Here is a 72,089-nt window from a genome sequence, read left to right on the forward strand (position 1 = left end):
CACACAAATTGAAAACAGCAGTGAAGTGTGGAAGTGTTAGGTAAGTGAAAGTAGCTGCTTAGTGTTAGAAGTGTTAAGTGAAAAATAAATGTGTGCAAATGTAACATAAATAAAAAACAGATGACAATTTCATTTTTTTTAAGGATAACCTATGTCACCAGCAGACCCACTGGGACAATAAAGTACCGAGAAGACTGATTTTTGTCATAGTTCTGGAGGGGTATTATTCATTAAGCAATTTTTGGGACTTTCCAATCAGATTTTTTGGCTATTCCTCACTTTATGATACAATGTATGACAGTTTTAAATGTACCTTTTTAAATGCATCTTATAAAATATATGTTATATTGTTATATGAGTTGGATAATTCACATATGATTTATTAATACTCAGGCAGTGGTGTATACTGTATATAACTGCCTATATTATTCACACTGATATACACAGGATTGGTTATAGGCGTCACTATTATGCTGGCCACACACATAGCGATATTTTACCCGATCTGGCCGATTCCGACACATTGGAATGACAGATCGTGTAAAATATGGCCAAATCCTGAGTAAATCGTGAGTCCCCACTCACGATCGCAATGCGATGCAATGCGCGTCCCCACTGGTCGCACATCGCATCGTCAGATCTGCAGTAGGGCAGATCTGACAATCTAGGACACGATGCACTGTGAAAGTCTGGATGCAGGAGAGATCGTTTGAAGATTGGACACCAAATTGTGTGCAGATCATGTGGAAATCATGTGCAGAGCTGCCGGGGAGAGTTTCAAGGGAAATCGTACACAAATCGTACACATCGGCTGATCGTGTGCAGATTGCCATGTGTGTGGCCAGCTTTAGTTGTTTAGTTACAGTACAGTACTGAACTGGACAGAAGGTAGGATCACTGCCCACAGTTTCATCTTAAAATCCTTGTCAACATACATAGGACATTGCACTGCAAAGAATCCTGAACACTTCTTCAATGTTTGGCCTTTGCAAGATGGGAAGAATGTGGAATATTGTGATCGGAAGAACAGTGTGACAGGTGGTGAAGAGAGAATGGAGGACAGGGATTCTCAATGTCGTATTATTGCAGATATTTACTGTGTGAAATATTGTAAGAATGCAAACCTGGAATGTGCATGGACTCTAATTGCTGCATGTTTTGTCCTAAAATAATCAGCGCGTGTAATAAATTGTCACTAAATGCTAGAAAATTTAATTACGTTAGGTATTTTCTTCTCGAAAAATTTTATTTAATTTTTACAAAAAAATGAATGGTCCAACATTTCTGCATAAGGAAGTAGATTCAAATGTACATCAACACAAAAATGTATATTTTTTTCCAATGAACATACAGTATTTATAAATAAAAAATAATATAAATTATAAGGCCTTCTACAAATTTGTAAATTATAGCATTTTTTTTTAAATTAAAACACTTCTAAGGAAGACATACTGTAATATTATATTTTAAACCAAGTAAGACCTGTTGGTTAGTTAAAAAATATGAATGATGCCGTTTTTGCACAATCAGACAAACACAAAATAATGCACAACATATAGCATAGGTAAATTAGGAGAAAGACTCACAAACAGCAGGGATTCTCATGGGGTCATAATATCGACATTTTATCATGTTGACATTAGAATGTCCACTTGGCCTAATGTCGACGTTTACATTCATCATGTAGACGATGAAATGTGGACATTAGAATGTTGACATATCATCCCTGGTAACCCAGTAGTGACGTACCTTGCTCCCGATGGCTGCAGTGAGTTCAGTGTGGCATCTGGGTCCCGACTGTCAAGTGATCGTCACTTCTAGGTCAGACCTCCGATGCTGCAGCGTTCCGGTGAGTTTATCTACCCTATCCCTCCCCCTAATCCCTACCCCTAACTCTCCCTCTAGTCCCTAATTCTAACTTTCCATGCAACATAACCCTAACCTCCCCCCTCAGCCTAACCCTAACACTCCTGCCAGAAGCTTAACCCTAATGTCGACATTCTGACAATGTCTACATTTCACATGTTACTATTCTAAGAATGTCGACATGTTAAAACAAACAGATTCCCCTAGCACACTGTAAATAGGCCAGCAAAAGTGATTTACATCCTACATGATAATAGTAATGCAAAGATTTAATTTGCAAATATATGGTACTGTAAGCCACCAGCCACGGCAAGGTGTCTCTGTTCTGGTGGTCCCTACGCTACATAGCACCATAAAGTTATGTATTTCTAAATATACAGATAACTTACCTGGAGGTACCCTAAGATCCTAAAAAATGGCACTAAAGGGTAGATTAACTTAGTAAACTTAAAAAAAAATACCACAATACCGCTATCAAGCAGCGCCCTCCTAAAGAGTTGTACGGATCCTTTGGGTTTTAATACAAATAAATTAAATAAATGCTGCTGGTCTAGATTGTTAGAGGTAAAATTAGTGGGACAAGAAACATGGGGTCTTCCTGAAATTACTACTATCAGAACTAGGCTTTCCTAGTTTAATGTTGTCTAAATGGCTTTTTATTTTTACCAAGCATGAATCGATGATGGACTTATGGGAATACAGGTGGGTAATACATGTGAAAATCAGGTTTTTGCCAGGGACTCTTTATGTAATCAAAATACTTTATCATGGTATTTATGTTTTTTTTTCTTTCACTGTGATTTTTTACTTGTATACTGCATTTCCTAGCATAGCCTTTCTCTATTCATGCAGCCACCTTCCTCTTTTTGGTGTCCACAGAAACTTCTCTGCTGAATTCCTTCTGGTTGAAAGATAGAGTAGTCTGCATTCCACATCATTCTACAAAGCAGGTGTTGGGAGGGTCTAGTGTCAGGTTTAATTGTTTTGTTGGGACTTGTTTGGGGGGAGATTAATGTTATGTGGATATGGGGTGGTTAATGTGAAGACTAGTACTATATATGGGGCTTTGTCAGGGTAGGTGCATACATCATGTGCTGGACACAAAGGCCCTGATTCAGAGCCGGACGCTCTTTCAGAGCGCTCGATCTGAATCAGGGCGGCATTTTTTTTAATGTGAGCCGGCCTCCTGGCGGCTTGCTAAGCTGTGGGTGACCACCCACAGCTTTTGCGAGTGGCCAGGTGATGGTCGCAATGGTCGCGACCATCGCGACCATCGGGTTTCCGACGAGACCCTTGTGGTAGGGTCTCGTCCATCGCAAGCCCCAGTGAGCTTCCGGCTCTAATAGAGCCGGAAGCTCACTACTGACGCCGCCCCCAAACGGCAGGTGTTCCTTCGGGAACGCCTCCGTTTGGCCAGCCACCCCCATGCCCGCTTCCAAAACGGGGTGAGCTGTCAATCGCTGGCCAGCGCCATCGCTGGCCAGCGATTGACAGCTCTGCACGTGCGCAGTAAGGGACCATTGACCTGCTTGCGAGCGCTGTGCGCTCGCAAGCGGGTCTGAATCAGGCCCAGAGTTCCTTCAGCACCTTTTAATATGGTAGTTAGGGAGAGATATATCAAAGCTTGGAGAGAGATAAAGTACCAACCAATCAGCTACTAACTGTCATTTTTCAAACACAGCCTGTTAACTGACAGGAGCTGATTGGTTGGTACTTTATCACTCTCCATTTTATCTCTCTCCAAGCTTAGAAACATCTCCCCCTTAGACCGTTATTTTTTTTACTTATATCACGCAAAATTCTTACATATAATTTACCAGAGTATTTTTAATTCCAGATTCCCACTGCCAGGGAAACTTTGTGATGGAGCTCTTGAAAAAATAAAGTTTTGCCTGAAGGTTTTATGAGATGGATTAATGATAGATTCCTTTTAATATGACAACAAAGAGATCAAAGAACCGATATAGAGCATCTGCATAGGTGTTCTTGGAGCCAGGTTTGTATGTTAGAATAAAATGTAATCTGGAGAAGAACAAAAAACAATTTAATTATGAGTTAATACATCTCCAGGATGACTGAAAATATTACAGATTCTTGTGGTCAGTTTAAATGGTTACAGGGAAGGCTGCACAATCGAGCGGATGATGCTGTTCTGTAAAGGGTAAATTTACGGTCTCCCAAACAAAAATGCAAGAATGACTGTTGCCAGAATCATTTCACAAAGGATCATTATAGAACACAAACACCAAACCTATATGCTAAATGGGAAAAATGTGTTCTTGACCAGTCAGAGATCACAGAACAATGTTGAAGTACAAATGTTACAGGAATATTTTGCAAGGATAAGTCTGAGGAAAAGATCAAAATGTCAATAAGGAAGACAATGATTTGTAAAAAAGAATTCTTATTAACTAAAGGTGGATACACACTGCAAGGATATACAGTATCTGTAGATGACGGTCGTTCATATATACTGAACGACCATCATCTTCCAGGCAGCAGCGGGTCCTGCTGGCCCCCTCCCCGCGGCCTCTGATGCATGTGTACGGGCGGTCGGTAGACCCCCCATACACACTTGCCGATGAACAGATGTGTCTGTCGATCGGCTGTGCAGCACAGCCGGTGTGATATGTCTGTGAATGACGTCGTTGATAGACATATCGCTGGTACACACTGGCTAACGGGCGCCAGATATATTGGCTGACCAATCGATCGGCCAATATATCTGTCAGTGTGTACCCAGCTTTAGTTTTGAAAATCTGCTGGAGCACTGCTGAGGACAAAAGACCCCAGGTAGTCATAGTGGTGATCACTCACCTACTTTGCACATATGGATAAAATTATATGGAAGATCCAGTTTAGTAAAGATCGAGGGGTAATTTGTGGTTATACAAAAGCAGAGATGTTGCCTGCAGCAACTAATTAGATATTGTCTATCATTTATCTGTTAGATTCTAGAAAATGATAGCTAGAATTTGATTGGTTGCCATGAGCCTCCAGTTTTAAATACTTGTACTTTATCAATTTACCCCAAATGCACCTATAATTCTGGTAAATAACTTGAATATGAGAGCAGAGAATAGCTATTCTTTATAGTAATGCTATTAAGGCCTTCATAATTTAATGCAAGGTGTAAAGGAATCAGTATTCTCTTCAACAAATATTTTTTTAAAAGTTAATATAGATAGTGCACACAGTGGTGCAAACAACAGACAGGAACATACCTTGTATTGTCGACAATGAATAAAACATATAATTTAATCCCATGGGGACCAAAGTCTGCAATCGATGCATATAGACATATAGAGTGACTCATTTACAGTAGAGCCCCGCCATCATCTCAACAACAGGAAAGCAAAGGATGAAATCAATTATCATAACAAAGGATAGAGAGATATTGTTTCTTCTTCCCAACATGTCTTGCAATAGGAGGATCAATCTTTTTTTTAGCTAATTATTTTGTAGACATGTCTTGTGATTAAACATTTCAAAAATGAAAATTTTGGTGTTTATTTCGAGTTGCACTTTTCTTTTGATTCATGCAATTAACAAGTAAACCCATAAATGTGTCCACATGAGATACATTTAATGCTAAGATATCGATTAATTATGGCCCTCATTCAGAGCCGTACGCTCTGAGCAGAGCGCACGCTCTGAATGAGGGCCGGGCTCCATTTTCATGGAGCGTCCTCCTTGACGCTCGTATAGCTGTGGGTCACCACCCACAGGCTATACGAGCGTGCTTTGTGATGGCCGCGATGGTCGAGACCATCGCAACCATCGAAATTGCGAGCCGGAGCCCGCGGTTGAGGTTTTCAACCGCAAGCTCCGGAGTGATTTTGGCTCTATCAGAGCCAAAATCACTCCCACTGACATCACTAGTGATGTCAGTGGGCCGGCTTCTGACGGGAGGCGTTCCCGTGGGAACGCCCCCGTCAGGGAGGCACGCCCCCGGCACGCCCACCAAAGGGGGCGTGCTGTCAATCAACATTGACAGCACGCCCCCTTTGATCGGACACAACGAGCGAAGGACTTTCCTTCGCTCGTCGCGTCTGGCGCATGCGCACGACGGAGCTCCCTCCGTCGTGCGCATGCTCAGTGCATAACATCGACCCACTTGCGAGCGGACAGCCACTCGCGAGTGGGTCTGAATCAGGCCCTATATCTTTATCAAGCTAGAATAATGTACCACATTCCCATGGTTACAGCTGCTAATGGTGCATACACACGGGATGATCGTCAGTGATAGCGATATAGCTGAACGATCTCCCTGCACCTTCCCGGAGTGCTGGATGATCGATATCGATCATCCAGCACACCACCAACCCACCAACGATGGGCCAGCGACCCGCGATCAACGATCATGTAACCTGGTCGATATTGACCAGGTTTGCCTGCATGTACGGGCGATGGTCGATATCGTTATCATCCATACGTGCCTGCGCTTTGCTGATCGTTTGTGGGTTGGAAGGCACCAACAAATGCACGATATGAACGATAACGATATGATCAATATCGTTATTGTTCATATCGTGCATTTTTATCGTACTGTGTGTACGCACCATAAGACAATGCTTAATTCAGCTGGAAATAAGGTGAGGGAAAGAAGGACATTGATGGTTCTTATAATAAAGATTAATACTGTATGTTCTTAAACTGGAGACACCAATATCAGAAAATAAAGTATAGGTGTGCTAGACAATGTGTTTCAGTTGGAGGCTCGGGTTGGGTACGGGATGCCGGCGGTCAGAATCCCGACACAGGGTCTTATAGGAGCTTGTCTCCTGGCATTAGCTTATTGGTAAATTCCCTTGAAAATATTAATTTTCACTCTCCAAATTTACACAAAAATATTTATCATATCCACATTAAAAATGCAGATATATGCAACAGTTTATTTACTGAAAGGGATGGTTCTAAAATGTCCTTTAATATGTCTTGCCAGTTGCCGATTAACAAACCTCACTGTCAGGATTTGTTTCTCCCCATATACAACTCTCAGCCAATTAAATGAGAGAAAGCGCAAAATCATCCATATCAGCCTCACGAGGGGGAATTAACAACACCTGCTAAAAGCAACAGATCGCTATATAAAGACGGACAGAGGGAGAAATCGATTACCTCTACACTCCTGAAGAAGCCTGTGATCAGGTGAAACGTCGAGGACGAGGATTCCATCGCTCCCGCATCTACCGCTCCTACTGACTGCAGCATACGGGGAACGGAGAGACGGGTAAGTCTGCCGGCAGACACCTCCCTACACCGACACAGTGGAATATATCTATCACGCTCAGACACTGGTGAGCGGAGCAAGTGTTATCCACTGGCCGACGAAGCCTGACAGAGCCAGATTCGGCTCACGGGAGATGGCTGAGACTAAAGGTGCGTACACACTGGGCGATAATGTGGACGACTGAACGATAACGATATCGTTATCGTTCAGTCGTCCACTTTATTGTCCATTTTTAAGCCCAAAAAGATGAACGATAACGACGACGCGCGTTCCCGCGGGTCGTTTGTCATCATCGTTCATCGGGCTGACATGCAGGCCAACCTGACGTTCTCGTCAGGTTGCTGCATGTCAGGGAATGGGGGAGAGAGCCCGGCGCTGAACGATATCGTTAAAGATATCGTTCAGCGGCTGTGCTCAATGTCATAAACGACATTGAGCACAGCCTGCTGGGGACACACTAGACGATATCGCTCAGGGAGCATATCGTCTAGTGTGTATGCACCTAAGGCCGTATTCAATTTGGAGCAAAAAGCAGTTTTCGCGTGTTTTGGGCGAAAAATTTTCGCCTATGTCATTTTCGCCTGTTTTGATTTTACACCGTATTCAAGTTGGAAGACTTTTCGCCTAGGCGGAGAGTCAATGCAATGTAATAGGCGGAAAAGTTTCACCTATGAATAGCAGTGGAAAAAAGTGCAGAATTGGGGTTTTGGGGTGCAATGTTGCGGGAACCCCCATGCAGCCTCAGACAGTCCCCCAAAGGTAAACTGTGCCAAAAATTATTTAAAAAACACTTAAGGACACCCCAAAATATCACTTTGAAATAGGGGGCAAAAAAAAATAAATGTTGGGGGACAAAGTAAAAAACTAGCAAACTTGACTCTGGGGGGGTCCCCTAGTATGTCCCAGGTGTTTTTTTCCTTTGCAGGGACTTGTGGCAGGTGGATTTTTCAAGTTTTTTTAAACTTTAGCAACTTTAAAATATGCTGGCCCCCATTTTCAAGTACCCCAAATTTGCTGGGATAAGTTATTTTCTGCAAAAAAACCCTCCTGAATACTATTCTTCACCACTTATACAAAAACGCTATTTAGCAGCTTTTGAGCCCATTTAAAAACACCAAATACCTTCAGCAAGCCAAATCGGGGGGTACCATAGGGAACCCCCATGTCAGAGCATCTTTTGGGGGGTGTCAGGCTGATTCCCCAAAACTGTCAGTAAGTATCGCCGGGTTCCATTCTCGCCTACTTTCAAATTGAATATGGTGATACGCGGCACGCGCACGATACTTTTCCGCCTGCAAAACACGCGATGTATGCGAAAAGTCCGGGAGGCGAAAAAGTATCACGGCTCAGCTCAAATTGAATACAGGCCTTAGCCTCTGATACAATACCCAACATCAATACGACCACAGTAAGTAGTGTACACTACACCAGCAGTTTTAACTGGAATTATTCAACAGGACACAGTACAGCTGATCAAAGCTTTTTTACTACAGCGGGGGAAAGTAAAACGCCTTGAGTGTACATCATTCTCTCTTGGAGGACTAATAGTCCATAAAATACCCTTTTAATTGACTTATATACCACTTTCATCTCGTACTACTACAGCACATATTCTTTGAGATTGCAAGGTCCATGTGTTGTCTATTTGTTTGTACACGTCTGTCTGTTATGTATACCGGTATTAGGAGCCACTAGCATCTACAGTCAGGTCCATAAATATTGGGACATTGACAGAATTTTCATATTTTGGCCTTTATTCACCACCACAAATGGCTTTGAAATGAAACAAACAAGATGTGATTTAACTGCAGACTTTCAGATTTAATTTGAGGGTAATTACATCCAAATCAGGTGAACGGTGTAGAATTTACAACGGTTTCTATATGTGCCTCCCACTTTTTAAGGGGCCAAAAGTGATGGGACAAACTAAACAATCCTAAATCTAGCTTTCACTTTTTAATACTTTGTTGCAAATCCTTTGCAGGCAATTACAGCCTGAAGTCTTGAACGCATAGACATCACCAGACGCTGGGTTTCATCCCTGGTGATGCTCTGCCAGGCCTCTACTGCAAATGTCTTCAGTTCCTGCTTGTTCTTGGGGCATTTTCCCTTCAGTTTTGTCTTCATCAAGTGAAATGCATGCTCAATCGGATTCAGGTCAGGGGATTGACTTGGCCATTGTATAACATTCCACTTTGTAGCCTTAAAAAACTCTTTGTTTGCTTTTGCAGTATGCTTCGGGTCATTGTCCATTTGCACTGTGAAGCGCCGTCCAATGAGTTCTGAAGTATTTGACTGAATATGAGCATATAATATTGCCCGAAACACTTCAGAATTCATTCTGCTGCTTTTGTCAGCAGTCACATCATCAATAAATACAAGGGAACCAGTTCCATTGGCAGCCATACATGCCCACGCCATGACACTACCACCACCATGCTTCACTGATGAGGTGGTATGTTTTGGATCATGAGCAGTTCCTTTCCTTCTCCATACTCTTCTCTTCCCATCACTCTAGTACAAGTTGATCTTTGTCTCATCTGTCCATAGGATGTTGTTCCAGAACTGTAATGGCTTTTTTAGATGTTGTTTGGCAAACTCTAATCTGGTCTTCCTGTTTTTGTGGCTCACCAATGGTTTGCATCTTGTGGTGAACCCCCTATATTCACTCTTGTGAAGTCTTCTCTTGATTGTTGACTTTGACACATATACATCTACCTCCTGGAGAATGTTCTTGATTTGGCCAACTGTTGGAAGGGGTTTTTCTTCACCAGGGAAATAATTCTTTTGTCATCCACCACAGTTGTTTTCCGTGGTCTTCCTGGTCTTTTGGTGTTGCTGAGCTCTCCGGTGCGTTCTTTCTTTTTAAGAATGTTCCAAACAGTTGATTTGGCCACACCTAATGTTTTTGCTATCTCTCTGATGGGTTTGTTCACTGATAGTGATAATGATGGCTTGCTTCACTGATAGTGACAGCTCTTTGGATCTCATATTGAGAGTTGATAGCAACTGATTCCAAATGCAAATGTCACACCTAGAATCAACTCCAGACCTTTTACCTGCTTAATTGATAATGAAATAACGAGGGAATAGCTCACACCTGTCCATGAAATAGCTTTTGAGTTGATAGTCCCATTACTTTTGGTCCCTTAAAAAGTGGGAGGCACATATTGAAACTGTTGTAATTCCTACACCGTTCACCCGATTTGGAAGTAATTACCCTCAAATTAAATCTGAAAGTCTGCAGTTAAAGCACATCTTGTTTGTTTCATTTCAAAACCAATGTGGTGGTGAATAGAGGCCAAAATCTGAAAACTCTGTCAATGTCCCAATATTTATGGACCTGACTGTATATACTTACTGTTATTTATATGAAGATATAGATTGTAATACGACTGTAATCACTTCTCATTACATTAGAATATACTATTTAAAAAAAAACTATTTTAAAAGGAATATTCACGCTTATAAGCATTTTAACTAATTATTGCACGCACAGTTACTTATATTATTTAAAATTGCAAGTTACTGTGCACCAGGTGTTCTTAAATAAATTGTATTTTAGATATACTTTGGAATCATTGAATTTATTCACTATACAATATAGTTTGGAATTATCTTGTATATTTAATGAGGCTGATGTGCAAGCAGGTGTGCGCTGGGAAGATCTTCTTTTTTTTCTTTTTTTTTTGAATATTTGCATGCCCTGGGGTTTGTAATGTCCCCATTTATAGTGTATTCCGCAGGGCCGGCTCTAGGGGTGTTCGACCAGTGCGGTCGCACAGGGGCGCCACCCGTAGAGGGCGGCACCCCTCCCAGCATCCCGATTTGTACTGTCCCGCTGTTCCACCCGCGGGCCAAAGTGGCCTGCGGTTGGTCAAATCAGGAGGCTGGGGACCCCCACCACCACAGCTGTGCGGCGGTGCCGGACCCCCAGAGAGTGAATTGATGCTGCACGCATGCGCGCGGCAACCATTCACTGATGGGAGAGGGCTGGGGGAAGCTCAGCCAGTGACGGAGTGCTGGGGGAAGCCCAGCCAGTGACGGAGTGCTAGGCTTTACACCCAGCCTGAAGTTATTTGGAGGCGTGCCATGCGGGCACGCCTCCAAATAACGTCACACAGGGGGCGTGACCTATTGTAATTAGGCCACGCCCCCAAATTTGCCCGCGTGCGAGGTTAGGGCGCGCTCTCAAGAGCCGGTACAGGGTGCTCAGAGCCCTGGAGCCGGCCCTGATATTCAGACAGCAGCAACTGATTTTACGGCACATCCCCTGTATGTGACAGAACTAGCGCAGCCTCTACAACCCCCTTTTTCTAATGGTTCTAAAATGGTAAGATGTGGACTTTGATGTAACATCTGCACATCTGCACAGTTCATATCTTTTCTCTGCCTCCCTACAAACCCCAGATGCATTTCTAGTTTGTGGTGGCCTCTCCTTAAACCTGGTGAGAAGGAATGACTTTCATATGCCCTCCGCAGACTATCTAGTCCACTTCATAAATGAAGTCCATTGTGTGTTATCCCAGGCAACAAAAATAAGCTGGGGTACTTTGATAAATATTAAATACATAGCCTTGTTAAATAGTAAAACAGGAAGCTGTAAAGAAAAAAAAAACAAGTATTAAAGGTAATAAAAGCTTCAGGAAAACATGTGCAAATCAATAAATTAAAGTCATCCAGAGGTGGAAAACCCCTCTAAGGAATTACGTATGGCTTGCCCTAATATATAATGAAATACAGAGGTAATCTGCCTCTGTGGAAGTTAATGACCTACTCAACTGTCCAGATGAAAGTATGTACTGTAGAAAGCAGAACGCTTTTAACTGTATCCTGGTGGAGCTTCCCCATACGATTGTGTGTAATTTATTGAACTGGCAATATCTGATTTCCCTGCAGTGGTGTGTATCACACACAGGGGAAACAATGTTTCTGGCCAGTTGAGTAGGCTGAAAAAAGGAAGGAGCTGTATTATTTATCAATGTGAGTTTGTGTTTGAGATCATTAGTAATAGCAGACTCCTGATTTGAGGGATCGGGATTGATGCTGGAGGGTATTTTCCATTCATAGATTTCTCTCCACTCAAACATTATACGGCATGGGAAATTCAGAGACAGTACTGTGTCATGCAGGACAATGTATGATACATGAGCGCAGACTTTAACACAATGGTAACATTACTTATGGAATATTTGTATTGAAAATGCAGAGCCCGACATCCTAGTAGTCACTGTTTACTTAAAGATATATTTAATGTCTAACATAAGAGCTATTGTAAAACATGCAAATAATTAAATGGACAATTCCACTATTTTAAAATGATATTTTAAGATGAATTAAATACCCCCAGTGTCTGAATTGTAAGGTCCCTCTAGTGGAACCTTTCACGCAGGGCCGGCTCGAGGCATGTTGGGCCAGTGTGGTCGAATAGGGGCGCCACCCCTCCAAACCATTCCCGATTTCAGCGGGACAGTTCCGTTTTTCGGGCATCCATTCAGTGCAGGAAGAGGGCTGGGTAGTGCTGGGCTTGCCCCCAGCCTGATGTTAACTGGAGGAGTGCCATACGGGCACACCCCCAAATAACATCATTTAGGGGGCATGACCTATGGTAATTAAGCCATGTCCCTATTTTCGGTTGCCTAAGTCCCGTTCTGCACAGGGTACGGCTCCCCCTGGAGCAGCCCTGCTTTCACGTATACTATTTTAACCTTCAGTGAACTAGGTGGGGTGTGACATTCCCCAGCATGATTTGAACTACTATAACTTTTAAAAAAAATACTGCGCGCAAGTTGCCGTTTCGTGTAGCTGGAGTTGCAACGTTGCCAGTTAAAGTAGTAATGGTGGTTTAGTGCGGCGAGCGCTAGTGCGTAAAGTGCATGTGGGCATCCCATACCCCACCTGGTTTGGCACCTACTTTGATGTCAGCCCAGAATGATCTCATTAAGACAAGAGTTGCATCATTTTATTTTAATTATTTCTTATTGGTCATAAGTTCAATTTTTTACTAACGATTGTTATTCAAACGTGATACAAAGATTTTTTAAAAAAAAGTTGTTACTAGAAAACCTTCAAGTTTAGTTCACAAAAAATAGATCTGTTTTCCTGTTTTAAAAATGTAAAGAATTTATTCCCTTTTTATTATCATGTTTTATTTTTATACGTGAGGGACAAAAATCAATGTTATGACAGCCGGATTTACTGTCGTACTAAATTAATATACTTATGGTGACGTTTAGCCGGGGTATGAGATACCCCACATGGTTGCCATGTTGATTTTTTTCACCTGGTTCACGAAAGGTTAAATGTAATTATATCAGCTGATGTCGCTACTAAAAATCTGCGCCACCAAGGTTCATTTCAGAAGATTATCACATTTTTGAAGATAGGAATCAAAAGCATCTTCCGCAAGTGAAAATACTGGATGGGGGAGAAGAGTTTTAGTGCTGTGTGATGCATATGGTGTTGGGTGTCACTGTTTGCATGGCTGTTGAAGCATCTGCTTTTGAAAGCATTGAAATATGTTTGACAGAACTGATCTGTATAGAAGCTCCAGGGGGGTTGACTCTCTGATGACTTGTGGAAACCTTTTTAAGTCAGGGAGCGTGTTTTACTATATAATGTACAGTTAGGGAGAGTCCTTCAGTTACAGATGACTTAATTTTTAGTCAATTTGAAGTCAGAAATCCAGATAATTAAGAAATAATAATACTAATCATGTCTGCTTTGTGTTTGGCTACTTAAAGTAATAGAAATTCAGAAATATTTGTTGCTTGCATTTGCAAATATATGTTAAGATACCAGGCAAACTTCCCATCGTCTCTGAAAACTGGTTGTCCCTACACTGCATGATATCAGTACCCACTGTGGACCATGTAATTGTTTATTGGAAGGCCTCCTGGTAAAGGCACATACAGAAATAGATCCATATTGAGAGCCAGCTTACCTGGGAGTCACCCCTTGGACCTCAATTTAGCACTATAGAAATCAGTATGCCCTCCAAATTCTGGTTCCACCTATGCTTCTCAAAACAGCAAACATAAAGTGAAAGCTGCTCAAATCAATTTGTCAATACTCTTCAGGTGTATGAAGCTCTATGTATGTTCCTGCCTGTAACTAATAAAAGAAAGCGTTAATAAAAAAAATTAAAAATGATGTGCCCCCCCCCCCTTCCCAAAGCATAACCAGCCCTGGCTCCTGAGACAGTCCTTGTTCTAAAAATAATGGGGATTAAATGTGTAGGGGTCCCTCGTATTTAATGAACAAGCACTGTGCTCTGTGAGCCAGTACTGGTTTTCAAAATAAGGGGGAAAAATGGTGTGGGCTCCCCCATATTTTTAAAACCAGCACCAGACTCAAACTAGTCAGGGTGTAATGCCACAGTCATGGGACCCTTTCACCGGGTCACCCCGGCCAAAGCATTAACAACCCAAGCTAGTCAGCCCAAGCCGTGAACCTCAGGGAAGGTGGGGATCCCCCAAAAAAGGACCAGCACTCCAGGCCTAGGTAGAAGCCCAATGCTCTTCCCTGCACCCCTGGCCAGTGGATGCAGGGGTAATAGTGTGAAAAATATCTGGCTACTATTGTTTTTTACAGTGGGAATACAGGTGCCAGCGTGCTTGCCCTTTTTTATGGAAACCCTTGAAGTACTACTGGAGAATGGACCGATTACTGGGTGTGTTTAATGTGTAATAAAATTGTACTTTCTATGGTCTGTTTGTACTGTGGTTTTCTTACGATTTTTTTACAGTGGGGGTACAGGTGCCAGCCGCCAAAAGGCAGACACGCTGGCACCTGTAGTCCCACTGTAAAAAGCAATAGTAGCCATATATTATTCACATTATTACCCCTGCACCCACCAGCCAGGGGTGCAGGGAAGAGCCCCGGGATTCAGTCTAGGCCTGGGGTGCTCAGGAGAGGAGGGACCCCTTTATTGGGGGGTTCCCACCTCCCCTGAGGTCCCTGGCCTGGACTGACTAGCTTGGGGTGTTAATGTTTTGGCCAGGGTGACCAAAGGGTACCCTGGTTGTGGCATTACACACCAACTAGTTTGAGCCCGGTGCTGGTTTTACAAATGCAGGAACCCTCACACCATTTTTACCCTGTATTTTTTAAAACCAGGACTGGGTCACAGAGCCCAGTGCTGGTTCATAAAATACGGGGGACCACTACATGTTTTGCCCCCCGTATTGTTAGAATCACCACTGGCTCAGGAGCCCGAGGCTGGTTATGCTTTGGGGGGGAACCCCACGTAATTTTTTTTAAAATGAACTCTTTATTTTTTACTTTATTACACACAAGCAGCCTGCACATATCTCACTGATATGTGCATGCTGCTTGTTCGGGAGTGTTAGGCTAGGGAATCACAGGTAGGAACGATCACATACACCTTTGGAAAACACGATCCGGACACAAATCTTAGTAAATTTACCTGTATGTTTCTCTGCACAGTTCATGATCATCCTACTGATATTGGAAACCCACCCTATTTATATTATTCCAATTAAGTATTCTCAATAGGCAGGATTAGCAACACCTGCAGGCAAGTTAGGGTATGACACTCAGAAAATGAAATACAAAAGCAAAAAATAGCAATTTGGTTTTATTGTGTTATCAATTACAGTAACGCTTTTTTTTACTGCTAATTGTATACTATTAGACTCACAGGTGTCATTAGCCAATGCATAAATACCCTTTTGTATATTTCGATTTGAGTATAGCAAGTGGCTGGTGCACAGTTATTATGCACTGGGCAGGAGAGTACAGGTTATCCTGAGTAATTCCAATTATTGCATGTTGGTCTTCACCAATGACTGAAAAGAAGCTCAGGCAATGACAATGTAATTGCAAACAGAGGGGCTGATGCAAAGTTGAATGCAGGTCAATTATAATTTATAAGTATCTTGGGTGTATTACAATGTGCTGGTGCTGGTATTGGGCTTATGTAACTACAAGCAATGCAGGGACGTATGCCTAAGTGGCATATCCACTTGCAGCTGAAGGGGCATAACTGGGTGGTAACTTAGCGTGTCAATGGCATAATTACACGCGTTTTTAGATGTGTCTTTTGCACCGAGAATAGGGCTGGTGCAAGTGCGCACTGGTAATGCTTAAAGTGGTCCTAGAGCTGTGGTGGAACTCACCCCCCTAGCCTTGGGGTGCCAGTACCATGCCCCTAGACCCTCCCATTCTTATATATTATATATATATTAGTAAAAGCTCAGCCCTACTCCTCCCATTCTCTGCTCCATCTGCCTCCCACTTCTCTGCACCATCCCTTCACACACACTGTTCTGGCCCAGAGCATGAAACACAAATATGATGAAATTATATTAATACAATGACCAAAAAGTCAGGCCCTGTCACTCCAACCTCCTGCTTCATGTCCACTCCAGCCCCGTGTCATTCCAGACACATGCCCTTTGTGTCACTCAAGCCTTGTGCCCCGTGTCACTTCCAGCCTCCTGCCACCTATCTTTCCAGCATTGTGCTGCATGTTTCTCCACTGCCTCCTGTATCCCTTCCAGCCTCCTGTATCCCTTCCAGCCTCCTGTATCCCCTCCTGCCTCCTGTATCCCTTCCAGCCTCCTGTGTCTCCTCATGTGTCCCCTCCTGTCTCCTGTGTCCCTTCCAGCCTCCTGTGTCCCCTCCTGCCTCCTGTGTCCCCTCCTGCCTCCTGTGTCCCTTCCAGCCTCCTGTGTCCCCTCCTGCCTCCTGTCCCTTCCAGCCTCCTGTATCCCTTCCAGCCTCCTGTATCCCTTCCAGCCTCCTGTGTCCCCTCCTGCCTCCTGTGTCCCTTCCAGCCTCCTGTGTCCCCTCCTGCCTCCTGTGTCCCTTCCAGCCTCCTGTGTCCCCTCCTGCCTCCTGTGTCCCTTCCAGCCTCCTGTGTCCCCTCCTGCCTCCTGTCCCTTCCAGCCTCCTGTATCCCTTCCAGCCTCCTGTATCCATTCCAGCCTCCTGTGTCCCCTCCTGCCTCCTGTGTCCGTTGCAGCCGCCTGTATCCCTTCCAGCCTCCTGTGTCCCCTCCTGCCTCCTGTATCCCTTCCAGCCTCCTGTATACCTTCCAGCCTCCTGCCTCCTGCGTCCCTTCCAGCCTCCTGTATCCCTTCAAGCCTCCTGTGTCCCTTCCAGCCTCCTGTATCCCCTCCTGCCTCCTGTGTCCCCTCCTGCCTCCTGTGTTCCCTCCTGCCTCCTGTATCCCTTCAAGCCTCCTGTGTCACTTCCAGCCTCCTGTATCCCTTCCAGCCTCCTGTGTCCCTTCCAGCCTCCTGTATCCCTTCCTGCCTCCTGTGTCCCTTCCAGCCTCCTGTGTCCCCTCCTGCCTCCTGTATCCCTTCCAGCCTCCTGTATACCTTCCAGCCTACTGCCTCCTGCGTCCCTTCCAGCCTCCTGTATCCCTTCAAGCCTCCTGTGTCCCTTCCAGCCTCCTGTATCCCTTCCAGCCTCCTGTGTCCCCTCCTGCCTCCTGTGTTCCCTCCTGCCTCCTGTATCCCTTCAAGCCTCCTGTGTCCCTTCCAGCCTCCTGTATCCCTTCCAGCCTCCTGTGTCCCTTCCAGCCTCCTGTGTCCCCTCCTGCCTTCTTTGTTCCCTCCTGCCTCCTGTGTCCCCTCCAGCCTCCTGTGTCCCCTCCTTCCTCCTGTGTCCCCTCCTGCCTCCTGTGTTCCCTCCAGCCTCCTGTGTCCCCTCCTGCCTCCTGTCCCCTCCAGCCTCCTGTGTCCCCTCCTGCCTCCTGTGTCCCCTCCTGCCTCCTGTCCCCTCCAGCCTCCTGCGTCCCCTCCTGCCTCCTGTGTCCCCTCCAGCCTCCTGTGTCCCCTCCTGCCTCCTGTGTCCCTTCCAGCCTCCTGTGTCCCCTCCTGCCTCCCGTGTCCCCTCCAGCCTCCTGTGTCCCCTCCTGCCTCCTGTGTCCCTTCCAGCCTCCTGTGTCCCCTCCTTCCTCCTGTTTCCCCTCCTGCCTCCTGTGTCCCCTCTTGCTTCCTGTCCCCTCCAGCCTCCTGTGTCCCCTCCAGCCTCCTGTGTCCCTTCCTGCCTCCTGTCCCCTCCAGCCTCCTGTGTCCCCTCTTGCCTCCTGTGTCCCCTCCTGCCTCCGGTGTCCCCTCCAGCCTCCTGTGTCCCCTGCTGCCTCCTGTGTCCCTTCCAGCCTCCTGTGTCCCCTCCTGCCTCCTGTGTCCCCTCCTGCCTCCTGTGTCCCTTCCAGCCTCCTGTGTCCCCTCCTGCCTCCTGTGTCCCCTCCTGCCTCCTGTGTCCCTTCCAGCCTCCTGTGTCCCCTCCTGCCTCCTGTGTCTCTTCCAGCCTCCTGTGTCCCTTGCAGCCTCTTGTGTCCCCTCCTGCCACCTGTGTCCCCTCCTGCCACCTGTGTCCCTTCTATTGTACTGTGTCACTTGAAGACCGGCCCCCTCATTTACCTTATTTTTTAACAGCCCATCTGCTCCACTTCCTTTTGGCACCCTGCTACTGACAATGTGATTTTGCGCTGGCAGCTCCTTCAGGCTCGAGCGGCTCTTCTTAGGCACAGGCTGACACAAACAGTCACACAGAGTGCGGATTGCGTGCAGTGTGACGTCATCACGTTACATTGCGCATTTAACCAATGGGAGTCAGAGCTCGAGATGGTAGCTGCTGCTAGACTTCTTCCTCCCAGTCCTGGCTGGGCAGGCAGAACGGCAGCCACACTTGCAGTCACAGCTGCTACAGTGTCTGAGTGCTGTGGCTGGGTAAGGTGGGTCAGAGAAGGCTGAACCTATTCCGCCTCCAAATACAACTGACAGAACGCAATTCCGCCCCTTTCCGGCCGACTTTAACACCTGGATACACTTTGTTTATGTGCATTTGGTTCAATGCACTTACAGCCGACTTGCATTCCACTCTGCATCAGCACTAGGGACTGCAAATCTCAGGTAGAGAAGCTTGCAATTTAGACATTCATATCTGCATTCAGGAATCGGTATGAAATACCGATGGACGGGATGCCGGCTGTTAGTACACTGACAGTGGCATCCCGAAGGTTGAAATCCCGACAGGGGAATGGTGAGTAATGTTCCCCTGTTCTATTTACCCCCTAACCCTAGCCTACTTTCCTGTACCCTAATACTAACCCTCCCTACCCTGCACCCTAACCCCCCCGGTAAGTGCCTAAACCTAACCCTCCCCCCTTAGTGCCTAACCCTAACCCTCCCCCTTAGTGCCAAACCCTAAACCCCCCAGGTGGTGCCTGAACCTAACCCCCCCTGGCCGGAGCTTAACCCTAACTTTCCCCCTCCTGCAGTCTAACCCTAAGTGTCCCCCCCGTGGCTGATACTCACCTTTCTGCGGTGTCCTTACGATTGGGATGCCATCTGTCGGGCTTCCCGACGTCGGCATCCCGATGCATGTCGGTATTTCTGCGCCAGTTTTGTCTCTGCGCCGCTTGCCGGGATGCTGACCTCATACCCTGCATTTAGAAGGAGTGATTAGAGACTCTGTGCTTTTAAAGTGCCAAGTGGGTACTTGAGGTAGGCAAGAAGCCTTCATCTGAGTGGATAGATCAATTTATGTTTGCAAAGAGACCAGGGCCTGAATAATGTTTCCAGACTAATACACTTGTAGCTCCTCCTGTAATTCTGCTAAACACAGAGCACAGTGAGTACAGCATGCCCAGGGAGTCGCCATTCATACTGCACATTTGCAGGTAATTAAGGTTATACAATTGACATATTTGATTTTGGCATCTAATGATCTTTCTGGAAAGAAAAAGAGACTTTGGTTTCTAGAGAATGTGAGAAAGAGTCTGAAAATAATCGCTTGCAGCTCTTCAGGCTTCCCAGATGGCACTGTAGCACAATGTACATAAAGTAAAGGTTTAGCACTAACTAACATACTTGCCTACTCTTGTGGAAAATGCGGGAGGGTCATGATTTTTTGGGTAGCCCCCTGCACCCTCGAAAGAGTAGGCACTTCTCCCACATCCTGCCAGCTTCCTAGTAAAGTGGGCAGAATGGGGAGTAACTTACCGGGAATCCGTTGTTTGCAGAGAGGGGGCCGGGCTTAAAGATGCAATTCTATGATAATCGCGTAATTTGGCCCTGCCCCCTATTCAAATGTGCATGATTCATGGCATTTTATAATAAGAGACAGGGCCTAATGAGGCGAATAGCCCGGCCCCGCCCCTTTTACTGCCCACCGGCATTATCCACTCTGGGCTTATCCCAGAGAGAACATTTCAAAAGTAGGTACTGTAAGTACGAGCAATAAGTTACAAGGTCACATTGCCATCTGGTAGTCACTTTAAGAACTTCCTTAATCCCTAATCACCGCTTCGGGATGGCCAGATAACTAACAAGTGTTTTTAATTAAGCTGTATGGTCGCCGCCAACATGAATCGAATGACATCTTCATTTTATTCCCTGGCTGCCAACTACGTACCCCCTAAGTCCTAGCCCTATGCTGCAGACTAATAAGCCTAATGGTGGATCAGGCACTGCCCGATACACTGACCAAGTAGGACAAATCCATACATGAGGGGTGGCACAGGGGATACCATTGCGGTCTCAGGGGTTCTGTTCCATCCGAGATGTGGAGTTTGTGTGGGTTAATGTGTTTGGAAAGCAGAATGCCACCCTGACCCATTCCTGCTCTTATTGCCATTCCATAAATCTACGTCTGACAGACAAGACATCAGGATACTGACTAAAGTTATCCATAAAGAACTATTATCTTCTGTCTCTTATCTCTGAATTATTTGAAGAAATAAATAAAAAAATTAGTGTTTGGAATTTTTTGGAATTGTTTGGAATTTTGGAATTTTTCATGGAGGCATTAATGTGAGCTGCATACATAAAGGAAAGGCATAAAGGATGGCCTTTTATACCAGACACGGCCATTAAGAACATCTGATCACACCCTTGATATATCAGATATATTTCTGTTTTAAAATAAATAAATATAAATGTAAAATCTCTTGAGCCAATTTCTCAGTAATTGTTTTATTTACCTGAGGAAAAACTGGGTGTGTTCCCATGCGGGATGTATTATGCATCACATATTGCATGTGATACATCTTGCCGCTTATCACATGCATCCATATGTATGAATAAAGGCCCTGATTCAGACCCACTCGCAAGCGGCTGTCCGCTCGCAAGTGGGTCGATGGTCTGCACTGAGCATGCGCACGACGGAGGGAGCTCCATCGTGTGCATGCGCCAGACGCGACGAGCGAAGGAAAGTCCTTCGCTCGTTGTGTCTGATCAAAGGGGGCATGCTGTCGATGTTGATTGACAGCACGCCCCCTTTGGTGGGCGTGCCGGGGGCGTGCCTCCCTGACGGGGGCGTTCCCACAGGAACGCCCCCTGTCAGAAGCCGGCCCACTGACATCACTAGTGATGTCAGTGGGAGTGATTTTGGCTCTGATAGAGCCAAAATCACTCTCGGGGCTTGCGGTTGAAAACCTCAACCGCAGGCTCCGGCTCGCAGTTTCGATGGTCGCGATGGTCACGACCATCGCGGCCATCAAACTGCACGCTCGTATAGGCTGTGGGTGGTGACCCACAGCTAGACGAGCGTCCAGGAGGACGCTCCATTTTTATGGAGGGCGGCCCTCATTCAGAGCGTGCACTCTACTCAGAGCGTACGGCTCTGAATGAGGGCCAAAGATCTATAGGACAGCTCTTCCGATAAGAGTTGTCTTTTACGTTGTAAGGACTTCTAGGTTCATGATCCGGGAATCCTGCCCTACTCCCCACGTGCAAGCTGAGGGGGGTCAGAGGGGGGCCTTTGGATCTCTCTCAGGGGAACTCTGCATTAAGAAGTCCACAGGCTTATATAGATGGCGTTCTCTGTGGGGAACAAGCTTCGGAAAGTGATTGATGCATAACGGCACATTGCAGCCCCATAGAATTCTATGCGCATCGCTGTGGACCTCTTATGCATATGGAGTTTGCGGCAAACCTCAGAAAACTGCATTTTTTGGGATGGATACATCCTGCACCCCATCACTTGAAGTACTAATCTGTTAATCATCACTGACCATTCACCTGTCTAGAAGAAATGAAATGACGCCTTCACATGCAAGATGATGGCATATGACATTCAAGGGCAATAGGTGTATATAATAGAATGTGTAACTCAAATGGGAACTATGGGCCTGATTCAGAGCCGGTCGCTATTTGCGCTCGCTCGGCAAGAAAATAGGGGTGGCTATTCAAATGAACCGTTCGCTGTTTGTGGTCTGTTCACGCCTCTAGGTCTGAACGAGCGAACAAAACTTGCGTCGTTTTTTGGGAAACTACGCCCCCTGGCCGCTCGCATCCTACGTCATGTCCGCTATTTATTAGATTAATTGAGTACATCTAACAGGGTTTGAGCTGCTCGCTATTCTTGTGGTTGGTTTTTGCTACCACAATTTTGCGAGCAGTTCTGGCTAAAAAAAAACCCAGTGACGTGGTCAATGACGCTCCTGTATTAATTATGCACACCCATAATACGCCCGTTTTGACCTTTAAGCATGCCTGCGATTGGATCTCCACTCCCCATTTTCAAGCACCTTCCCCTGTTACCACCCACATACGCCTTATTCTGTCACTCAAAATAGCAGGCATTCGCTATTTTGCGAGCACATGAATTTCGGCCGCACTGACTGGTTCGCGCATGCGTATAACGATCCGTACGCATGCGCAGATGAGCGAACATCGGTCAGAACGAACGAGCGCCCGCTTACGAGTGGCTCTGAATCAGGCCCTATGACAGCAAAGTACTATTTGCCTGATTCTTTCCTGGTCATATTTGTTTCTTACTGACAGCTGAAAAGGGACTGATTGTCAGTGTATATACTGATAGCTTAATAGGGACTGATTTTCAGTATATATTCTGACAGTTGAATAGGGACTTATTGTCAGTATATATACTGATGGCTGAATAGGGACTGTCAGTATATATACTGATGGCTGAATAGGGACTGATTGTCAGTATATATACTGATGGCTGAATAGGGACTGATTGTCAGTATATATGCTGACAGCTGAATAGGGACTGATTGTCAGTATATATACCGATGGTTGAATAAGGACTGATTGTCAGTATATATACTGATGGTTGAATAGGGACTGAGGGTCTCATTCAGAGGCGGCCGTACGGTCTACGACCGCACGGCCGCCTCGATGTTTGTACAGTGCGCATGCGCACGAGGGAGCCGGCTCCTTCGTGCGCATGCGTGAGACCCGCTACGGCCGACAGCGCTGGTCGTAGCGGGTCTCTTTCCAAGGGAGCGAGCTGTCGATGTTGATTGACAGCTCGCCCCGTTTGGAAGGCGGGCCGGGGGGGTGGCAGCCCAAACGGAGGCGTTCCCATGGGAACGTCTGCCGTTTGGGGGAGGCCCCACTGACATCACTAGTGAAGTCAGTGGAGAGCTTCTGGCTCTCACAGAGCCAGAAGCTCTCCGGGGCTTACGACAAGTGAGACCCTACCCTAGGGTCTCGTCGTAAGCCCCGATGGTCGCGATGGTCTTTGACCATCGCGACCATCACCCTAGCGGTCGTTAGAGCTGTGGGTGTAAACCCACAGCCTAATGACCGAAACAGAGGCGGGCGGTCAGGATGCAAGCGGCCTCCCAGTTTCTGAGCGACCGCTTGCATCCTCCGGCCGCCTCTGAATGAAGTCCTGATTGTCAGTATATATACTGACAGCTGATTGTCAGTATATATACTGATGGTTGAATAAGGACTGATTGTCAGTGTATATACTGATGGCTGAATAGGGAATGATTGTCAGAATATATACTGATGGCTGAACAGAGCAGTAACTAGCCTTTTTGGTGCCCTGTGCCAGAAAGAGCATTGGCGCCCCCTCATTTTTCAAAGGGACATAATGCACCCAAAAAAGGGCCATGACCTCATGGGGAAGGGCCAGGGAAGAGATAGGGGAGGCCAGAAGATGCTGGGGATAAAATAAGAGGAAGCTACAAGTGAGAATGATAATAAACAGAAGTTTGACAGTCCCAAACAGCACACCCTGACCTGTGGTGCCCTGTGCGATGGCACCGGCCGCACTAACCTAGCTACGGCCAGGGACGGATCTAGGGGCGGGCTAACAGGGCTGTCGCCCGGAGCGCCGGCCCCTAGAGGGCGCCGCTGAGTCCCCCTGTCGTTTGCAGGCTTTTTTAAAATGTAATTAAAATTGCTGGCTACCGTGCTGCTGCTACTGGCAGCCGGATTTATAGAGCAGCAGCAGCAGCATACTCGGAGGCTGAGACAGAGAAGCTCCACCTCCTCTGCTCTCAGTCAGTCAGTGCTCTGCTCTGGGAGCTTCCCGCCCACTAGGGGTCTCGCAGCAGACGTGGCGAGCTGTCGATGGTGAGTGACAGCTCGTCCCATTTGGGAGGAGGGCAGGGGGCATGCCTGCCAAAATGGAGCCGTTCCCGCCGGAACACTTGCCGTTTGGTGGCGGCCCCACTGACATCATTGCTGATGTCAGTGGGCAGGTTCCTGCTCGATCAGAGCAGGAAGCTCCCTGGGGCTTACGAGTGCCCAGACCCAACCTTAGGGTGTGGTCGTAAGCCCCGATGGTCGCGATGGTCTTGACCATCGCGACCATCACCCATGTCGGTCGCTAGAGCTGTGGGTGTTAACCCACAGCTTAGCAATCGACAAGGAGGCAGTCGTTCAGGATGCAAGCGGCTGCCCTGATTCAGAGCGACCACTTGCAACTAACGAGCACCTCTGAATGAGGTCCTGATTGTCAGTATATATACTATTGGCTGAATAGGGACTGATTGTCATTATATATATATATATATATATATGGCTGAATAGGGACTTATTGTCAGTCTATATACTAATGGCTGAATAGGGACTGATTGTCAGTATATAAGGGACTGAGGGCCTGATTCAGAGCTGCTCGTAAGCGGCCGCTCGTTCGCTCCGAGCGATGTTTGCCCAACTGCGCATGCGTACGGATTGTAATACGCATGCGCGAACCAGTCAGTGCGGCTGAAAATTGTGTGCTCGCAAAATAGCAAATGCCTGCTATTTTGAGTGACAGAATGAGGCGTTTGTGGGTGGTAACAGGGGAAGGTGCTTGAAAACGGGAGTGGAGATCCGAACGCAGGCGTGCTTAAAGGTCAAAACGGGCGTTTTAAGGGTGTGCATAATTAATACAGCAGCGTCATTGACCACGTCACTGGGTTATTTTATAGTCAAAACTGCTCGCAAAATTGTGGTAGCAAAAACCAACCACAAGAATAGCGAGCAGTTCATACCCTGGTCGATGTACTCGATTAATCTAATAAATAGCGGACATGACGTAGGATGCGAGCGGCCAGGGGGCGTATTTTTTCAAAAAACGACCGCAAGTTTTGTTCGCTCGTTCAGACATAGAGGCGTGAACAGACCGCAAAGAGCGAACGGTTCATTTGAATAGCCACCCCTATTTTCTGAACGAGCGAGCGCAAATAGCGTCCGGCTCTGAATCAGGCCCTGATTGTCAGTATATATACTGATGGCTGAATAGGGACTGATTGTCAGTATATATACTGATGGCTGAATAGGGACTGATGTACGAAAATCCCTAAAACTCCTATGGTGCATGCATTACGCAGAATGTACTGTTGCTGTGAGATGCACGGTATCAAAAATTTCTTGGAACAGTACTGGGTGCTCCTGGGCATTGACTAGTAGGTGGCTAAAAAGACGCACAGAAATGGTCAATCTTATGGGCGTGTTATGGGAGTGTCTCGGCAGCTTTGCTATAGTGTTTGCTTACTCATACGCTCAATCATTCACTTTGGAGCCCCTACTCAGAATCAGGCTTCTGTACCTGTATTTCATACAAGATGAATCAGAGGGATGTGTATCGCCACCTGCTGAATATAAGTGGAATTACAATCCCCTCTAAAATCTTTTCTACTAAAGTTAATAAAGGATGCTCCTGTATCTTATGTAAAAGAAACCTGAAAATTAATGAAATGGGAAGACACTGAATCCTAGGTTTTTATTTTGCACATTCAGGGGCATAACTATTATCGGGAAATTTGGTATCGCCCAAATTTATGAAAAAAAGGTCTTGGCACAGTGTGACAGGTAACAGCTTACTGCCGGTCACTCCATGAATGGGGAAGCGTTGATTAGCTGAGAGAGGTACTCCCTCGATAGCCAATCAGCACTTTGCTATTCATTTCAATGGAGTGAACAGGAATGACCCGGTCACACTGCACTGCGGCTCTGCTGCACACTGAGGGCCTGATTTAGAGATGTATACCATATTCGGTGTGTGTGTGTGTGCCTTGTTTTTTTTTTGTAAGGAATTTCTTTACAGGCAGACTACAAGCACCACTGGGCCCTTAATATCTGGCCGGGTCAAGCTTGCTGGGACTTGCAGATCACCTGTAAAGAACAATATTACACTATTTAATTATTTATTACCCATGTACCCAAAGCCCAGGGTGTGTGGAAGAGCACTTTGCTTTCATCCCAGGGCTAGTCATCACTAGGGGGGGGACCCATGTTTTTTGGGGTCCCAACACCCTGAGGGATTCCAGCCCTGGGCTGACCAGTTTGGGAGTTGTTGCCATTATGACTGGGAGACCCCACGCTGTGTGTCTCCCTGCTATAGCAACAGCCCCATGTCTGGTTTGGCCTGGTACTGGTTATTTGGAAACAGGGGAAACCCATAACATTTCCCCCCCCTATTTTCCAATGCTAGTCTAGGCTCAGGGGTCCAGGGCTGGTTACCGATTTGGGGGGGACCCCATGCTTTTTTCATATTAACCATTTGTTCTAGTTTTAAGTCATTAATTTATTATCTTTTCTACTAGTCCGTTTCTTTTGCCTGATTCGGCTGTATTGGCCTGAGGCCTGTGATTTGCTGTTTGGAGAAGTGTGTTGGTAATATATTATGTTTTCTACTACATTTTTACTTTTAGGCTATTAGTTCTTCATTAATGAAAATATTCTATAGGGTTGTATAGTGTATTAAACTGCCATCCTGTCTGCCACTGCAGTGCCACTATGTTTCACAGATGTGTTAACATTTTTTTAAACTGCCCTGTGTTTGTGCCACTGCTGTTACTAGTTTTGCCAGCCAGCTCACTGCAGCCTTTGGCCAATATTGATGAACAGTGGCGTAACTATGGGGCTTGAGCTGGGCACGTGCCCTGGGTGCCATGGCAGGACCAACAGAGGGGGGCACCACTGGCCAGGGTATCGTACCCACACCGCCCACCCCCGGCCACCATTGAATTATAAGATTTTGATGCCATTCTTCTGATGAGCAGGCAAGTGCGCCTGCTGGTGCTGCCTGGGATAACTGTAGGGGGAGCTACAGCAGAAGTGTGCAGCACCTCCCAGGCTGTCTTCCCATTCTCTATCCTGACAGCTGCCGCCAGGTGACATGATTCCTCCTTCCACGGTGCTCTCTCCACTCCAGAGCAGGTGTGTATTATTTTATTTTTTTTGCAAGGGGGAGGGTAGGACTGCCGCAGGAGATGGAGGGATGGGCAGCGTTTATTTATTTGGATGGCTGCATTTGTGTGAAAGAGGTGTGTGTGTCTGTGTAGGCTTTGTCAGTGTGTGAGTCTGTGTCAGTATGTGTGTGTTGTGTGTGTCAGTGTGTGTGGGTGTATCTGTAACTGTGTCAGTGTGTGTGTGTCAGTGTGTATCTGTGTTGGTGTGTGTGTATCCGTGTCAGTGTGAGTATCTGTGTCCAGGGCCGGCTGGCCCATTATGCCTGGTGCACGGCTGCGTACAGCGCCAAGCTATAAGGGCGTCATCTCCTGAGTCCCGCCACTGTGCTCCCCCACAGCCGCCGGCATTACAATCAGTCACACTGACTCAGGTCAGGACAGCGCGACTCCACCTCCTCCACCACTATCTGCTCAGAAATGCTCCTGATTGGCCCCACTATCTGCTGCTCCCCTCTCATGGCGGCCCTGGCATGGCTACATCTAACTCTATTAGGCTGGTTTAATACCGGCCAAATAGCTTCAAAGTGCAGCCCGTGGAGCACATAGCACCCTGCTCCCCCAGCCCAGCCCACCCCTGCACGGCAGTCCCCATCCCGGCTATTAAAGGGTCAGACACAGAGCACAGCACAGCCCCCTTCTCTCCCCATCAGTAGAAAACTTACCTGCCAGGTGCTGCACAGCGTGGGAACTGGCGGCGGTAGCAGGACATTGGCGGTGGCTGCGCAGCCGAGTATCCGGCGGGCAGGCACCACTGGTTGTGTCTGTCTCTGAGGGGAGGGACCCGGCCAAGGGGCGCAGAGGCAGGCAGTGACGCTGGTGAGTGTGACAGCAACCCTAGACTCAGCTGCAGCAGGCAGGGAGAGCGCCTCTGTAGCTTGACACCTCCCTACAATGCAGGCTTTGCTGAGTGTGCCCATAGTGTGGGCTGTGCACCGGGACTCGGAGCAATGTAAGGAAATTGCGTTAATGTTCTTGCACTTCCAGCAGCTGACCCCTGGTGGCACCGCTGCTCAACACCAATGACGTCACCGTCTCGGCTTCAAGACAAGTTGCACAGAGCAGCCTCTGCTTAAAGGCTGTCATGGTGGGGCGGGGCATAAGTTCCCGCCTGAGACAGCTACATCCACAGGTTCGAGACCCGCCCTCTCCCTGTACACACCACCGTATTGGTACTGTCAAGAGGCTCTAGGGTTGTGGAAGTTTTAGGGCACAAAAAAACTGTGGTACCCTTACCTGTGGTTGGGAGGGGGATTGTTTTTATAGTGCAATGATCATTAAGTTTTTTTATATGTTAGTTATAGTATTGTACTCAGTAGGACATTAGTGCAGGTTTTTATTTAGGTGTATAGTTTTTTTATTCTACTGTATGATATTTATTACATTTTTTTCATTGCCTTTAGTTTTATGCATATTTGCGCTTCACATTAAGGGATGATCCAATTAGGGGTTCTACACAGGGGTGTTTCTAGAGAGGAGGGGGCTCATGTGCAGTCTCCGACATGGGCCCCCTCCTCTCTGTCCGGCAGCGCACTGAGCTGTGCGCATCCAGCGCCGGAGTTATAGACTCTGGGCACTAGAGTGCGCCAGGAGTCTATAGAGTATGTGCAGGTTACCGGGAAAATGGCCACGGCGGCCATTTTACCTGTACTGCACATGTGCCAACGACAGGAAAATGGCCTCATTTTTACAGCGCCAGATTCCTGCGCCGACGTGGACTCCGGAGAGGTAAGTAATACTATGGATGCAGGGTGTGCGATGCGGGGCCACCCTGGACCCAGTGGCCCATGTGCCCGCACACCCTGCACCCATTATAGATATGCCCCTGGTTCTACAGTGTGGTGTAATGTGACTTACAGTGGAGACTACAACGTGGCATAATGGCACTTGGGTCACTAGACCACGGCATAATGTCTGGGGGCACTACAGTGTGCCATAATGTGACCTGTTGGGGGCACTACAGTGTGGCATAATATGACCTACTGGAGATATTACAGTGTGGCATAATGTGACTTACACCAGAGACTATGGTGTAGCACAATGGAACCTACTGGGGGCACTAGACCATGGCATAATGTGACTAACTGTGGGCACTACAACATGGTATAATGTGACCTGTTGGGGGCACTATAGTGTGGCATAATGTTATATACTGAGGGTTGTACAGTGTGGCATAATGTGACTTACATCGGAGACTACAGTCAGGGCTGGTTCTACCCATACGCTGGTTATGCAGCTGAGCAGGGCGCCACATACAGGAGGGCGTCCTGACCCGGCTGCGGCCAGCGTCATGCAGGTCAGGAAGGTGGATGGCAGACCTTGTCATTGTGACCTAGCTGCCTGCCATTCTATTACTAGAGGCTGGCTGGAGCCGCATCATGGCTCCGACTCCTTCAGTATCTATGGATAGGTTGGCAAGGCGATGTGATATCACGTCGCACTCACCGTGCACAAAAAAGGCTGGGGCTGGCCAGCCTGGATAACTGCAGTCATCATTGAAGAGGAGTTCCGGAACTGAGGACTCGGAGACTGTGGGCGGCAACACACTCCCAGAACCTCTCTGTATATCTACAATACATATATACTAGCTGGAGTATTTTAAGAATGTTTGTTTACACATCATCCTCCAACCAACCTCTCCTTAGGCAGGCCTCACGAAAAGTGTGACAAACTTCTCCATCATCAGTCCTAAGGTCTTTGAAGGAAGTAGGACCTGTAACGATGTAAAGCAAACTTCGGAGATAGAAGCATTCAAAATTTGTAGCATGTGTACAGTGTAAACACGGCCAAGAGCTTCTGTTGCTCTGATACCAGGATGACCATCTACAGCGACTCCTTGTATTCTGCACAGAAAAACTTTTGGAGAAGCATTCCATGTGTAATACTTTGGCAGCTCACAGTACAGCAGGATCCTTACAAAGTCATAATTTTGGCACAGTTGGAAGAAAGAAGTACATGTTGTTGCGTAATTTGGTATAGTCAGAGAGCTGAGAAAGCTGACAAAGCCTGCTAAAGCTTCCTTCGATAATAAACATTAACATCATGACAAAACATGACAACACAAAACACTTGCTCTGAGGCCCTACCCATATGCCGTGAGGCCCCACAATGAGCATCCAGCAAAAATCGTGGTTTTAAATTAATTACACAGGGGGAACGAGACTGGCTGAACCACTGTTGAATGATGATGACCTTGTTAATATTCCTTCCTACACAAACAGACATCTTCCGGACGATGTGACCTACATGAATAGTAAATACCAACTGATGCCATCTTCCCATGGAGGATACATTTCTACAGAGGTTCCACATTATGAGAAACCACCGTATAGGTAAGGTGCATATTGAATGGAAAGGAATCTTCCCAGAGTGACGAGAAATTGGTGGCGTGCCATGTTGGCACGCTCCATTTTCGGTGACCACGCCCCTTCAGTATGTGACCATGCCCATATTTTTCTATGTGTGTTTGGGGTGGAGGGGGGGCCGTTCTTCAACCTGCCCTGGGCTCAAAAGCCCTAGTTACGCCTCTGTTGGTGAAAACAATATTGTGAGCTGTAAGGTGGTCAAAATTGACTGGAAATTGCCAGAAATTAATGTTATTGTTGTTAATAATACTGTAGGATCAAAAACAGTTCCAAATGACATGATTTTAGTTGTTTTTATAAATAAAGAAATCCAGATACAAAACCAAAACACTTAAGGGTAGTTTTGACAAAACCAAAAAACAACTATGATTTACTGTAGCAAATCAAAATAATATGTCTGTTGATTCCTATTGGATTTCACTTTTCCACTTCATACCTATGTGAAGCAGCATTTTCAACACTGAAATCAATAAAATAAAAGAATCGGTCAAAACTTTGTGATGTTGAAAGTGATATATGTGTGAGTCTTTCGCCGATTTGTCCTCGTTTTCAAAGACTAATGGCAATTGAAGGATCTGAACTCCATGCCAGCTACTGATCCCATATATGCTTCCGAAGCAACAATACAGAAATGGAAGTTGCTCAGTTAGTGCTTGGTTCTGGCCAGCATATAGGTCTGCATGCGGACACGTTGCAAACGGAATGCAAATGAAAGTATCCACTCGTATGCGCCCGAATTCTGAGTCATATGGGTCTCTGCAACTGCACCGCTAGCATAGCAGTCATCACTAGTATTGGCACTTACACTTGCCCTATGCTGTGTGCAAGAGATCTGACTAAAATGGGCGTACACTTCACATATGAGCGCCTGTGACCCTCCCACATGATTCTCTTCACACAGTTGCCACCTAGTTGCCACCCAATAATGCCCATTTCATGGACGGAGAGAAACCGTCGAGATCCTTTCGACTCGTAATTGTTCACAGATATGAAAACAAGTGTATATTCACCATATACATGTACTATATACTCATTGAGCAGTGCCGCCCCCAAGCCCCATATCTTCCTTTGTGGCAGTAAAGCAGTTTCCTCATCCTCCGTGGTGTCATCTTCCCTCCTGTACAGTGACGCACCGAAAAATTACATCACTACCGTGCTAGTGAGCATTCTTTTCATACCACTGTGTAGAGGGCCGCAGTGCTGCACAGACGTGCAGTAGTTATTTACTAAGCCTTGGATGGAGATAAAGTGAACGGAGATAAAGTTCCAATCAATCAGCTCCTAACTGTTATTTTTCAAACACAGCCTGTGAAATGGCAGTTAGGAGCTGATTGGTTAGGACTTTATCTCAGTTTACTTTATCTCCATCCAAGGCCTAGTAAATAAACCCCATAGCTTCTTACCTGAGACTTGCTGCTGTTACCATTACTGTTACCATTACTTACCGCCATTATTGGTTTTACCGCTGTTAACCCTGTCCCTACTGCTACTACCACTTTCACTGCTGTAAACCCTCTGTATAGCGCTGTTACCAAATAAACCCACCATGCTAGTTAAGGACATCTGTGTGGTCTAACGTCCATTTCACATTCTGATGACACCCATTGTAACCAAACAGGGTCTACCAATAGATTATACCAATAGATGGCAGATGTGTCTTTGCTTTCACTGCCTGGTGCCATCTTCCCGAAGATGTCACTGGGAAGATGGCACCGAGGAGGAGGGAGGACACGCTTGCCAGCACAAGGTAAGTATACTATGGGTGCTTGACTCAGGGGCCCATGTGTACATCACGGAATAGGTATGGGATGACCATGGGGCAGCCCCTCCCTGAGATTCTCCCTATTCATCTCATAATGGACAAATGAAAGTAGAGTTTGAATCAGGATCATTGATCCTTATGGTGATTGGATATTCTGGACATGATTCAAAGGTACAAGCAATTCGGCCCCAATGCCAATCTTCATGTAGTTGAGCAAATGTTTGCCACTGCGCATGTGTGAAACAGAGTGTACGCACAGCGATTCTCTTGCAATTGGGATGCAGGGATTCAGAGGGTATCAGCAATTTGAAGGACATTCCTGCATGGTGACTCGGAAGTGGCCTAAAGTGAACACAAAAAAAATGTGTCTCATGGGCGAGTTATGGGAGTGTCGCAGGCGTGTCAGAGATAGCGGCTGCACCTGAGATTTGTCTGTTTTTGTGCCTGCAATTTGTCTCATCAGATAGCACCTCCCATTATATATATATTCAGGGTGTGCAGTCCAGAAATCTTTCCCATATACTCTATTTAATGTGCTTTATTGCACACCTGAGGGAAAGGAGACCTCAGTCTGGATTAGCACCCCTATCTTATTGGTTTAAAAGCATGGAGTCTTGTAATGAATATGCAAACAAGTAATAGGCACAATTCTAGGTAAGTCCTACAAGTTTTATATACTATAGTGCAACTTTGGTTCATTTTTGGGGCGTGGGTCCCCCTGGATTGCCTTTGTTGATCTGTTTCAGGGCACCGCATTATAACACATTTTTCTTTTATAACACATTTTAACCCTTCACTGTTTGTTTATTATATATGTACCTCACTTTTTATTTTCATTCCTTATATGCAGCAGTAGCTGCTCCTAACTATCTCTTTCACACTGCACTTTTCTTACTATGGCGGTGCCCTGGGGTGGCTTAGCTGGGCTAGTTTGGGGATGTCCTGCACTCTGGATTTGAATCGTAGTATGTTAGGGACCTACCCTACAGAGGTTACCTGGATATGGTGGGTAGGCCCATAACCTTGGCCAAGATTATGCTAAAAACCTCTATTGATTGCAAAATTGTATTGCATTTATATATTATTAATAATTTGGAGTTGTGCAACAGGATGAGGATACTGGTGTAGCTGGCACTGAGGAGGAAGTTGGCGAGGAGGATTCTGATGGTGATGTGGTTTGTTTAAATCAGGCTCCAGGGGAGACAGTTGTTGTTCGTGGGATGAAAAAGCCCATCACGGTCATGCCTGGGCAGAAGACCAAACATTCCACCTCTTTGGTCTGGCAATATTTCTATCCAAATCCGGACAACAACTGTCTTGCCATATGTACCATATGTAAAGGTGAAATAAGAAGGGGTAGGGACGTTAACCACCTAGGAACATCCTCCCTTATACGGCACCTGCAGCGCGTTCATAAAAAGTTACTGTCAAGTTCAGAAACTTTGGCTAAGACCGTAAGCAGTCCAGGGACACCTAAATCCCTTTTTCCTGTTTTATCCAAGGAAATGGTGTATGAGGAGGATGAGGGCGACATCTTGCCTCTGTAGAGCCAGTTTGTGCAGGGACACATTAATTGCCAGCTTGTTTTGTGGGGGCCCTAACGAACCAATCATTTCAGCCCCAGTCATGTGGCAGACCCTGGCGCTGAAATGATTGGTTTGTTAAAGTGTGCATGTCCTATTTATACAACATAAGGGTGGGTGGGAGGGCCCAAGGACAATTCCATCTTGCACCTCTTTTTTTTCTTTGCAGTATGTACTGTTTGGGGCCTAGTTTTTCAAACTGCCATCCTGTCTGCCACTGCAGTGTCACTCCTAGATGGGCCACGTGTTTGTGCCGCCCACTCGTGTCGCTTAGCATAGTCATCCAGCTACCTTGGTGCAATCTTTTGGCTATAAAAACAATATTGTGAGGTGTGAGTTGTTCAGAATAGACTGGAAATGAGTGGAAATGAAGGTTATTGAGGTTAATAATTGCATAGGAGCAGAAAAACCCACAAATTCTGTGATTTAAGCTGTTTTTATGCTTTTTTAAAAAAAAATACAGATCCAAAACACAAAACCCAGAACCCAAAACACGGAAGGGTGTTTTTGGCAAAACCAATCCAGATCCAAAACACGAAGAAAGATCCAGATCCAAAACCAAAACACGAAAAGTGGCCGGTGCACACCCCTACTATGAATGCACATTTGCAAGAACTTTGGTGCAAAATATATATCCAGGGGGTCTGGAATGACCAGGGTGGCCCTCAGTCCACAGATGTACCTGGTTATGGTCCTCCCAAGAAGGTGCATCCAAGCCCTCCAGTTGGCATGGCCAATGCCCAGAATTAGCAATACAGCATGGCCATGCCTCCATATGTCTGGTCACTCACCCCCCAAGTACTGGGCCCGATTGATCTCCAGACAGTTCTGTCCTCACGCACCTGTTACTTACTGTATTATGCTGTATTAGTGTTGTAGTTATAATTAAAACCACAAATTGGCTACTATTATTTAGAAGAAAAAAAAACATATCTAGGCAAATCTAAGGGCTTAGCAGAAACATCTCTAATTCTAAAGTGAGGAAAAAGAGAAATCCCCATATTTGTATATTATACTACTGTGACCAATCACATAAGAATTAGTTTAGAAGTTGTATATACAATTTTTGAGAAAATTACTAATGATTTTCAGAAAGTGAAACAGGCTTTGTGACCACTCAGGTAATTAAATATTTATCTTTATGGTTTCACCCATCTTTCAATAACCACATGCTGTCTTATAGGTGCTGATCCTGCTGGCTATGATATGCTATGATCCAGAACATAGCCTCACTTATCCTGTTACTTTGGGTGCATCAGGACTCTGAGTTATGAGAAAAAAAAGCCTTATGAGATTAGAGGGGAAGAAGGGGGACTGTCCTGATAAAAACAGGGACACATGGCAGCCATATATGTTGTGCACCTATTAATAGGCTATTGCTTTGATCCTGCAAATGTGTTGCCCTCAAAGCCGCAGCACCTACTTTCTACCGTCGACTTTTGCCACATTATTGGCGCTTTTGCCGCACCAGCAGCTTCCGTGCTGTCTCCTGCTCTCCAGCTTCTTCTTTGGCTTCCTAGTCGCACCAATACTACCGTACTGCCATCGGCTCTCAAAGCCACAGCACCTACTACCAACTTTCTACCATCGGCTATTGCAGCATGCTTGGTACCTTTGCCGCACCAGCAGCTTCCGTGCTGTCTCCTGCTCTCCAGCTTCTTCTTCAGGCTTCCTAGCCGCACCAATACTACCATGCTGCCATCGGCTCTGAAAGTCGCAGCACCTACTACCAACTTTCTACCATCGGCTATTGCTGCACCATCAGCACACAAAAACCACACCATTGGCACATTTGCGCACCATCGGCACATTTGCTTCACCATTGGTTCCCAAAGCCGTAGCATCTACTACCAACTTTCTACCATCGGCTTTTGCCACACCATCGGCACACAAGTCGTACCATCTGCACATTTGCCGCACCATCTGCACACTTGCCGCGCCATCGACACAGTTGCCGCACCATCGGCACACAAGCCGCACCATCGGCACACAAGCCGCACCATCGGCTCTCAAAGCTGCAGACTCATAATCAACTTTCTACCATTGGCTCTTGCCGCACTATCGCACATTTGCCGCACCATCGGCATACAAGCTGCACCATCGGCACATTTGCCACACCATCGGCACACAAGCCGCACTTCTCTAAGCTACACCATTGACTCTTTCTGTTCTAACTCTTTCCCTCATCACAGGATCCCAACTGACACTCCTGTAAGCTACTACTACTCCGAGCAGTAAGTCCAGGCGGCCGCCTAAGTACCGGTGAGCTATTAATCTCTAAAGGTACAACGGGTGGTTATTAGTGTCGGAAGACCTCGAAAGCCTGTTCTAGATGGCTTACTAGGAGTAGTCACTGGAATTCATAACAGTATCATTAATTTCTGCATGTGGGAGTATAGGGCTTGATTCAGAGATTGACGCTAATGCTGCTGCCGCTGCATCTTTCAACCTAGTGGCCAGGGCCGGCCAGCCCATTGCGCCAGGTACGCAGCTGCGTATGGCGCCAGGCTATAAGGGCGTCATCTCCGAGTCCTAAGTTCCGCTGCTGTGCTGTCCCCCACACCCGCCGTCAGTGTGACAATCAGTCACACTGACTCATCGTATGCCGCTGCGCAGCCAGCACTGGCTGAACACCTCTTACAATGATGACAGTCCGGGGCTGTGCACTCCCATCTCCTCCGCTCCTCCCCCTAGTGTGACAGCTTACAAGAGAGTGTCTGCCCGGCTGGTGGGGGAGGAGGGGCCTCGCTCTCCCCTCTGCTCAGCTCCTCCCCTTTCCACATTCCAACCCCAGCTGCCTCTCTCTGAGACTGTGCTTGGACGCCGGGGATCTGATGTCACAATCTGGTGACCATCCCCGGCGTTATGTCCAACACTGCAGTTCTGGGCACAGGTAAGAACATTTAAAAACGGTGTATTTTTCATGCACTGGCTGTCACCCTCTCCTTGTCGTCACCCTGCCACCCATTGGTCATTCTCTCCCTGTCATCCAGTGCTGTCAGCCTCTCCCTGTCACCCAGTGCTATCACCCTCTCCCTGTCACCTAGTGCTGTCACCCTCTCCCTGTCACCCAGTATTGTCATCCTCTCCCTGTCGTCACCCTCTCCCTGTCACCCAGTGCTGTCAACCTCTCCCTGTCATCACCCTCTCCCTATCACCCAGTGCTGTCACCCTCCCCCTGTCGTCACCCTCTCCGTCACTTAGTGCTGTCAACCTCTCCCTGTTACCCAGTGCTGTCACCCTCTGCCTGTCACCCAGTGCTGTCAGCCTCTCCCTGTCGTCACCCTCTCCGTCACCTAGTGCTGTCACACTCTCCCCGTCGTCATCCTCTCCCTGTCGTCACCCTCTCAGTCACTTACTGCTGTCACCCTCTCCGTCATCACCTTTTTCCTGTCACCTAGTGCTTTCACTCTCTCCCTGTCGTCACCCTCTCCGTCACCCAGTGCTGTCAGCCTCATCCTGTTGTCACCCTCTCCGTCACCTAGTGCTGTCACACTCTCCCTGGTGTCACCCTCTCCCTGTCACCCAGTGCTGTCAGCCTCTCCCTGTCGTCACCCTCTCCGTCACCTAGTGCTGTCACACTCTCCCCGTCGTCACCCTCTCCCTGTCATCACCCTCTCAGTCACTTATTGCTGTCACCCTCTCCATCATCACCTTTTTTCTGTCGCCTAGTACTTTCACTCTCTCCCTGTTGTCACCCTCTCCGTCACCCAGTGCTGTCAGCCTCATCCTGTGGTCAACCTCTCCATCACCTAGTGCTGTCATACTCTCCCTGGTGTCACTAACTCCCTGTCACCTAGTGCTTTCACTCTCTCCCTGTCGTCGCCCTCTCCCTGTCACCTAGTGCTTTCACTCTCTCCCTGTCGTCACCCTCTCCCTGTCACCCAGTGCTGTCAGCCTCTCCCTGTCGTCACCCTCTCCGTCACCTAGTGCTGTCACACTCTCCCCGTCGTCACCCTCTCCCTGTCATCTCCCTCTCAGTCATCACCTTTTCCCTGTCACCTAGTGCTTTCACTCTCTCCCTGTCGTCAACCTCTACCTGTCACCAAGTGCTGTCCTTCTCTCCCCGTCACCCTCTCCCTGTCGTTACCCCCTCCCTGTCACCTGTGCTGTCACCCTCTCGCTGTCACACAGCAGTGCTGTCACCCTCTCTCTGTCACCCACTAGCTGTCTCCCTCTCCCTGAATACGTATCTTAGGGTATAATTGTAGCTCATCACCCAGGGTGATACTGCTGCATAGGGGCCCTATAACACTTCATACGTTTTCATGTGGAGGCCTATGTGTGGTTTTTTTCATGCAAATCCAATGTGTTTTATTACTTTTATGTGGGTGCTCATGTGTGTGTTTTTTCTCATGTGGGGGTCTATGTGTGTTTTATTTTCTGCATAGCGCTATGCATTTTATTTTCACATGGGGCTAATGTGTTTTTTTTTTTCATGCAAAGCCTATGGGGGGTATTCAATTTGAGGCGAAAAGTCCGAGCTTGGACTTTTCGCCAACATTGGAGCTTTTGACGGGGAAAAGTATCAGGCGCGTGCCTGCTTATCCCCGCATTCAATTAGGATTCAGCGAAAACTGGAGCCGGCGGAAAGGTAAGTATTGAAAAATCCTGGGAGTTTTCAGGAAAAATGTCCCTGGCACCCCCCTAATGATGTCCAGACATGGGGGATCAATATGGGTACCCCCGATTTGAGCAGCTGAAGGTAGTTTGGGGTTTTTAATAGCCGTGGCAGGTGCAGAAATGCGGCTTTGGAAGAAGGGGTGAAGAATAGTACTTAGGTTTTTTTAAGGGGGAAAATATATTGTCCCATCTTATTTGGGGTACTTGAAAATGTGTGCAAGCATATTTTTAAGTCCCTAAAGAATTTTTTAAAATTCTTCAAAAATGCACCTGCCGCAACCACCCGCAATGAAGAAAACACTTGCCGCATACTTGGGAACCCTCCCTGAATTAATTTTGCTAGTTCCCACAATTTTTTTTCGTTTTTGCCCCAAATTTAAAGTACCTTTTTTGGGGGGGTCCAGAAGCATTTTTTTTTTTTTTTACACAGAATACTTTTAGGGAAGTCTCCCAGGGGTGCAGGCTATTTTTTTTAAGCCTGCACCCCTAAACCCCAATTCTGCACTTTTTTTCGCCATGTAAAACATGGTGAAAATTTATCCCCGTTTTTTAACAAAGACTTTTCGCACCCGAGAAAAGTCTTTGAAATTGAATACGGGGATAATTGAAACATGCGAAAATGACTTTTTGCAGCCTAATTGAATACCCCCCTATGTGCTTTATTATTTTCATGTGGGGGCCTATGTGTTTGATTTTTTCATGTTGTGGCCTGAGTGTGTGTTTTATTTATCATATAATTTATCACAGTGGGGGTTAATGTGTATGTTTTCTTTCCCCTGTTGGGTCCATTGTATATTATTACTAAGGATTTTACATGGTTTGATGCAGGAGAAGGTCTATGTGGGGTGACACCAATAGTTACTGCACTCGGTTACACCAACCCTAGTGCTGCCACTGAGTATAGTATTACATTATAACCGTGTGTATATAAAGTAGGGGTGTGCACCGGCCACTTTTCGTGTTTTGTGTTTTGGTTTTGGATCTGGATCTTTCTTCGTGTTTTGGATCTGGATTGGTTTTGCCAAAACCACCCTTCCGTGTTTTGGGTTCTGGGTTTTGTGTTTTGGATCTGTATTTTTTTGAAAAAAAGCATAAAAACAGCTAAAATCACAGAATTTGTAGGTTTTTCTGCTCCTATGCTATTATTAACCTCAATAACCTTAATTTCCACTCATTTCCAGTCTATTCTGAACACCTCATACCTCACAATAGTGTTTTTATGTCCAAAAGGTTGCACCGAGGTAGCTGGATGACTATGCTAAGCGACACGAGTGGGCGGCACAAACACGTGACCCATCTAGGCGTGATACTGCAGTGGCAGACAGGATGGCAGTTTGAAAAACTAGGCCCCAAACTGTACATAATGCAAAGAAAAAAAAGAGGTGCAAGATGGAATTGTCCTTGGGCCCTCCCACCCACCCTTATGTTGTATAAACAGGACATGCACACTTTAACAAACCAATCATTTCAGCGCCAGGGTCTGCCACACAACTGTGGCTGAAATGATTGGTTCGTTTGGGCCCCCACAAAACAAGCTGGCAATTAATCTGTCCCTGCACAAACTGGCTCTACGGAGGCAAGATGTCATCCTCATCCACCGATTCCTCACCCTCTTCAGTGTGTACATCCTCATCCTCACAAAGTATTAACTCGTCCCCACTTGAATCCACCACCACAGGTCCCTCTGTACGTTCTGGAGGCTGGTCTCCCTGGAAGAGCTGATAATTCATTTTGATGAACATCATCTTCTCCACATTCTGTGGAAGCAACCTCCTACGCCTTTCGCTGATACATCTACCCAGTGGGCTTTCGGAGTACACACTGGAGGGGGGGCAACTCAGGTAAAATAGAGCCAGTTTGTACAGGGGCCTCCAAATTGCCTCTTTTTCCTGCCAGTACAGGTATGGACTGTCTGACATGCCTACTTGGAAGCTGTCACCCATGTAATCCTCCACCATTCTGTCAATGGTGACAGTATCATATGCAGTGACAGTAGACATGTCAGAAATTGTTGCCAGGTCCTTCAGTCCGGACCAGATGTCCAAACTTGGTCCTGCCTGCCCTGCATCACCGCCAGCGGGTTGCTTAGGATACCTAAGTTTTTTCCTGGCAGCCCCAGTTGCGGGAGAAAATGAAGAAGGAGCTGTTGACGTGTCACGTTCCGCTTCAGCTGACAGTGTGTTCACCAGCAGGTCTTTGCACCTCTGCAGGCTTGTGTCGGCCGGAAAGAGAGACACCACATAGGCTTTAAACCTAGGATCGAGCACGGTGGCCAAAATGTAGTGGTCTGATTTCAACAGATTGACCACCCTGGAATCCTGGCAAAGCGAATGAAGGGCTTCATCCACAAGTCCCACATGCCGAGCGGAATCGCTCCGTCTTAGCTCCTCCTTCACTTTCTCCAGCTGCTTCTGCAAAAGCCTGATGAGGGGAATGACCTGACTCAAGCTGGCAGTGTCTGAACTGACTTCACGTGTGGCAAGTTCGAAGGGCTGGAGAACCTTGCACAACACGGAAATCATTCTCCACTGTGCTTGAGTCAGGTGCATACCCCCTCCTTTGCCTATGTCATAGGTGGATGTATGGGCTTGAATGGCCTTTTGCTGCTCCTCCATCCTCTGAAGCATATAGAGGGTTGAGTTCCACCGCGTCACAACCTCTTGCTTCAGGTGATGGCGGGGCAGGTTCAAGAGTGTTTGCTGGTGCTCCAGTCTTCGGCACGCAGTCGCTGAATGGCGAAAGTGGCCTGAAATTTTTCGGGCCACCCAAAGCGTCTCCTGCACGCCCCTGTCGCTTTTCAGAAAATTCTGCACCACCAAGTTTATTGTGTGAGCAAAACATGGGACGTGCTGGAATTTGCCCAGATGTAATGCCCGCACAATATTGGTGGCGTTGTCAGATATCACAAATCCCCAGGAGAGTCTAAGTGGGGTAAGCCACTGGGCGATGATTTCCCTCAGTTTCTCTAAGAGGTTGTCGGCGGTGTGCCTCTTACTGAAACCGGTGATACACAGCGTAGCCTGCCTTGGAACGAGCTGGCGTTTCTGAGATGCTGCGACTGGTGACGCTGCTGCTGTTGCTGCGTAAGGTGATACATCTACCCAGTGGGCTGTCACAGTCATATAGTCCTTAGTCTGCCCTGTTCCACTTGTCCACATGTCCGTGGTTAAGTGGACATTGGGTACAACTGCATTTTTCAGGACACTGAGGACACTTTTTCTGACGTTTCTGTACAGTCTCGGTATCGCCTGCCTAGTGAAGTGGAATCTAGACGGGATCTGGAACCGGGCCACACTACCTCCAGCAATTGTCTAAATCCCACTGCACTAATGGCGGATACCAGACGCACGTCTAACACCAACATAGCAGTCAAGGCCTCAGTTATACGTTTTGCTTCAGGATGACTGCTGTCGTACTTCATCCTCCTCGCTAAGGACTGTTGGAGGGTCAATTGTTTAGTAAAAGTAGTGGTGTTCCTACTTCCTTTCTGGGATGATGAACGACTCCCAACAGCAGCAACAGCAGCAGCGGCAACAGGAGGCGTAGCAATGCAGGATCCTCCGGAGGAATCCCGGATAGGAGAGTCAGTCATGCCAGTGACATGGCCTGCAGGACTACTTCCGATCCTGACTAAGGAGGAAATTGACGAGGAGGGAGTTGACGGTGTGGTTTGCAGGCGCTTGGATACAACAGGACAACGGGATTTAGGTGTCCCTGGACTGCTTACGGTCTTAGCCAAAGTTTCTGAACTTGACAGTAACTTATTATGAACGCGCTGCAGGTGCCGTATAAGGGAGGATGTTCCTAGGTGGTTAACGTCCCTACCCCTACTTATTCCACCTTTACATAAGGTACATATGGCAAGACAGTTGTTGTCCGGATTTGGATAGAAATATTGCCAGACCAAAGAGGTGGAATGTTTGGTCTTCTGCCCAGGCATGACCGTGATGGGCTTTTTCATCCCACGGACAACAACTGTCTCCCCCGGAGCCTGATTTAAACAAACCACATCACCATCAGAATCCTCCTCGCCAACTTCCTCCTCAGTGCCAGCTACACCAGTATCCTCATCCTGTTGTACTTCAATAGTGACATCTTCAATTTGCATATCAGCAAGTGGACTGTGGGTGCTCCTTTCAGCACTTGCAGGGGGCGTGCAAATGGTGGAAAGAGCCACCTCTTCCCGTCCAGTGCTGGGAAGGTCAGGCATCGCAACCACCACCACACTTGGACTCTCCTTGGGGATTTGTGATATCTTCTTAGAAAGCACAGTTCTTCGCTGTGCTTTTGCCAGCTTAACTCTTTTGATTTTTTTAGTGGGAGGAGGGCTTCCATCGTCATGTGAAGCTGAACCACTAGTCATGAACATACTAGGGATCGACCTTAGCCGTTCCTTGCCACTCCGTGTCGTAAATGGCATATTGGCAAGTTTACGTTTCTCTTCAGATGATTTAAATGTTTTTTTCAAGGTCATTTTCCTGAACTTTGTCATTTGGGATTGTATGTGCCCTCTATTATGACATTGGGCATCGGCCTTGGGAGACGACGTTGATGGCATGTTATCGTCTATGTCATGACTAGTGGCAGCAGCTTCAGCACTAGGAGGAAGTGGTTCTTGATCTTTCTCTATTTTATTTTTATCGGAGAAAGTTTGGTCCTCCATTTACGTTATATCGATTTGATATATACGTGCGGCTAAACACAGAAAATATTTTTTTATTTTTGCTGGAGAGTAGTGCACTTTGTGGGTTACACCAGCCTTTAAGAAATGAGCCAGCCGGCTCTTTACTTATGGGACACAGGCGCACGCTTGGCGCTGCTCCTTTGTTGATGCACGTGCGGCTACTGCGCACACAATTCACAAACACAGAAAATAATTTTTTTTTGGTTTGGACTGGAGTGTACTTTGGGGGTTACAGCACCCTTTAACGGTCAAGCCAGCCGTCCCTTTACTTATGACACAGGCGCACGCTTGGCACTACTTTGTTGATGCACGTGCGGCTACTGCGCACACAATTCACAAACACAGAAAATATATATTTTTTTGGTTTGGACTGGAGTGTACTTTGGGGGTTACAGCACCCTTTAACGGTCAAGCCAGCCGGCCCTTTACTTATGACACAGGCGCACGCTTGGCACTACTTTGTTGATGCACGTGCGGCTACTGCGCACACAATTCACAAACACAGAAAATATATATTTTTTTGGTTTGGACTGGGGTGTACTTTGGGGGTTACAGCACCCTTTAACGGTCAAGCCAGCCGGCCCTTTACTTATGACACAGGCGCACGCTTGGCACTACTTTGTTGATGCACGTGCGGCTACTGCGCACACAATTCACAAACACAGAAAATATATTATTTTTTTAGCACTTGGGGGAAGCACCCCTGATGGACAGAGCACCCCCTGGACAACACTACAGCACCCCTTTAGGACTGGGACACTGCACAGGACTTTGGAGTGGACACAGCCCCTATGGAGAACTGACTGCACAACACAGTCCAGCCAGCCCCTATGGACTTTGAAGTAGTGGACAACAGCAGCACTACACTACACTACACTACACAGCCCAGCCAGCCCTAACTCCTACCCTCCCTCTTCACTGTCCACAGCCGAGTGAGAAAATGGCGCCGACGCGGGTACCTTATATAGGATCCAAAACCCGCGAGACTCGGAAGGCGGGATGATGACGTTTTGCCTCGATTTCAGATCCGAGTCAGGCGGGAAAAGTCGAGCCTGACTCGGATCGGACTCGGATCGGGGGGGCTCGGGGGGGTTCGGATTTCAGAAATCCGAACCCGCTCACCCCTAATATAAAGCTGGTCTTTTGATCTACAGATTCTCTTTTGTCATTGTTACATTATTACATGTACTCCTGATATTTCACACACTGAAATATGAGGCTTTTTTTCAACAGGGGGCGACAAAATCTATATTTGCTTACCAAAAAAATTAGGCTGGGGCCGGCCCTGCTAGTGGCTGTGTGAAAACATGCAAATGATTACAAATCCAAGTAACTGCATACAACGACGAATCATTGGTGGTAGATCAGTCGATTATCAGACTGTAGTCGCGCAGAATGGCCATCGGTCACAGATCAGTTGATTATCGGACTATGGTGGCACAGAATGGCCACAGGAGCTGAGCCATTTTTACTGCATACAAGATCGCAGTCGCAGAGCAGAGACACGCCCCAATAATGGTTACAACACACCTGCTTTTGAGTCGACATCCCCTGTTGCGGCCCACAAATGGCCCCTGTCTGTCAATCACTTTGCAAATAATTCTTCACTGCGAGCGACTCTGGGAATGAAACTTGACACATGCGGAGGGTGACTCAGACGTGTGTGCAGACCACTGACAATCACTAAATTGCGTAAACATCGGCATTGCATCCATCTCTAAATAAGGCCCAAAATGAGATGCATGACAGTGCCTAGCCTGTAGGATATCCCCAGCTGCCCCTTCATCTGATGCAAAATTATGCACAACCCATCTTGGTACACAGGGCTCGATTCAGACCCACTCGCTAGATGAGCTTGCACGCAGCGAAAGTATGCAAATCCGCGATCACACGGCAAGGCATTAGCACACCTTGCGATCGCGGTGTGTATGCAGAAGCCTACCAGCCTGTCTTAAGATGCCCACTTATGCACGTCATCTCCAGGATGTGTATGCAACCATCGGTAACATCGAGTACTATCGTAAGCGAATGCAGCACTTGTGGTTGACCATACCCTACCGCAAGCACTGCGAGTGCTTCAGTGTGTTAAACAACCATGTGATGTGTACTATGATGCTGCGTCTTAATTATGCACACCTCTGAAACGCGTTAAGACGCTCAGGCACACCTGCGTTCGCACCACCACACCCCCGTTTCCATTGACCAAACCCTGTCACCACCCACAAACAGCTCGTCCTGTCACTCATTGTAGCAAGGTGGCTATGCGCAGCGAGTGCTTCGTGATCGCATGGACTGGTTCACGCATGTGCATTGCGATGCGTATGCTTGCGCAGAATGCAAATATCGGCTGCCACTGTGATCGGCAATCGTGCACTCGTAGCACACAGACTTTCCGTTACTTTGAGTGACAGCGCCGTTTGTGGGTGGTAACAGGGGAAGGTGCTTGTGAACGGGGGAGTGGTGATGCCAACGCAGGTGTGTCTGGGCATCAAAACAGAGTTTTATGGGTGTGTATAATTAACAAAGTTGCGTTATTGTACACGTCACTTGGTTGTTTTTCAGCCTGCAGTGATCGCAGTGTAAGGCCTACCTCAAGCGCTGCGTGCAGCACCGATGGGTCTCGATGGTTCTGGCTGTTCCTACACTTCCTGGAGATGATGTGTGTTAAGAGAGATAAGCAGGCGTCTTTATACCGCCGTGCGTTCGCTCTGCCGTCGCTCTCTAAGACATAGAGGGTGTCCTTACACCACACAGTGCCATCGCATAATATGCATACCTGACCCCTTTTAGCTGTAAGAGAGCGCAGCTTAGCGACCGGTGTCTTCAGTTTGGTATTCATATTCATGTGGGAGATCACATGGATCAGAAATGCCTGTTTGTGTAGGAAATGGAATGTGACCAATGTCATCATCATACAACAGAGGTTCAACCAGACTCCTGCCCCCTGTGTCCCCTCCAGCCTCCTACCCCTTCTGTCTCTCCATTCACCGGCCCCCTGTCTCTTCAGCCTCCTGTCAGTCCAGCCTCCTGTCTCTCCAGCCTCCTGTCTTTCCAGCCTCCAGCCCCATCACTAACCTTCTGTCTTTCCTGCCTCCTGTCCAGTGGCGTAACTCAATCTCAGTTGCCCGGAGGCAAGATAAATGTTGGTGCCCCCCCCCCCCTCCCACAAGTTTAAAACCTGATTTACCATAGTAACAGGCCGCTGGTTGGATGAGAATGGCTGTTACTCAGCCAGCGCTTCCTCATTTATTTATTTTATTTTGGTAGCATTAGAGGTGTATCTGATCTTTCATAAAGACATTATTGCTCTTTAAATATATTTAAAGACTAAGATAGTGGAAATATATTTTGATAATGACTTTATTATAGATTAGATACACCTCCAGTGCTACGGAAATAAGAATATATATATATATATATATAGATATATACATTATATGTATGTATATATATATATATATATATATATGTATATGTGTATATGTGTGTGTGTGTGTGTGTGTGTGTGTGCAGCACTGGTGGAGGTGTATCTGATCTATTTTGAAGACATTATAATCTTGTTCTCTGAATGTACATTTATAATGAATTTGGGGGTGCAGTAGGTCCTGGGGGTGATATATTTAAAGAGTATATATCTTATCACTCCAAGAGGAAGGGTGATATTTTTAAGGAGCATATGTTTTATTATCCTGTCATGTTAGGGGGGGTATATTTAAAGAGCATATGTTTTATCACTCTTTCATGTTAAATAATTTAACATGACTGAGTATAAAATATGTGCTTTTTAAATATATCATCCCCCCCTCAGCACCTACCCCCAAATTCCTAGACCAGCCCCCCACCGCCGAGTCCAACGCCAGGCAACGACCCCACCGCACCCTCATCGGACTTGGCTTGCACTGATCAAACACTGAGACAGACTTACTATTGATTTTTACTGCCTGTCTCCAGTGCCACAGCCCACAGAACCTCTCTCCTGGGCCCCCGGCTACTCTCCACGGCCCACAGTCAGTGCCAGCCACCGGTGCTAAGTTGCTGCGTCGGAGTCTCGGCTCCTCAGAAGGGTCAGGCACAGAGTCATGGCAGTCACATGAACGTATCTTCTTATTAGACAGCCTGCATGCTCCTCTTCTGCAGTGGCGCTGTATGGCGGAAAGACATGGCAGTGAGCCTTGCATGTGCAGAAGGAGCATTTTAGAGGACTCGCCTCCGTGGAGAGCCGCTGGGTCCTAGTGCCTGCTGGCCTGCACTAGCCTAAGTAACAGGCGCTCTCCACTTTATGTGATCACCATGCTCCCACTGCCCTCCTCCATCCCCACTGTGTATGATCACCCTGCTCCCACTGCCCCATCCTCACTGTGTGTGATCACCTTGCTCCCACTGTCCCCCAATCCCTAGAAGGAACATAGTTGAAGAGGAGGGACTAGGGGTGTGGCACCTGCCAGGTAGACAGGAAGGGGAGTGGCTAGGGGTGTGCCATCCATGGGGGAGGGTTAGAGCGGATAGTGAGGAGACTTCCACCACCTCTTTAGAACCACTTTAAGCACTGCTCCTAGTACCACAAATGTGTTGACCACACTCTAGTCCACAGAACATCCAGTTGACATTATGCAGCAGTGCTCCCCACCACGCTGGTTATGTAGCTATGTGTGTGGGCCTGTGGGCAAACACCATGTTTTTAATCTAGAACAAAATGGTACTCAGACAGGTTATAAAACGTGATTTAAACCTTCCTTCCCCTATTAAACTAATGATAATGTAATGCTGGAAAATGTGGGAGTCTGGGAGGAGTTGGGTAGCTCAGATAAGGGAATTTATTAATGTCTGGGGTAAATAAAATATTAGTTCCTGGAAGTGGTAGAATGATAGAATCACTTTGGGCTATAAGTAATTTCATATATCTACTTCTGAATGGTCTGATTTTTTTCCACTGTTGGGTTAGAACAAGGAGTAAGAAAATGGGCACTGGCTGCTATTAAGTTGTTATACAAATAGAGTGATCTATTTTTGTAGATTGTGTTCTTGTACTTTTAATCTGTGCTGTACAATGACTGAAGGGTTTTCATGTTCTAGGAACAGCAACACTGATGTACAATGCACCTTTAACTGATACAGTACTTGGGCAGAACTCTGTTTAAAGGGTTAAAAAAGATAAATAAATACATTTACAATAACCCCGTGAATGGGGAAGCAGGACTTAATGTTTCTGATGCTGGAGTATTGACATCAGAGTACAGTAGTACATTTGCTTGTTCTGCTTTTAATATTCATAAACTGTGTGATAAACAGAACAAAACACACTGTAGTTTGCATGCTTTAGATATTCAGATCAATATGCATATTGACCTCTCTGATAAATGAGCTTTAGCCCATGCCCCAGCAACCACATTAATGAGTCCTCAGCAATGCAAGCTAATGCCTGGCTCTGTTGCTCTGTCTGGTTACATATATAATTTTTTATTCATTAATTTGCTGCAAGTGGCTCAGGACTGCAGCCCAACACTTCAAAGTTAGAAATGTATGTAGAGTTCTGTGGGAAGGACTCACTCCAGTCACTTCCAAACCTGCTTAAGGAAAGTTCATCCTCATAGAGGACTGGGGTTGAGAGGTGATTGGCTGAAGACCTAGGGCACTGCTGTGATTGGATCAAAAGATTGAGGGGATTTAATTTTATTCTCTGAAATTCCCACTTGTGAAGCTGGAGAACTGAAGCAAAGAGACTGACAGACAAGGGCTGGCTGACAGAAGGAACATCTATAATAAAATATGGGTGCTTTTTGAACACAAGCTGGTAGCACAAGCGAGCAGGTTATATAGACATTTATCAAGCAGGAGAAAATTGGCGACTTAAAGAATTTATCCAAAACTCACAAAGGAGAAAGAATATCAGGGAAAGAAGTGAGGTATGCTAAAAGCCATTACAGGTAAGATCCCTTATTATTATTATTCCACCCTGACGCATACAGTAGCAGGGTATATTCTAGTGGTAACGATTTTGCTGTTCTCAGACAGGCAGACAGAGGTAAGGCGAGGAGAGGCCAGGACACAGGGATTAGGGGAAAGAGAGACAGGCTTAAGGGAAACAGAGAAAATCACTTGATCCTTATTGAAGAGGTGAGAATAAAAACATAATAGAAACAGGATGCAAGATGGGATGAAAAGACCCGGCCCTTACACTAAGTAACACACTTTAATACCTAGAAATAAAATTTAAGACACATTTATATTGGAAGTGCTGTGCATCTGTTTTATTGTATTTTGGGTAGTGCAGAATTTAGTGCCTTTAAACCACAATTCACAGTTTTTATGTGTCTGTACTTTCTATCAACCCAGCGGCAGAGCAACTTTCTTGTAAAACAATCATTTAAAACTACTTAAGAACAAAACTTTCATTTTTTATTTATTTTTAATTTGTTTTTTTTCTCTTCAAATGATCACATATAAAGGAAAATTCAGACTTTCTGTAATTGCAATAGCTTTAGTCAGAGAAGTCAGCACCTTGCTTATTACTTGCACTCAGTTATTGCATTTCACGTGACAGTAAATACTTTACAACCAAGCAGCTTTATACAAGTTTGCACGACATACATGTAAACTTTTTATTTTAACCTTTTTGGTGCCATCAAAGTCATCACTAGGTAGGCCTGGTTAGCATGTATCCTGGGGATCTAGTTACTTAATTATTGTTTATTACAATATTAAAAATAGTCATGTAGATTTTATTGGCGATGTATTTACTAATATCTTAAACCGCAATCTTCACATTGTATGTATATGTTACATGTATTAGCCACTAGAAGTGACTATGTTGGTTTGTGTCTTTTACCTGCCATCAATTTCACATATTCAACATCCTCTCCATATGTATTAGTTATTCATGATGCCCTAGGGACCAGTGACCTAACCCTTACAGCAATAAGTGGATAACAGTTTATGCTATAGAGAAAAGGAGGACAATTTTTTTATTACTGAAGTATCCAAATTGCAAATAATGCTACTGTTGCAAATACATATATCTTCCTTCTTCATGGTTAATATATTATCACAATAACTGTGACAGGTCTCATACAAATGGGGTAACTGGCATACACATGTGGCTACATTCTGTCAATTATGTCTTGTTCCCCTTAATGAATGATTTAATTCTTAGTTCATCTTCAGATAAATCCGTGTCTTGAAATCACCAACATTTGGAAATATTTTTATTGTATCAATCTAGAACTCAAAATGAAAGGCCAGATAAAATGTTAGTACTGTATGTATTTCCATAGCAGACGTGAATAGAAAAATCCACAATTAAAATGTATTAATGTAAAACACAAGAATAATTAAAAAATAGATGTAATATTACAGTAATGATTAGATGGTGCATAGTGAGGATATTTGTCCTGTACTACATGTGACATTTGCAGATATAGGTGGAATGCACTATCATCGATATTACATAACACCACATTCAAGCATAAATAAGCTTCGGATATATACATCTGATTGGTTGCTAATGGTTAATGCAAATGTTAGTAAAGCATGTCTTTCAAAAGATGTGCTGGAGTGTGTCCGCGTCTGCTTAGTCACCCCCTGCTACCTGCCAGGAACGCCCAATGAAAGCCACTGACGCTGCTTCCAAATCTGTTCTGAGTCTCTGTGTGGTAACAATCAGGACCCATCCGCAGTGCAACTCCAATGCATATAGAGAAGAAAAAAACATTGTTGGCGCGAATATTGACATAGCGTACGGCTCTGGACCAGGCCCACCATATGGTTATATTTACTAAGAGGTAGTTTTTGCAAGCTGGCGCTTTTCGACAGGCTTGACCTTGAGATTTAAAGCAGCATTGTTAATATTAACTGCAAAACACAGGGGCTTTGCACTTATTATTAGTGCTGCTTTAAACCAAGGTCAAACCTACTGAGAAGCATCAGCTTTTAAAATCAGCGGCTTAGTAAATCTAGCACATAGTTGTTGTTTTTTTTAAATAAAGGTTGAATTACACCCAGGAAAGCACGTCAGCTCCTGTGACAAATGAATAAAAAACGTGCAATGTAGAGATAGTTCCTGTATTAAATGTATAGTATTTTGACCCCTTTCTTGATAATGAGGCATTTAGTCATTTCTTCTTGCAACACCATTTATCATCAATGTACAATTATGAAATAAGCTTTTGTAGAATATTTGTATTTATGTTATGCCTAATTAATCACAAATATATCTGAAGCATTCATGTTTTCTCTGTGAATGCTGTGATTAAGTGATCCTCAACATAACAGCCAACTAAAGCCAAATTGGCTGTTATGGGACCTTGGGACACAGAAAAGTGTAATCCAGGTCTTGTGCCAATAGATCACAATTGTTCATTCATGTTAAGAGAAGATTGGGAACGTATATACTAACTTCAGTCTTTATGACGTTCCCAGCTAGGCCTGTAATGTTTTTAATGCCTGAAAGCCGTTATTTTGCATTGCTCAGAATTCAGACTCTTTGATTTATAATAGCACTGTGTGTGTACATTGGATATAGGAATGGGGTCAGACGCTTCCAGTAGTGAAAACTACAACATGACTAGTAAGTGCTGGTCACTCCTTGAGATGTCAGATCTAGTTCATTTAGGTAAGTGTGTGATGGTGATGGTGAGATGCTGCGTTCTATCCCAATAACAGAGCAGTGAATGATTTTTCAGTAGGGCTGAACCAGTGGGATAAGCTAAAGGCAATCAGGGCCCCCAATACAGAGACCAAATAGTAGCCTATATAACAGCCTGCATGAGAGACTCCATCTTTACACCAAGATCTGCCTTTGCAATGAGGCGTTCATTCTACAAACAGAGATAACCACCTAGTCACAAAGAGATTATCTTGTTGAGGTTTCAGGTCTCTAAGGATGGGTTGTCTATGATATGTCAATAGTCATAATGTTGTGTAGACAGTGATGAAATGTCGACATGTTAGAATGTCTACATATTGTCCCTGGTGGCCCAGCGGTGAATTTGCTGCACGTGTTGGCTGCTCCAGCGGTGTTTCCCGTGTCTGGGTGGTCATGGGACTGCGATCCTACAGCATGTAGGTGACTATGGACTCTAATTACTTATGAGTCAGTAGAATAGTGATAATTATCTTTTTGAGAGGGGGCTGCTGTCGGGTACTGTACACTGAATGGACGGGACGGACCACAGCACTTGTGAGCGCTGTTTATCATAAGCCATCACCTGGATAGTTTATTTAAGGAAAACGAACGGTAAGTTATCATTACCGTTCATTCATAAATAAAGGCTGCCATCTGTTTTCATGGGGAAACGCTAACAAATACCACGTAAGTACACAAACTCTTTACATGCAATAACAAATATCAGGAACAGTTGTTTATCATCACTAACGAGTTTAAATAGCAGAAACTCATTAGTAAATGGAGCTCTTCCCTCCCTAATCCCTACCCCTAACCTTCCCTCTAGTACTTAAACCTAACCACTCCCACAGCATAGCCCTGACCTCCCCCTGCAGCCTAAACTTAACCCTCCCACTCGCAGCCTAACCCTAATGTCGACATTTTAACAATGTTGACATCATAAGTGTCAGTATTGTCAGGTCGACATTATGAATGTACTGTAAACACTGACTTTGCCAACCTTTTTTGACTACATCCCCTAAGGATGTATGTACATCATGGATCAGGGATGCTCATAACTGTGCAGCTGCCTGGAATGCCCTATAGTTAGGCTGCAGAGAAGCCTCTGCTCTGCTGAGACTGTGAACTGATCCCTGACTCCCCTCTAGCAGCATGGAATCAATGGCGGGGAGAAGGGTCCAGGTACCATCAGTGTGACTATGTGACAACCGATATGTGGATATATTCTTTTTTTTGTATAATCTGTTTTTATAGAGGAAATATACACTGCCACACAAGCAGACAGACAAGTTGTGGCTCTTCCGACCCCTGTTCCATGGATGTGATCATTCAGCACCTACAATACAGAATCAATGAGTGCACAACACCAGGCCCAGATCTTCCTCTATTCTGGCTGTCCCCTCACCCCCCATTACCACTAAGGTTCAAGGCTCCAACCACGAAACACCTGTAAAAAATATGTTAATTCTACCAGTGATTTCAAATGATCCTTGATTGCTCACAGTGGTGTACATATAACACTCTCCTACCCTAGGTCCAGGCTTATGTGGCCTTTCCATAAATCCAAGCACAGACACATGCATTTCTGTGCAAGACCCCCTGATTTATCTATTTATTTTATAATATACATTTACTATCCATACAAGTATGAGAGAGCATCAAGTCTACAGATGACATTGTACAATAAAATATACACTTGGTCACAAGTGGTACTAAAGCTTTTCTTTTGGAAACTTTTGTAGCATATTTTTGGCTTAACAGATTACAGACACTGGATTTCTGATGATAAAACCTGCTTATATGATGCAAGGCGATGGTTGTAGATTTGTTTTACCATCTCCCCCTATCTTTCAGTCAACTTCTGCTTAATTCTGCCTGTTCATGATTTAAAAGAAAGACGACCAACCACCTGAGCCTGTAGTTGTTTTTGTTTATTTTTCTGGCACAGGGTTGGGTACGCCAATGGTTAGAATCTCGACCGAATTTTTTAACTATGTAACTATACTAACCCTTACCCTAACCCTAATCCACCTTTCCCACAGCCTAACCCTCCCCCCCACAGCCTAATCCTCCTCCACCCTGCAGCCTAACCCTAACCCTCCTCATAGTGCCTAACCCTAAACCTAACCCTAATACTCACTGTCAGGATGTCAGCGGTCTGGATTTTGGGATTCAGGCTGCTGTCGGGATTCCAGCGCCGGGATTCTGACCACCGGGATGCCAACTACATACCATCAAAACTAGTTGAGTAAATAACACAATTTTTTTTTTTTACTGTTTATTATAATTTTTTATTGTTCATTTATATACATATTGTTATTGTTATATTTATACAGACTCAGCTGCTGAATTATCCAACTAAATGCTGACTTCAGAGGCTAATGAACATTTCTTTAACGGGCCTATTCATCATCACTTAATTTATACAATAGAAAGGTGAAAAATAAAATTTTCACCTAATTTTGTATAAATTAAGTGTTAGGGCTATTCATCATTCATGTAACACAGGAGATATCACAGATATCTCCTGGTTAGAATTGTACATCGATAATTTCCACAGTCCCCATACTATAGTACTATGCAGTCCCCATACTATAGTACCATACAGTCCCCATACTATAGTACTATACAGTCCCCATACTATAGTACTATACAGTCCCCATACTATAGTACCATACAGTCCCCATACTATAGTACTATACAGTCCCCATACTATAGTACTATGCAGTCCCCATACTATAGTACCATACAGTCCCATACTATAGTACTATACAATACAGTCCCCATACTATAGTACTATACAGTCCCCATACTATAGTACCATACAGTCCCCATACTATAGTACTATACAGTCCCCATACTATAGTACTATACAGTCCCCATACTATAGTACCATACAGTCCCCATACTATAGTACTATACAGTCCCCATACTATAGTACTATACAGTCCCCATACTATAGTACTATACAGTCCCCATACTATAGTACCATACAGTCTCCATACTATAGTACTATACAGTCCCCATGCTATTGTACTATACAGTCCCCATGCTATAGTACTATACAGTCCCCATACTATAGTACTATACAGTCCCCATACTATAGTACCATACAGTCTCCATACTATAGTACTATACAGTCCCCATGCTATTGTACTATACAGTTCCCATACTATAGTCTATGCAGTCTCCATACTATAGTATGGGGATGTAGAAATTATGAAATTCATCATTCCGAAAAAGCATTTTTTTCAGAACTTGACAGTGATGCTGAACTCCACTCTGAGGTTGCGTTCAGTATATGATACTGCAGAGGGATCTGAAAAGATCCCTCCCTGCTGTGTCCACTTACCTTCCTGACCCTCCCTCCCGGATCCCAGAGCAGTCCTTCTGTGAGCCGGGGCCAGGAGAGGGCACAGCAGCAGCAGTCAGCGTGGTCAGCGGCGGCAGGGGTCCTGCAGTGGGCAAGACGTAGGACGGATGGAAAGGCGGGCCAAGTCTCCGGCAGCAGCAGCTTATCCGGGTAGGTCCCCCGCATAGCGGCGGCGGCCCTACTCGGTCTGCAGGTCTCAGAGGGGGGGGGACCACAGTCTCCAGGGGCCTCGGCGGGGGACCTATGGCAGCTGTGGGACAGTGCATCGCAGGTCTCACTCTTAGCGGGCGAGGGGAAGGCTCCAGCGGCCGCAGGAGTAGCCGGCAGCTTCACAAGGATGGGAGGGGGTGAAAGACGCCGGCAAAGTTAGTTGGAGGGAAGGGGTCAGTCTCTTTTCACAACCTGTCTTCAAGCTGCGCATGCACAGTTTGAAGAGGGACAAGAGAAAAGTCTCTCACTGAGAAACTGCTTCGCAGAAACTGCAGTTTTTCGGAAGTGATAGTTTAGGTGAGCAGGCATGATGAATGCCTCCTAAACTGAGTTTGAACTCGCAGCGAGTTCAAACCATAATTATCACATTTGATAATTATGTTTTGATGAACAAGCCCCTAAGGGCCTCATTTATCAACGAGTGTATCAATCAAAACTAGTGATAAATTTCACTTTTTATAATAAATGGTGCTCCAGCCAATCAGCTCCCAACTGTCAACTGTTAGAAAAATGACAGTTGAGAGCTGATTGGCTGGAGAACCATTTATCATAAAAAGTGAAATTTATCACTAGTTTTTAGAGATACACTCGTTGATAAATGAGGCTCTAAGAGGGGTATTCAATATGAAAGGTTAACTTCCCTGGCGAAGTTAACGTTTCATATCGGAGTTTTTTTCTGCGTAAAGGTATGGTGCACGCTCCCGCTTATCCCCGTATTCAAAATAAAGTTAAGAATTTTTCCTTAAAAAAATTGTATGACCCCCCTAATGTAGTAAAAACATGGGGGATCACTATGGGTACCCCCGTTTTAGCCTTTAATTGAAAGTCGGGGATTTAAATAGCCGCAGCAGGTGTTTTTTTCCCGACATTGAAGAAGTGATGCAGAAGAGCACTTAGGTTATTTTTTTTTCATTTTTTAAGTGGTCCCATCAAATTTGGGGTACATGAAAATGGGTACTAGCATATTTTGGTGTCCCTAAAGTAATTTTTTAAAAATTCTGCATTTGTGCACCTGTCGCTATAATTCTATTCTAGAAAACATCTGCCGCATACTTGCAGAATAGCCCTGAACCTATTTCCCTAGTGTTTAACAATTTTTTCCCATTTTTTTTTTGCACCCCAATTTTTTAATTAATTTTTTGGGGTGTCCCTATTTTTTTTTTTACTTTTTTTGACACAGTTCTTTTTTAAATGTCAGTCCCAGGGGTGCAGGCTATTAATTCTGCACTTTTTTTCGACACCTATTCAATGGTGAAAAGTTATCACCGTTTTTTATCAAAGACTTTTCAAAACTGCGATAAGTCTTTGAAATTGAATACGGTGTAAAACTAAAACAAGTGATATTAACGCAAAAACATTAAAAAGTGCGATATTAACGCAAAAAACGATGTTATCGCACCCATATTGAATACCCCTATAAGTCTTTTATAACCCGTATTTGCAGTATAGATTGCTACTGGCCGACTTCACAGGTGACCGTTTTAGTCAGCCACTTCTCCCGTACAAATTGATCTGAACTATTGGAGGCTTCTCTGATCTCGTCTCTGTGCAGATTCCTTCTCTCTATTTTTAAATCCACAATTGATGTTTTAAAGACATCAGTGTGGCTTCCTGTGCGGATGACAGATCTACTTAAAGGTTTAGTTTCTGTTTGTGCGGATAAATGAGTCATATTGACTAAGCTAGCCAATCCAAATTATACTCACACTGATAAAGCAAAGTGATAAAACTGAATTATGTCATGCAGGAGGACACAGCCAAAAGTCTCCATCCAATGCTGGCAAGAGCAAGTAATATAAAACCTCTAATTCACCTTGCCACATATTGTAGACCTATTTATTTATACACGTATATACCCACAGCAGGACATATAGTAAGATGAAAAAAATTAAAAACATTTCAACTTTCACCATTAAATATTTTAATAAATATTTATGGGATATGTATGGTAACCTGCACACAGTTTGCCACAGTGCTAACCAAAGGACTGAACAGCATGTAAGATCTAAATTAACATAGAGAACCAAAACTATGGCACAAATTTCTTGTCCAGAGATGAGTGACAATGCCAAAATGGCTCTGCAAAAAATTTGACTCATTCCGCATTTGGCAGTAATACTTGCCCATGTTTCAACATCAGAATTTGGTTTTAAGTTTTTCCAGTCACACTGCAAAGTCCCCATAAAGCAGAATGAATTGACCCTAGTCATCCCAAATGTAATCATACACTATAAATTCTGCAGAATGCAGACGTCATCTGGGTACACACTGAACAGATATATCTGCAGATGATGGTTGTTCATATACACTGAATGACCATCATCTGCTTCTGGCAGCAGGAATTGCTGGCCGGGGGTGTGTCCCGTCCCCCTCCCCGCAGCCTCTACTGAATGTGTACGGGTGGTTGGCAGATGGACAGATGTTTTGGCCATTGGCTGACTGATGGGCACCCAATATATTGGCCATTCAATTGATTGCCCAATATATCTGTCAGTGTGTACCCAGATTTACAAATACAGTGCAAAATAGCATTCTGTGGACCGGTGAAGCAAATGTAGAAGTTGAAGTTTATATTGTTTTAACTTTGTGCTACAGAATACACTACTTTGTTCAAGTTTCAAACGGTCAGCAAATATTTGGGTTAAACTTTACTGTGACCAAAACAGGTAAACTCATACAATAACAGTGAGGATTAAAACATGGAGGATTACCAACAAGATTCTGGTAAACAGTACACTATAGCAACAAAGAGAATCTATAATAGTGACAACTTAAGACACAACACCACCTACTCAGGAGCCTATTCATCATTACATAATTATCACTAGTGAAACGTATCACTTCTGAAAAGTTGCTCTTTTTGTGGAGTCAGTCTTCAGAAAAGTGATTCTTTTCCCCATGCAGCTGAGGTATCTACAAGGATTTCCTTACTGCTGCATGTCTCTCCCCCTCCCTCACTCTCTGGGCCTGATTCAGAGCCGCACGCTATTTACGCTCGCTCGGTCAGAAAAAGGGGCCGGCTATTTAAATTGAGCGCTCGCTCTTTGCGGTCTGTTGACACCTCTATGTCCTTGCAAGCGAACGAAACATGTGCTCGCTATTTTGTAAAGATGCCCTCTGGCCGCTCGCATCCTACATCATCTTCGCTATTTATTTGATTAATCAAGTACATCGAAAGGTGTATGAACTGCTCGCAGTGCTTGTGGTAGGTTTATCCTACCACAATCATGTGAACAGTTCAGGCTAGTAGACAACCAAGTGACGTGGTCGATGACGCTGCTTTGTTAATTATGCACACCCTTATAACGCCCGTTTTGACCGTTTGGCACGCCTGCGTTCGGATCTCCACTCCCCGTTTTCAAGCACCTTCCCCTGTTACCACCCACAAACGCCTCATCCTGTCACTCAAATTAGCAGGCACTCGCTATTTGGCGAGCACTCGATTTCCGATCGCACTGACTGGTTGGCGCATGCGCATTACGACCCATACGCATGTGCAGTTGCGCGAACATCGCTCGGAGCGAATGAGCGGCCGCTTGCGAGCGGCTCTGAATCAGGCCCTCTATTCCCCAGCTCTGTCTCACCTCCTCCCTCTCGCAGCGCCTCTTGTGACCGATCTGGCCAAGGGGTGTCTGTTGCAACACGGCAACAGCAGCCTGTGAAGATTGTCGGGGGCTGAACGCCATCTCAGAGTGGTGTTCAATAATACCATCAAGTTCCGAAAAAAATGCTTTTTTCGGAACTTGATGAATGACCCTGACAATTATTTTTTGCAAAAGTATGTGAAAATGTAAATTTTTTAGATGCTTTTGTGAAAAATAAGTGATGATGAATAGGCCCCTCAGAGTCCCTCCAGCACAGTTTATTTAGCAATACCTAGTCTGTAACTGTTGCTATACTCCAAGATCTCTTATTTGGCAGGATGCAGGAAAGGTAGAAATGCGGTTAAACCCCCAAAAAGCGGGTTTGACTGCATGGGCCAAATGTAATAGGGTGACAGTTTAGAAAATGTAACAGTTTAGCAGTAAACTCTGGCACTAATATAATGGTCAAGTTTTATTTTCAAAATAAGAAAACATCTGGATGAGAGTTTAAATCGTGTTCTCGGACTATATTACATTGAGCGAGTTTAAAAAGTGTGAGAAGACTCTCACATTTGGCCCAATATTTAATATGTTTTTTTTAAGTATTAGTAAATGTGTGATTTAGTCCCAGAAACACAACATCAATGTTTATTGATTTAGAGTAATTTGAAATTGATCAAAATCGACCTTTAGTAAATATGTGTCATAAGTTACAGTGCTCAGGTTCATAGTGGAGTAGGAAAGAGAAAACAAGCAGTTGTCAAATCCAAAGTGGGAAGAGGACCTGGACTGTGTGCAGGTAAGTCGTTATGAGCAGTTTCCTGATATTGAAAAGAGTCTGGATGCAGGTGGTACTTGTTATGGGAACCTGGTATCGGTGCTGACTGGGAATGCTGGTGGAGGAGACTCTGTTACGTAGCGCAGGCAGCGGCAGATTGCCAGACCTGAGAAGAGCAGAGCAATGGCAGTGGCACTATTAACTGGAGCTGGCAGCAAACAAATTCACCAACTGAGCACTGCAACTGGGACACTGGAGGTAAACGAGACATGGAGCACAGAGAACTAGCACAAAGACTAGCTGTGTAAGACGTTGCAATGGCAACCTGAGAACTCCCAGGAAGCCCTTATGTACCCAAGGCTGGAGCTGGATTGGCTGTCAGAGCCCATGTGAATCATTCAGACTGGATTGGCTCCTTCCTGACATGTGACCAAATACAAGATGGTGACGCCCAGTACCCAGCAGTGTTTGCACAGCCTCCCAGCCACAGCAGCTGCAACATGCCAGAGACCCAGTGCTGCTTCTCAGGGAACTGCCTGCACACCGCACTAACCGCCAGCAGCCTACTCCCTGCCAGACAGACCCCGCCAGAGCGCCCGGACAGGTAAGTCCCGGTCCCCCCGCGGTCCTCGAGAGCGGCCTGTGACAGCATTAAGGGCACAATTTTTACATGTGTGTGAACAGACAACAACCAATACCACTGGCAACCTCTTACAAGTTTAGGATATTTTAAAAAATTAATGAGTATACACAGGTTTAGGGGCTTTTATCCAGAAACAATTATCCAGAAAGTTATGGAAACCAGGATGAAAATACTGTAAATGATTGCTGCAGTTTGTTGATAACAGCACAGATACAATATGATCACCCCCTCTTATAGTCACCATCAGAGCTGGTCCCCCCAGGGATACAGGTGAGAACTGTGCCACAGGAGGCCCCATGATTAGGGCAACACAGACAGCGTAATGGTTAGCATTACTGACTCACAGCACTGAGTTCATGGGTTAGATTCCCACCATGACACTACCTGTGCGGAGTTTGTATATTCTCCCTGTGTTTGCGTGGGTTTGCTCCAGGTACTCCGGTTTCCTCCCAACACAAATGAACCCTAGTGTGTTTGTGTGTGTGCATGTGATAGGGAATATAGATTGTAAGCTCCACTGGGGCAGGGACTGATGTGAATGGACAAAATATTCTCTGTAATGCACTGCGGAATATGTGTGCGCTATATAAATAGCTGGTAAATAAATAAATAAATGATTACAGATGGAGCTCAGGGTCAAACATCTCCTGCTCTCACCATGTTCCCTCCTCCAGTGAGTGGCTGGTGTATTGGGGGGTATAAATGGCAGTGTACAATTGCAACTTTGGGCAGCAAAAGAGGGTAGGACACCCCTTTGTCACTGTAAGGAGCAAAGCTATATAATTAAATGAAGAGACTGACAGAGACAATGTAAAGACCTATAAAATGTATTATATTATATTCTATGTACTATATAGCTATCAAAATGATGGAAATATTTTTCTTGACATGCAATGTCTAAACTGTTCCACATAGTACAGTAGATCTCATACCTGTATTTATGTAATCTCACCAGCTGTAATTACAATTTAGTTTATCTTACAATCGCAGCAAACAAATGCATTACCTAACATTACTTAATGTTACTCTACAAAGCATCTGCAGGACAAAAAGATTGGGAATAGGGCACAAAGTGTGCACAGCCGCTTCTAATCCCATATGTACAAAGTGTGAAACAATTTTGTCAGACCTCTCTGACAAGCAACCAAAATAAATTATATAGAGGTATACACAAAATAATGACATGGGGTGACGCATATGCAACAATAGCCATAAATAATATTAATAATTAATAAATAGAATGAGTGCATCCATGACTTTATGTCATTACTCTGAGGGACATAGGCTGTAATGGTATCTGGGGAATTACAGGAAGGATTCTCCTATGGGATATGAGAGATGATGCATCAATAATGCAGCTGTGCCTGGAAATGGAAAGTGACCTTTTAGCTTACCTCTATCAGTACATATATTCCTTGCAATATAGAGTATGTGATCCTCATATCATGGTGCATTAATGTCAAGGCATGAGGATTCGCTCACAGGACTTGTTCAACGAACACTTAGAAAGCACCAACTATAATATTAGTATCTATGTATCTCTCTCTCTCATATCTATCTATCTATCTATCTATCTATCTATCTATCTATCTATCTATCTATCTATCTATCTATCTATATATCTATCTATCTATCTATCTATTCATATTAATGAAAGACCTCTTATTCCGTGACCAGCAAATCATGCAAAAGATAGCCAAGGGAACCAAAGCATATTAAGAAAATGAAAGAAACAAACAAACACAAAATATAATCCACCAATGATATGGAAGGTATGGGCACACAAAGATATGTGCTTCCTATGTGCTATAGGTTTCCTTTAGGATTGAGATAAGTGGGAGTGGATATAGGGCCTGATTCATAGTTGTAAGCTATCGTGAACTGCGCATGCGTCTAAGTTGCACAGCACATGCGACAAGGTAAATTGTCTGTGTCACTCGCAGCGACTTTTTACTCGCAGTGATTGACAGTCCGGCAGCTTTGGTGGGCGGTAGCAGGAAGTTATGGCACAGAATGCAGATGTGTCTTGACTATTTCTGAGGAATGTCACATCTTGCGTCTGTGATCCTGTATGCAAAATTATTTCTCAGGAGTCTAAGTTCCTGTTGTCATTCTGAGCGACCATAGGGTTATTCATAAGAACGATAATCAAAGGATCTGTAACCGATGCTGCGTCTTTGTACGCAAATGCTGGGATTTACAAAGCAGCAGGTGGGCATCTTAATACAATCCTCGGCGTCTGTGACATTTGTATCTTTTCACACATCCACTGCGTACACAGATGCAGAGGGAGGGGCATTAGCGAACAATTCTGAATCAGACCCATCAGTTAGTCACTAACATTCCTGTGACTTTGTAGCTTTTGAACACAGTTGTATCCAAGGTGACCAAATCTTCTATGCAAGAGTTCCAGTAACTGATTCAGTTCTCATAATTGCATAACAGTGCCAGATGTTAAGGAGGTACAATTGCTGACATCTTGTGCCTGTAGCTATGATGGTTCCTCTTCTGTTTCTCACAATGTGAAGTGAACTCTTTTCTAGGACATTTGAATAACTTAGTTAACCGTTCCTTCTTGCAGCTGAAATGTCTTTCTGCACCTGAATCGATGTACCAACAATCTTTTCTGCAGTTATTTGTAACACTCAGGGCTGACTCATCTTTGCCATTGCATTTCTTACTTTGCATAGGATTCGCATTCTTTTGACTGCATTCAATTGAAATTGACAATTCTAATACTTCAATTTAAATTTTCTGAATGTTTTACTTTTTGTACGTAATGCAGCTGTCTCAGCACTTTAATCACAAGGCACATGTTCTTGAAACTATAATAACTTTGCACTAACTGTATCTGTTGTTAACTTTGCGATGTTTGCATCCAATGCCACAACCATGAAGTCAAACTAAGGCATCAAATTCTGCAGCATTGCTATAGCAATCTCTTCATCATCCACTTGTACTCCAACAGACCTTCTGAAAGACAGACATTATTTTGTCTATGTAAATAGCTCATACTGCTTCATTCATTCAACTTGGTATTATATAACACACATCTTAAATTTATCCTTCTCATGAGATCTCCATCTTGATATGCTGCTTGCAGTGTTGTCCACATGTCTTTTGCAGACTCTTTCCCATGTATTATGGGGGACATGTGTTACTATATACCAGGCTTAAATCTGCATCTGGTTCTACCTTCTATAACCTTTCACGCTTAATTGCATTTCCATAGCAAACTTCCATGTTGTATAATTTTGCTTGATAAACCACATTATGGGTATGGCTCCTGTATTTATGTTTCTTATAGATAGACTATACCTGTGCAGCGTCTATACTTTAATCAGCTTCACTGCTATTATACTCCACTAAAAGCACTCCGTACTGTCTTCACTCTGTGTTCTTAATTATATGTGTGGGTACTTTACACGAGTGCCTGGGCCCAAAACCTGTTGGAAATTATGTGTGTGCAGGTGTTGATATTGCAGAGATATGTAATCACACAAAGTCCGTATCCCATGTGTCACTCTCTCACTGTAAAGACAAGATGGCCCCTACACATGCTCAATAGTGATCACCACAACCATTTTGTGGCAGGGCATGAAGCCTTCCTGGAGAACAGGAAAAATGGAGTTTGAGCAGTAGCACACTCCTCTCCCTACACATATATGTGGAATCTCAGTCATTTCACAGCAGGTGAGGGCATCAGAATTTCTGTTGGCTTAGTGATTTTTGCACTCCTATTCTCTTTGCTGGGTTCCTGAATGGTAATGGAACCTACATATAATCTCTTGGTGTCTATGGACAAATGCTAATGTTAAGAATGTATTGGGATATGGCCAATGTGCTATAATTAATTTTTTTGCAGAGTGATACAGAGCTAACCAAACATTCTGCTGCCTAAAAAAGGAGGTAGTTATCATACCGTTAAAAAGATACCATATAATAAAAGGGTATGGTTCAAAATGCTGAAATTCGGGTTGTTGACATTCAGAATGTCATCATGGACTGGAGGTCAAAATTCACAATTCCAACATTAACATAGTGTTGACATTCCCTGAATGTCTACACTGTGAATGTTGACAGTCAACATGTCGACCATGCTGATGTCCATTGACAAGGTTAGTATGGCTAACCCTAAATCTAACCCTAACCACAGCCCAACCCTAACCATAGTCTAAACCTAACCCTGACCACAACTTAACCCTAATTCTAACCCTAACTCTAAACACAGCCTTACCCTAACCCTAACCACACCCTAACCTTAATCCTAAACCTGACCCTAATCAAAGCCTAACTCTTAGACTAACCCTAAATCTAATCCTAAACCTAACCTTAAACGCAGCCTAATCCTAACTCTCTCCTGGTGTGCCGCTGTGGCTGCGCTGTTATACAGGCTTGACCAGTGGCAGTGGGAAAAGAGAAGAAATGTTACAGGTAGGGGTGACCACACTTATCACACCCCCTTCCCCCTTGGAGCCGTCCCTGTGTGCTGAGCATACAGTCCTAACCCTAGACACGGTCAAACGTACAAAAGCATAATAGAAGAACATACACATTTGCATTAGTGCATTGTATTCAAATATTGGCTTTCTGTTAATTCCTAAATAACTCAAATACAAATAATGGTAACATGACGATATATTTCCTGCAGTTTGCTACTGCTCACCAAATATTGCTGCTTTAACCACATTTTCCATTCATAACATTATGGGCTGCATCTAGCATTCACACTATGGCCCGTATTCAATTCCAGATGAAAACCCATTATCGGCGATAATTTATCGCCGATGACAGAATTTTCGCCTATTGTAAATGTAAAAAAGTCAATGTAAAAAAACGGGGATAATTTTTTTCCAGTGTTTAGCTGGCGAAAAAAAGTGCAGAATTGATGTTTAGAGGTGCAGGCTTAAAGAAAAAAATAGCCTGCACCCCTGGGAATGACCCCTAAAATTAATGTATGTCAAAAAAAGTGGGGGGAAAATCGGGACACCCCAAAAAATTTTGGGGTTAAAAAAAGAAAATTAGGGATCATACTTATAATATAGCAAAATTAAATCCAGAGGGGTTCCAAAGTATGTGGCAGGTGTTTTCTTCATTGCGAGGAGTAGCGGCAGGTGCATTTTTGAAGAAATTTTAAAAATCATTTTAGGGACTTAAAAATATGCTTGCACCCATTTTCATGTACCCTAAATTTGATGGGCATAGTTATTTTTCCTTAAAAAAATTACTAAATGCTCTTCTGCATCACCTTCTTCAAAGCTGCATTTATGCACCTGCTGCGGCTATTTAAAAACCCGACTTCCCTTCAGCATGCAAAAACGGGGTTACCCATAGTGACATCTTTAGGGGGGGTCCAAGGATGTTTTCCTGAAAATTCCAATCTTTTTCGCCGCTCCCAGTTTCGCCGGGTCCCGTTTTCGCGTCCTTTGAAATTGAATAAGGGGAAAATCGGGAACACGCGCGATAGTTTTCCGCCTGGAAAACAGGCGAAGGAGGCGAAAAGTCCAGTAGGTGAAAAGTCCAGTCAAATTGAATACGGGCCTATGTGTAAGGGTAAACAACTGGGTCTAAATAAAGGCTTTAGCCTACTTTTCGCTGGTTTTGCTGCCCCCTATGTGCCATAATTGCCTACAATGATGGGATTAGATCAATAAACGGGACTAAATCCAGGGTCTTCGTGCAGTTCATAGAAAGACTGTGCCTGAAAGGCTGGTACTTGAGTCATGTGGTCTTATTAATGTGTTCAGCAATATGGCACGTGGCTTCTTTGTTATTCGTCAGCTATAGGCCCAAAGAGGTTAAGATCTCTCATTATTAATGTTGTTTGAACCAGGCATTTCAATGATTGCACAGTTAAGCCCACACCACTCTAATCCTTGCCTAAAGCCTCACAAAATAACAGACCTAGGCAGATTCTTCTCTGCCTTCTATGAATAGGATACATTACAAAACCCATAGACACGTGATGATGAAGACAGCAAAAAGAAGAAACATTTGTACAACTTGTACACTCGTCAGAGGACCTTTCAACCATTCTCAACAAATATACTCATGTTCATTAGAAAGTCACAATCCAAATTATATAGTATTTTGTTAATCAACCATTATGTTGTTATTAATGACACCTACCTGTATTCTTTATCGTGCTAACATATTTGACCTCCAGCAATTTTTAAAGACACAAAAACATACCGGATTCCTTTCCTTAGATTAGCGCTGAAAGTTTATTTTTTCTCCATCAATTTTTACACAGGTAGGTAATGGGGCTGATTAACAGTTGCACACAAGTCTGCCTTGTGGATGGACCTTGTGATTATTATTTCACAATGCGCATGCTCCGTAGCTGAGCACACAAAACGTTAGACAACTATGTATGGTTCCCAGTTATACTGCCACATCTCCATTTGCGACTGAGTGGGTGTAACTGGGAAGGAACTTGCCATTTGGACATAAGTTTTCCTGAGGGCATGCCATGGGTCTAAAGATGGAATTGCAGGTATACATTGTTGACCATACTCAGAGATCTGTCTGATTTCAGACAGATTTCTTGCACCAGGTACAGTGCTTTTGCAAATGTGGGCTGATAAAGCTACAATTAGCAGTGTTTAGGAAACAAGAAATGTCTGGGCTCGAGGTGGTTTTCCAAAAAGATCATTGGCACTTTTCTCAAGCTTGCTAAAGACCATATGGATGAGTTACAAATGTATTGGGTCTGTGGACTCATTCCTAGTGGAATCTAGAATATTTTTCCAACCATGAAGCATGTTCTGGATTGTAACTCTGCTGGAGAATAGCTGCGTGTCTGCCTTTTGTCGGCAGCAGCAGTCATGGACACAACTGGCCTTCCTCCAACACTCAGCACGCCACTGATTGCTGGCCTCCAAATTAGAATCCTTAACAAAAACCAGCTGGGCTCAGTCTCAGGCTAAAGATAAAGTAACACTTCTCTCAGATGTTACCACTAACCTCCAGCACCGATGACTCAAGCGGGGAATCACCCACCAGCCAGCCACTATATGAACCTGCTCAGTGCACTAATCCAGTGCCTGAGTATTTATTGTGTTCTACAGTACATAGAAGCTTCTGCTCCATAACTATACTCTCTAGTCTAGTTTTCTTTCAGTGTTGTTTTAACTCCAGTGTCCAATCTCTTGCCTGCATTTCCATCTGCGGTGTTTCCAGGCAGTGTCCTCATACTAGCTAAGTACTCTATGGATTTCACGGAGGTTACTAACTACACTAGGCAGCGATCTGGGCCTTCCCTGAGCAAAGTCCATATCCTATCATTGGGATTCCGACTATAGTCTGGTGGGGGTCAGACTCTGCGCCCAGGTATTTATTTGAGCCAATTCCACCTGTTTGCATTTAGCTGCTGTGTGTGAGTATACTCTGTTACATTCGCTGTCTGTTTTGAGCTCCAGGGTTATTGCAATATAATCCATGTATCTAATTGCATGCTACCCGCTGTTCCCACAGTGCCAACACATCTGTGCCTCTCATTGCATGCTACCCGCTGTTCCCACAGTGCCAACACATCTGTGCCTCTCATTGCATGCTGTGCACTGTTCCCACGGGATGTAGTTTGGAAGCCGATGGTCTAAATCCTGACCGCCGGCTTCCATACGTTCTAATCCCGGCGTGGTACTAATGACAGGTGTCTAAATGTAGACGCCTGTCATTAACCAGACGCCGGAAGATCGACGCCCGGCATCCCGATCGAAGTGATGCTGGGCGCGGACAGCCGCAGGGGGGAGGGTTAGGTTTAGGGATCCCAGGGGGGACTTAGGGTTAGGCACCCCCGGGAGGTTAGGGTTAGGCTAGGGGAAAGGTGGGTTAGGGTTAGGCACCCCCAGGGGGAGGTTAGGGTTAGGCACCCAACCAGGGGACTTAGGTTTAGGCAGCGGGGAATGGGGGGTTAGGTTTAGGCACTTAGAGGGGGGATTAGGGTTAGGCACTTGGGGGGGAGGTTAGGGTTAGCCACCCCTAAGGGAGGGTTAGGGTTAGGGGGGGAATTAGGTTAGTGATACTTACCTTAGGGACGATCAGGATTTTCACCCTTGCCGGGCTGCCGCTGTCGGGATTTGAACATGCGTCCGGCGGTAATACCTAATACACCCTGCTCTCACAGTGCCAACATATCTGTGTATTTCATTGCATGTTACGTGCTGTTCCTACAGTGCCAGCACATACAGTACTGTATAAAAGTTTTAGGCAGGTGTGGAAAAAATGCTGCAAAGTAAGAATGCTTTCAAAAATAGAAGTGTTAATAGTTTACTTTTTATCAATTAACAAAATGCAAAGTGAATGAACATTAGTGAAATCTAAACCAAATCAATATTTGATGTGACTGCCCTTTGTCTTCAAAACAGCATCAATTCTTCTAGGCGCACTTGCCCTAAGTCATGGATTTTGTAGGATTATATTCAGATGTATGATTAGCTATCCTGAGGGAGACTTCGGAGGGAACTAGCTACTAGATGGTTTGATTAGTTTTTCGCCCCTATGTCCATCTGCTATATGGGAGGTTTCTGTCCTCCCTGAGCTCACCTTAGGACACCTGCGTTATGGTTTGGCATCATTTTCATTTGTAAGTTGAAACACAGTCATTAACTGAAACAGAAACAGCTGAGTAGGAGGCTTAAAACTTGGTGATGAACAGCCAAACTCTGCTACAAGTTCAACCTGTATGCACAACCATCATCTGCAGATATATCTGTTAAGTGTGTACCCAGCTTTAGAAAATATTCATTAAAGGTAATTTACAATAGTGCAAAATGACAGCGTTTAGTATTTGTACTAGGGATGTGCAGGCTCGGATAGGTTCGAGTTAGCACGTTGAGTTCGGATTTTTCCCTCCAAAAAAACGGAACTCAGAAAGAGGCTAAACGTCATCTTACATGGACGAACATCATCATTCCTGGACTTTTGTCCAGGAATGATGATGTTCGTCCATGTAAGATGACGTTTAGCCTCTTTCTGAGTTCCGTTTTTTTGGAGGGAAAAATCCGAACTCAACGTGCAAACTCGAATCTATCCGAGCCTGCACATCCCTAATTTGTACACATATGACTAATTCTCTGCTTAGTCCATTTATAGGTGCACACTCACATACGGGTTTCTGTTGAGGTTTACTTTTGTAGGATTGCGGGTCCAGGTTGGAAAGAGAAGAGGATGGTGGAATGAAAGCATCACAAATTGTTTCCTAATAATAGTTTAGGTTCAACACTTTCATTTGTTTCAACCTATTTTTCCTCAGGTAAGTCTCACTCAGGGTTGCCTACCCTCCCGATTCGGCCGGTAGCCTCCCGATAAACGGGTGCAGCTCCCGGCCCCCGGAAAGGCAGGCAAGCCTCCCGGCTGCTGCCGATCCCCCCTGGTAGGAGCAGCCAGATAGTCGTCAAGTATGGTCTCACTTAGATCTAAAATAAAATGTTGTGAATATTTAATACAGTACATATGTAACTTTAGAATGTTACATTTTTTTATTACACTGGTTGATAAGTGCAAAAACAGATGTTTTCACTAGAGATGGTGCTTCTCCCTATCTATTAAAGCAGTTGGTCATAGTCATGAATGGTCGGCCACATGCCTTTCTGGTGATGGCTAACCCATGAATTGGGAGGCCTATTTAACAAGGACTGTGGCGGCGGTGCAGGTACCTGCACTTCCTTCTGTCGCTATTGCCATCTCAGGATGGAGCTACAGTAGTAAAGGACACTTACAGGAAAACATAAGTTATTATTTAAATAAAAATAATGTTTCCTAAGATGAATATCTTAACATTTTCTTTTGTATTTCATACTTATCCTTCTAGATTTTTTTTTATTTTTATTTATTAAGTAGAACCATGGCCGGGCTTTTCATCCACTGTTCATGTTGGAACCATGTATAGATCCACACGGGATTGGCTGGCAAAGTGCTGAGGCTATTTACTCTCTTACCGCTGCCAGCCAACATGATACTGTACCTGGTTAAATTGTTTTGAGTAAATTGGGTGATAAGCAGCAATATAAATCTTTACCACTTACCCTTTATCTCATCTGCATAATCGCGTCACACAAAACAAACTCTCGTCTCTGCATGGGTTAGAAAAAGTAGGCTCTCGTCTCGTGCACCTACCTAGCTTGCACTCAGACATAAACTCCTCTAATTTGTCCAGTTGTCAATTCTGAATCCATGAAGGCGATGTAGCCAACGTAGCCAGAAATCCTTACGCTCCCCATAAAAACTGGTGCATCTGCCTGAAAATAGGTGCAGGAAGCCACAAACCTCTTTACTTACTTCTGTAAAGTCCTTATGTAATACCCCGCCAAACTGTATAGGGTGGTGTTGTGGTGTTTAGGTATCTTACCAGAAGGAGTAGATGGCCACACTCCGTGTCAGAGGTAAAGGAGTAATCCCGCTACAGTAAACGATGATGACTGTTGTCAAGTAAGTTTCTACTTATCAGAAGAGGTAAATCTTCAAACAAGTTGGAACAGTGTAATTTGTCTAAGTTTTAATTAAGTTTGACAGAATAATGTATTCATAAACATTCTCAGGTTAGTAATATACACAAAAAGATGGAAGTATTTATTTTACTGGAACTCAGCAATATCTGCAATTTTCTTCAATGAACACCTGTTAATTACATTACCAAATACAATGTCACAACCAGGGCTTAGGGGCTGCCGAGATCGCGGTTGTTACCGCTTCGGGCGCTCTGGCGCGGGGCGTGTGGTGGGGGCGCAGGGCCCTGGAGAGCGGCGCTGGGTGCAGGGAGTCTCTGCAGACTGAGGGGCTTCCATCTGGAGACAGATGAGAGGGGATGTAACTGGCAGCACTTCCGCACTGTGACCACTGGGCGCGGTCATCTTGGATCCAGGTCACATGTCTAATTTGGGCCAATCAGCTTGCAGCTTGGGCTGGAGTGCTAGCAACCAATCCTGCACTACCTGAGGGTACTAAAGGGCTGTCAAGAAGCTCTTTAGTTGCCAGTGCAACGTCTATCACAGCTTATGCTGTGAGCTAGTTCTCTGTGCTCCCCTGCCTCTGTATTCCACAGTATCAGTGAGTTCCAGTGTGTACCAGTGTGTTCCAGTACCAGAGTGTTCCAGAACCGGTGTGCTCCAGTTCCAGTGCTTCCCAGTACCTCTGTCTCATAGCCCACTTGCAGTCCGGCTCCTTGTCTCCAGCCGCCTCCGGCACTCACCATCTGCTATACGCCCGGCTGACCCCGGTTCGCTAGCACTGCCAGTATCTCCATAACCGTCCTCGCCCTACGTGTATCCTCCATTCATGAGTTACACCCCGATAACACCGGCTGCCTTCCGGTACCAAAAAGCAACCCTTCCAGCACTGTCCTAC

Source organism: Taudactylus pleione, unplaced genomic scaffold (assembly GCF_031769625.1).
Source record: "Taudactylus pleione unplaced genomic scaffold, aTauple2 ptg000535l, whole genome shotgun sequence".
Classification (NCBI taxonomy): domain Eukaryota; kingdom Metazoa; phylum Chordata; class Amphibia; order Anura; family Myobatrachidae; genus Taudactylus; species Taudactylus pleione.